The 72,089-nt window shown below is 34.0% G+C and overlaps 1 protein-coding gene and 1 long non-coding RNA gene across 2 annotated transcripts in view; both read right to left on the bottom strand.

Annotated features, from left to right (window-relative positions):
- The window catches only part of LOC119066213, an 11,636-nt gene extending 4,351 nt beyond the window's left edge, over positions 1–7,285 (bottom strand). The window contains exon 1 of the mRNA XM_037168535.1: positions 1–7,285. This exon is cut by the window's left edge and continues 4,351 nt beyond it. Coding sequence (XP_037024430.1) covers positions 4,102–6,252 — 2,151 coding nt within the window. The 5' untranslated portion in view covers positions 6,253–7,285 and the 3' untranslated portion in view covers positions 1–4,101.
- Positions 7,286–17,490: 10,205 nt separating this feature from the next.
- LOC119066231 lies at positions 17,491–30,772 on the bottom strand. Its single transcript, XR_005085720.1, has 3 exons — positions 30,763–30,772; positions 30,557–30,559; positions 17,491–17,687 (listed from the first exon to the last, which is right to left on the bottom strand). It is a non-coding gene; the product is annotated as an uncharacterized LOC119066231 (long non-coding RNA).
- Between the last annotated feature and the right edge of the window lie 41,317 nt (positions 30,773–72,089).

A 72,089-nucleotide genomic window follows, 5' to 3' on the forward strand; every position in this document is an offset into this window, starting at 1 on the left:
AACGAGCTCTTAAATGTCAATGCATTTGCTGGAGCAGTAATTCTTCGTTAAGTTTAACCAGTGAATTTTGTCAATCATATGGGTAGATTTGTCAAAATTTTAACGCGACATTACTGTACGCACTCCTACTAGAGCTCGTTCAGAGACTCTTCGTTAAGTTTCACTGGTGAGGATTTTGACACTTTTAAAATATGTCAAAATCTTCACTTTGGGTAACGAATTTTTAGTTCCTGAACGAGTTCCTATAAGGGCACATACAGCAATAGTTTTTCGTTCAGTGACAACTGTCAAAGTTTACTATACATCTCTCTCCTCTTCCCATTGCTGCGATATGGGTAGCCACGTTAAAACTGTCGAAAATTCGCTAGTGAATGTTGAAAAAAAAAATTGATGTACATACGTGCTCAATGTTTTCTCCATTGCATTCAATTCAATCAAAGAAAATTGGTAGATAATGCAAGTTTGGCATTTTAAGACAATGAGAAAAGAGTTGAAAACAAAAGAACTTTTTCGTTAAGTTTACTTTGATATGTATATCAAGAGTAAGAATTAAAGCGCAGCCTCTTTTCGCTTTCTAAATTATTACTGTGTATTACATAGTACTCCTAGTACTGTTTGGCAGCTTACAGTAAACCACGGCCTGTAATAATTATCAATACGAAAAAAAAGGTGACAGACGGGCCGTGCTCCACTTTGCCGATATTGTGTATTTTTTTCTGTAGGCAAGGTCAGTAATCATATGAATGGAAATTTCTACCGTAACTCCACCAATAGAAATCAAAGTTATTTTTTTCATGTTTCATTTATGTCCTCGGTTCCTATGTTAAAACTACCACAACAATTGTGGTATGAATCTATACATTTACTGACGATTGAAAAATGATGTAGCAGAATCGGTAATAAAAGAAAATCAAAAAAAAAATGAAAAAGTTTCAGTAATCGTTTCCGTTCATTTCATTTCATTCTTGTTCGAATATGTGTCTAAATCAAGAATTTAAATTCTATTGAAACGGAAAAATAATAATAAAATTCAATTATCATTTCATTCTCTGGCTTTTTTTTGCCATGTACTCTACAACGTTGTAAACACACCAACGTTGAATATTGGAACATTCTTTAACGGATTTTTTGGTTCAACCAAAACCGAAAGCCACTTCATGAAAGTTTACTGCCGAATTTCGTAGCCGAAAATTAATTAATCGAAAACTTAATGTAATTATTGAAAGTATTTCTGCACTTTGGAAGTTGTTACACATCCGATATTTAACCGTTGAAAGTTTTTCGTTGATAAAATTTTAATCTTTTCGGCGTAAATAAAATAAATTCGAAGCAGTAAATACAGATGAGGGTAGGAGGTGGTATAAATATTAATAAAATTCAAACCCATATTGTATCCTATATTTTTACCACCACCCCCCGCAGTATCGCAAATATCTATAAATATGCGATAACATTTTGAAGTTGTTGCGTGGAAATTTACAAAGTTATTTATAATAAGCCCGGCGTTAATTTGACTGGCATGGTATACAAGTTATTTATTTATTTGTTCAATAATAGGTTCTATACGCCTCGTCCAAGCACCACATAATTTTTATATCTTTCGTTTCATTTTATCGGACAGTTAATGCTTATCAGATCGCTTAGTGGAGAGCGAATATAATTGTGTGTATAGCATAGACAGAATTAGCTCGATTACAGGATGATGATGATGATGTAATATAAAGTAATTATGTTGTATATCGGACATCCAATGGGAACACGAGCAACCTTTGCAATATTTGTTCGATTAGGACATATTTGTACAGTAGGGGAATTTTTCACGAACATTTTTAGCAAAATGATTGAATGTAGGAACTTTCGTGACTGGCAAGACATTTCTAATAGAAAACTATTTCTGATTTTTTCCTCCCTTTATTTCAATGATAATATTCTAAAATGGAAGTATTTTCCTATTTTAAAAGGTTCTATTCATTAGCTGGGACTCAAACCAATTATTAAAATTAAACTAGATCTGTTCCACCTACCAATTATTTGACTAATTTCATTGTCAATAAACGAACGTTTTTTCAGTTCATCAAACATCATTTACAAGCGATGAAAACATAGTATAGTCCATTGAACGAAAAAAAAAAATCAAATAAACCAACCCCACGTACCCGGATTCAATTATTTTCTATTCGGAGAAATTCATTTTTCACTATTTTAAGCGACGAGAAATTTGTTCGCTAAAAGAATTTCCATTTTAATTTTATATTCAAGCTGGGCAAAAATATTTGGCATAATTAAAATATGAATAGGAAGTTTTACCGCTTCATAATTACATTCTTGTACCTGGTTCTTCTTAACTATTTCTCCGAGCTATGCCACGAATTTTTAGTTACGAAAACGTCAGCTCAATTTATTAAATCGATGGAAGCGAATGAGTCCTTCATTTAAGTCGTGAAAGCATTGAAGTCATATACAGGAAGGCCGATGAACGAATTTTACATACGTTTTAACATAGAAATGTTCAGTGGACGAAAATTAATTGCAGGATAAATCGACAGGATTTGCAGGATTTGTGATTTTTTTTCCTTTTTCTATTTTGTGATTGTTGTACAGAAATGTACAAATTAGAAATGATGACGAGGGTTTGGTTTTTATGCCGTAAGAAATTGTCAGTATGACCATAACATAGTCCAACGTGAATCTTCAGTTCAGTGAATAAGTACGATTACGGGTTAAAAAAAATTTAAATTTGGATTTGACAATGAAAATTAAAGTAAATTTCGGCTACAAATATTGAAAAGGTTGTGTTACGCTGCTTCAAGCCTAAATTTATTTTTGTTTTCATTGGCAAATCCAAATTCAAGAATTCTTCCGCGTTCAATGGTAGGCGTACTCATTTACTGAACTAAAAATTGACGTTGGCAACATGTTTTTCAAAATGAATTTCACTACAAAAGATCGTTCATCGGTCTTCCTGTGTATTATAACTACTTCAACGGTCGTCGTAAGACGGTTGATGTATTTTCTTTATTTTGTTTTGTAAAAATTAGAATTAAGGGTCTAAGTCTGGTATAAAATCGAAAGTAAAGTTTAACTTAGCTCAGATATACTAGTTGTGGGAGAGTTGACTTTTACATTTTATAACAATATTATTCATAAAGACACATAATTATTATTTAGTACCATTAAATGCACTTCATGATGAGTCACAATTTTGGTATGTAACATGACATTATTTGGTTTCCATTATTTACACAAAATTTATTTTATTTTTTCTTCTTCTTTTTCTTATTTTTCCTCTCGTATTAATAATGTAAGTTGTATATAAATATTTATTTTAAATATTTCAGTCATGATACTGGGTGTATGTAAAGTATCATTGATACGTTTATTGAATTTTAAAGGTTATTTGAACGATGATTAAAAACTACAAAGGAACACAAACGATGAGACGGAAAAACGAAACAGATTTTTTGTTTTGTTTTGTTTCCTCTTTGAACATATTGTTTGATGTAATACATAAAAAATTGTAATATATAGTCAAGTGACTCATCATATCTAACACGTCGTGTGTGTGTGTTGTTGTTTATTTTTTTCTTCTCTTCTATTAACTAACAAAATATGTGTGTGCAAACCCATAAAAGTTAATTAAGAAATATCACAATATAAAAGGAGACCAGCCCTTTGTTTACTTACATATTGAAAGTCATGTGGTGTATCCTATCCCATGTAATTCCATATCAAATATATAAATGCGGTTCTCAAAAGCATATCAATGAAAACAAAAAAAAAAGACTTAATACCACACTGACAAGATCAAATTTCCTTTTTTCCCCGTTCTTTCTTTCGTTTTTTTTAACACTATTTTCGATCGTTTTTGTTTTATAATTTTCTTTTATCTATCCAATATGCATGCAATTTTTTATATTTTTTTTTATTGAATTTTCTTTTATATTTTTTTTTCTCTCTCTTGCATATCTAAAGAAAAGTCTTTTTTCTGTTACCGTTTCATTTAATTAATCACTGTACACCTATTTCATTTTTTTTTTTGTTTTCTTTTAATTATGATTTTTCCATAAACTTTTTTTTTACAAAAATTTCATTTAAATAACACTAAACGTCCGTTCCACAACCCTCTTGATATCCTTCATCCGGTGAATTTCTACTGCTAGTTAAAGCTCGTTTTAAAGCCGTCACTGGTGGCAGCACTGGAACGCCACCGCGTTGCCAAACCCGTAATGTTTTGGCATTATTTGGCATACCGGATGGGGGTAATGTTTCTCTAGACTTATGGTGTTCGGCACCGGGAACAATGGGTAATCCATAATCGGCTGGATAGCCACTACTACTTGTCGTAACTAATTGATGAGCAATAGCTGTACGCGGAAATGTGCGACTCATGAAATCGGCCGTTGACGTAACGTCGTCATCCACATTCGTCATGTGTGTTGTGCTGTCGATTATCGGTGTTTTTTCCGTATAGCTGTAAGCTGGTATTGTTGTGCTGGCAGCTCGTTTCAGATAGAGATCTTGAGCCGCGTTGGCTAAGTGCGATTGTTGCATTTGCGCAGAAGACGTTTGCTCCCATAAACCCGAAGGATATAGGGAATCACAACCAGCTCGACTGTATTCGCCACTGCCTGGCCGTTCTATAGGCTCTAGCATTGAAGCGATTAGAGTATCCGTTGCCAATGCTGCCAGATCTCCGCTGCCCAGTCTTTTGGTATCGTTTATCAAGTCTGGATTGTTTCCCGCAGATGCTGTGGGTGAAACAAACAATGGTCCAGACGACGATATTATGCTACCGTTTCCATCATAATGACTAGTGGAATAGCTTATGTCGGTCAGTCTTGGTGGTTTCTGCACAGGATTCGCTAGTTTCAAATCGTTTGGGGCTTTGCGATCTGCTAAATTATTGCTATCGTTAGTCGAAACTGTCGATGACAATTTTCCGTTGACAGTAGGTGGACTTACAGTCGTTATCACTTCTACGTGACCGGGTGTTTTGCTCTCTGAAAACGGTATCCTACGCAGTCGAACCAACAGGAACAAAATGATCAGCAGGATAAACAAAATCAAAATGACTAACGCAGCACTTAGCCCAACGATTTGACCACTTCCCAATGACGCCATACCAGCTGTTCTCATCATAACATGTAACGTAAAATTAGCTTCAGCACTACCTGCTCTATTATCAGCCACACAATAAAATTCACTCGAATCAGTCTCTTGAGCATTCGTTAGTACTAATCGGCTACGTTTCTCAAATTCACCATCTTCATACACATAAACCTTCTGATATGAACTGAACGCCGAATTATTCATCAACAGCCTTCCATTCCAGTACCAATTAACATTGGCAGATGGGACAGCTGATGTCCGGCATACAATAGTTGCATTTTCGCCAGATGTCGCTTCAATGAATCGACTAACTGGCATTATTTCTGGCCGACAAGCAAAATCGTCTACATGCAATTCAGCAAATGTACGGTCAATCACTCTCTCGGGGCCACCCGAACACTGCGGTGCAACTGGATAAGGAATATTGTTTTCAGTTAACCATGATTTAGCTGCTCTCAGCCGACAATCACAAAACCATGGATTGTCATGCAGTTCGATGCCATGTAATTTACTCAATGTTTCAATTGTACGTGGTCGTAATTCGGACAGTTTATTTCCATTCAATTTTAAGGAATGCAATGAATGTAGTCCCTTAAATGCTTCAGGTGCTATCGTCTGTATGACACAATGTGACAAATCCAATTTTGTTAAGCTGTCAGTAGCTCGAAATGCATGACTTTCGACCTTTTGAATCGGATTGCTTGCCATTGTTAAATCACGTAATGATTCAATGTGGGTTAGTGCGGCTGTTGGTATACTGGTCAATAAATTATGGCTCAAATCTAGTTCTATCAGATTAGTCAGTCCCTTAAACGCATCGTCATCGATTTGCCCCAAACGACAATTTCGCAGATAAACCTTTTGTAAATTGACCAAACCCGTTCTGATAAATGTGTCCCGTGGCAGAATTTGTAAATTATTTCCCGACATATCTAGCACCTGAGTATTCGGGTCAATATTGTCGGGAATGCTGATTAGAGCACGATCAATACATTCAGCTGTTTGTTTGCCACCTTTCCATTTGCAAACACACACCGTTTGGCATGAACTCATGCCACCGCCACGGCCTTCAGCTAGTCGTAACAGTAATAATATCCATATCGCTACCCTCAGGAGACACGGAAAATTAAAATCACGCTCCATGATTGCCCGACCGTTTTATTGTTTGGTTACGACAGTTTTGCAAAAATAAAAACGAAAAAACCAAAAAAAAAAAAACTTGAAAAAAATCACTTAACTACCGGTGATACATTTAAACAGTTTGATGTTTAGCTTTTCCAAGAGTTTTTTCCCTCTTTTTTCATTAAACACAATAATCGCGTTATCCCGTCAACTGTACGCCAATTAGTTGTACAAACACAAAAAGGATTTTGTGATAGAATCCCTTCCGGTTAACAAATTCACATACACACACACACCAAATATTTGTTTGCCAAACGTTTTCAACACACTAAAAACTTTAATACCACCTTTAATAGTTGCATTATTCACTGAGATGCATTTATGGTGTGTTACTATATATATCCACACACAATGTACAATGTTATGCAGGTAATAAAATTGTCTACATTCAGTTTAGCCTGTACATCTATCTAACGTATACATATATAATAATTAGGGTAGTTAAATCACTGATAATCCAGATTAAAGAGATTTGCTTGTATGAATTCCGGCATTTATAGATCCAATCTACGAACGAGTATTGAGTTTGTTGTTCTAGTTACATTATTATAGCATCCAATTAAAATACAATTTATATTACTTTGTGTCCACTAACGTCCTTTTAACCGAATATATATTTCGAAAATAACTTTCCACCAAAAATTATGTAAACGTCGAATTGGTATATATATCCTCTGTGTTGTAAGTGGCTTCAAACTGTAACTCCTTTCTTAACTTCACACGCAATCCATTGATATTGGATTTCTCTTCTTCTTTTTTTTAATTGTTTTATATTAATAATAATTTGATTTAGAATCTTTTTATATTTTATTCACATCAAAATTTCTATATTTTGTGTTCACGCATTCAATTCGTTTTACTTCATTCCGTTCTCGAATTATGTGGTGTAACTTTTCTTCTATTGAAGCCACAAATCGACATCAGAACCGATACTTTCAGTATGAGCAAATTGATAAAATAGTTTTTCACGTCCACACCGTATGGATCACAATCGCAGACTGAACCGTATGCTCGTCTTGCGCGAGAAGAAGACGAACCATTCCATTCGTTATAATGGAATACACTGTTAAAACGGAAAAAAATAGGAATTATATGTGCCTCCAGTTAGTTTGAAGATTTCGGCATTTATTACTCGTGTTTTCGTTGTGTATATAGATGGAAAAATTTCGTTGACTTCTTTTTTTTTCGCTCTGCTTTCGTTCATTCAATGGATATTTCAGTAGAGGATTATTTGAATGCGCAATGATTGAGTGCGTCACTTAATTTTCTCCTACAAAAACGGAAAGGGGCCAGACATGCTCTGTGGTTCTTGGTGGAATTGCAATGACTTGGATTTACAGCATATTATGCGGTGTATATGTGTGTGCGTATTATACGTATACGTGTATATTGTGTCACTGTATGTATTTTCGGAAATCATTATGCTTGCATTTTTATTGAATTAGACTGTAACTCTGTGAGAAATTTCAGTTTTGGGTATCTCGTTGTTGTTGGTTCTTTGATATTTTTGCGTGTTGGTAGGCATATAGATATACGTACTTTCGTAAATAAATATTTTATGAATGAAAATGAGGATGACGAATAACAATCCGTTTTTTTAGTATATATGCTAGCTAGTGTGGTAAATAAAAATGAAATTTTAATGTTGAAACTAAAATTATCTGAACTGATGAAGTTGTTCTGCATCGTTGTCAATTATTTGTTGAGATGTGCGGGGTTTTAATGGTCTATGGACTATGACTTCCTTTAAAACATTTCCATGCATGACAGAGCCGAGACTGTTTTTTTTTCTTTTCTTTGTAAATCGGCACAGGCTTACATGACGTTGTTGAGCACACATGAATTTTCAGGTAGGAATAATAATAGGAAATTATGATTTCATGTAAAATCAGATATTTGTAAATTTCGATGACAAAAGATAGATTTTCGAAAAGACAATCCTCTGAGGATTTTCAAGGATTTTCTTATCGTTTCCAAGGATTTCGCAGAGTATTTTTTACTGACTCTGAATGGATTGTCAGATGATTTTTTTTCGATTTTCATGGATTTTCTTCTTTTTTTTTAATTTTCTCGAGCCTTTAAAATGATTTTCTATTTTGTCAATTTTTTTTAGGATTTTCTATGAATTTGAGGAATTTCTTTTGTAAAATTTAGGGGGATTTTCTTTTGGCTGACAAAGAGTTTTCGCGCGAAAGGAACAGCCAGCAAAAAATTCTAGTGTTCCATAGTCCCCGAAAAGCCACTTACAGACTATGGCCTACAACATTTTTAGGTGGCGTAGACCAAAACTGAAAATTTTTGAGAGAGCTATATTGGACCATTCACAGTTTAGCCAAACAAAACCTATCAGAAAATTTTCGTCCTTTTTTCGTTATTTCTACTCTACATCACGCTATCAAAAACTTCCATTGGAGCAAACAAGAATTTAGTATGCACGAGGGGAAAGCCACTCTTTTCGTTTTCTTCCAAAAAATGTAAAGAAGGTCAACGAAAAAAATAATAAACTACCGATATGTATGTTCCTGCGTACCGATAAAAATATTCAATAGTACCGATAAGTTTTCTACCGATAAAAGGGTAACATTTACAACGATAAAAGTCACTGATTTCAACGATGTGGATTTAAAAATCAATGATTGATTTCTTGATAAGGTAAAAGCCTCGGTAAAAGCAAAATAAAATGATCGAGTCTGTTTTTTGACAATTGAATATCAATTGTCAAAAACCAGACTCGATCATTTTATTTTGCTTTCATTTTAGTTCTAGCGTTTGTCAAATTTAACGGATAAAGTACTGAAACGGGACAGTGTATCATACAAGTTTTGGCACTGTACAAAATGTGGAAAATGTTTTTATACAAAATACTCCATATGCTTGAAGTGTCTTGATTTGATCAATGATTATATAAAAGTGGTTCACTGTTCACTATTTGATGTTAACTGAGTCTTCAAAAACATTAGAATATATACTCTTTTTTTTAATCCAGAATGCAACTCTTTTTTACCTTGGAACTCTTCTATAACTCGGGTATGCGACCAATTTTCGCGATGATTGATTTTCAGAGCAAATGGAAAACTTCAATAAAATTCAGAAATAAAGGCGTAAGTCGGTCGAACTTGTTTTGCAATGGCTCATTTTAAAGGTATTTTTATTTTTAGGGCCTATGGCCCACTTTTTTCCTTGCTTCGTAGAATCGACCACCCTGTCTTTTTGTCACTGCAATACACATATTCCCAAACTACTTAATGCCACGAATATATCTCTCAATATTATTTATGTGTCGCGTGTAGTGTTCCAATATGTTAGTCCTTCAAACTGTTATTTCTGTCATCATAAATATTAGCCGGGGTGAGCTACGTGAATTCATAAAAAAAGATTTTTCTTTGCAAATTTTTTGACATTTTTTTTTAAATATTAAATTTACATGTGGTCCACCCACAGGCATATTTTTTTTTACTCTACTATCAGATCTATTCGCTGTCCATTTAATTCAATATTATGAATATTCATAAATTCCCGGTTACCAAAAATAACTCATTTATTTTAAATGAACAAAAAAAAAGTGAAAAAAAAAATTCTCGAAAACTCGAAATAAATATTTATATTAATATCTAGATGCACATCATGCGAGAGAGGTCCATCCAAACCAAACGTGCAAATTATTGATATCGTGTGCCCACGTTGTATATCCCGATACATGTGTATAAATACGGAGAGAGCATCATTTTTGTAACATTAGCGAATATGTGAATATATATATATCGCTGAACACTGTGATTGGAAATGAGACCGTATAAATTCATTAAAAACTGAAATCGATTTTTGTACATGGATTTTTCGTTCAATTATAAATTGTATCTGCTTACTGTGAAGCTTTTTTTACATCAAATCCACAAAGCAAAATCACTTATTTGACCAAAAAGAAAGAAGATTTGAACATTTAAGGGAACTGAACACTGAACTGTTCTGTACGGATGGACCCTGTTTAATTGTTGTTAATATGAATGCATTTATTCGAAAGCAATGTAACTGTTGGCGATTGAAAATGATGGTAAATAAATATTTATGTGGACTCTGTATACACAATTTTTTGTTTTTATATCCAGAATAACAAAAATTCGGATTAATTTTTATTTATTTTTTTGATTCACAGCAAATATTTAATTATCGACGCTGAAAACATGTATTACATAATAATAATAATTTTTTGCATATATCTATGCAACCATATGCGTATACAAAGGTAGTAGCTCTCATTGTATTACTAGATGTAGGATTCCCGACGTTAACGACAAACGTTTTTCATTATACTGAAATTGACGACACAATGGCGTTCGATGAAATGAACGATGTGAATACGCGGAAAAGAAATCTACTGGTATGAAAGCCTAGGCTCCTTTTTTCGTGAAAAGTATTGTATATTACTTGGAAATAACGATGAAACCTGTGCCTGTTCTCGGGTGAAGAAACTCCGTCAAAGAACAACGTTTTCCTCTTCTCCTCTTCGTTCTCCTGATCTTTGTTATATGAAAGACGATTACAATGTTAGCTTCCAATTCGGTTTCAAATTCATTTCACCAAGTAGCATTTAGAACAGAAATATTCTGCCTCTGCTGAATTGCATCAATTATTTTCCTTATATAACAATGAAGAGAAGGGGTATTCAGTTCACCTGTTTTATGGACTGTTAATCTTCCGTTATCGATAATGGCGGCAAAAAAACCGACAATGTCTGACATATTAACTCCTATATAGCAAAATACATGTGCACAGAATTGAAGTAATAGATCGATTGATAATCCTAAGATCAAATGATGTAACAAATCTGACAGTGATACTCTTTCTTCTTCCTCTTATCTGCATCAAAACAGACAATTGGTACTCTGATGGTCCGTTGTAAGAACCACAACGTTAAAAATGTAACGTACAGCCAGGTACCAAAAACAAAGCAGTGACAGTGAAATTTCAGCATGAATTTACTTCAGGTATTTTTTAGCTGATTGCCTCTGACTGTACAATCATGCATTAATATACTGTTACAATGCGTTGGTTGGCGTTGTTTGAGACACACTGACTGCGAAAAACATCAGCAGCTGAACTTGTTGAAAACAAATATTTTTTGATAATAATTTTTCTGTTCACAATATTTTGCAAGTAGCAGAACTCGACCTCAAGTTTACACTTCAAAGCCACAATCATTGATCCACTACACATGCATGTTTGGTGTCGTTCGAAAGCTAAGACTAGTAGCAATTGGGGAAACAGTTTTTTGATGTTTTGGTTCTTTTCGGATGTACAGGAACCGTCACAAGTTCATACTTGCAACTGCTTGTAACTCGTCAGGGTTGCGTTCTACCCCCTATAATCGATTATTTGTCCCGAAATACTTTTCTAATGACAACTTACACGACCTTGTACTTGTACGTGTTGTGTAGCCGGAGAAATTTCCATACGAAAAGTACACGTTTTCGACTTTCAATCACCTCTCGCTATGCGCATAAGCATCGACAAATCGAGCGACAAATTAAAAAAAATATATTTTTGGCTTCTAGGGACGTCCGATTGCGACACGACGTTTTTCAAAAGAATTTCTCGAAGTATTTTTAACCGGTTGATTTCAAATCTTGTACTTCATTTTTTGAAGATGTATTTTACTATATAAACAACCATATTGCCCAGAGCTTGTCAATATATTTTTATCGTCGTTATCGATAACAGATGAATAGCCGAACTGAACTGAAAATCAGTAATTTGTTTGTTTTTGTATTGCTGATCAGTAAAATCAGTAAAAGTTCACGTAAATCGGGTCAGATGTGAGGTCTTATCAGGTATACCTGAAACCTAGCCTGGTTTACCTGAACTTTTATTGATTTTCAGATTTCAGATAAATTCAGGTCAGGTCAGTTCAAACTCAGATATTTTCAGGTCGACTTGAATTGCAGTTTCAGATCAAGAGATGTCTGACAAACATACTGAGTCTTACATACAACAGGGCTCATTTATGTACTGGAAATAAATGAGAAGTTTCAACAAACAATTACGATCTAAATCATTTTATTTATTGCACAGACGATACCACCAACGCACTTCAAGCAAAAGTGCTATTAAAGACAGCTGTCAAATAGAGTACTATTTTGAATGAAAAAATTGCAAGAGATTTTTTACAGTGCTAAAATTTCCTTGATACACTGTCCAGTTTCAGTACCCTATTTAGAGTATCACTCATGCTTGAAGTGCGTTGATACCACACAAATGCAATATTACGACACGTATATCATAACGTCGATATCCTATATACAATTAATTGAATTGAAAATACTTCATTTAACCTTCCGCTATTAATGGCATGAATTGGATTTGAAATTGTTTGATTCTGCAACTCCACGCGGCTGTACATTACTTTTTATGTGAATTTATGCTAACTGGTACATATTATATTTACCATCCCCCCGCATATGGTTTTTCACATAATATAATAGCATGATAAGCTCTCCATCTCTGACCCCATAGCACATGCTATTATACTGAAACTTATTCTTATACTCTTACATAATGTTTTATGCCTTCTGCACGTGAGTTGTAGAGACAATTTTTCTCACTTGCCATAATTCAAAAAAGTTTCCTGTCGTTATCAGGAGCGCTGCTCTATTTTTTTTCCGTCTGCACAAAAAATATGACTTGCAATGGAGTTTTTTTTTTAGTCGTGGAACATTTAACTTAAAAGATGAACAAATAAAATAAATAATGTGATGGCTTTTGATTCTTCAGAAATGCTGTGCATTTCGTCATTGAAATACTATGTCCCGTATGTGAAATAGTAATATACTTCAATACTTCACAGAATATCACACACGTCGTGAAATCAATTGAAAGAGTGGTTACGGATATTTTCCATTTCAATTGAACCGCCTGATGTGAGTGAGCTGTGATGGACTCAACTCAGCTGTTTGATCAGGCAGGAGGAATTTCCTTTCTGTCAGATATAGTAAAATTTTTGTTACCGTTCCTTGTGCTTTGGAAAATTGAATTGCATGGAAAAATTCCCACACTCTCATGTTGTAAACGCATCAATTCTTTCGCTCACTCCATGAGTTGCAGATTGAACGATCCATGTGTGTAAGTGTATACGTATATATCACACAAATTGTACCCAAATGCTATATGAATGCCGGAATATAATTTATCTTTCTGGGGTTATACAATTTGGTTCAGTTGATTTGAATGGGACTTATGTTTGCTTAATTTCGAATAATCATTAGGGCATTAATCATACGGCTTCCATGGAAGAGTGTTTGTGTTCCAATAATATGTATTTGTGTAGACATTGGAGATGGATGCTCGTTTTATTGAAACTAAACAAAACTCTGGCTAAAAGTTTATATTTGAATAAATATCAATTGTTTGTTCAGTGAATTTTGAGGTTGAAATAATATTCAATCCGAAAACGTCAGATCTGAATTTTGAACAACGTTATTGTAAAGTTGTCTACAGCTACGGCGACTGACCATTAAAATTGCGAAGATATTTACTAGAATGACAAAGACACAACTTGAATTTTGGTAGTCATAGGTAGTCATAGGGAACAGGTAGTTGATTACAGTAAACTCACAACATTATCAATATTTTCATAGTAAACACTCCAGAACTGGAATAATGTACATGTGATGAATAATATGTTTGAGCATTAACCTAACCATATACGAATAACCAACTTTGTAGAACCGAAATATTTACAAGGAACAAAGGCATATATTGTGATATATCAATCCAATTCGTTCATATTCATTTCATATGACAATCATTCATTCCACATGAGAATCAACATAATAACATCGATATCGCATTATGCTCCCGGACGCATCAAGGCATGAATAGACTGAATAGACTGAGTAGCACCCGAATAAATTAGTTTTGGTTAAGGGCACGTCAATGCAATTAAAAAATCTCGTATCAACTAAGGCTCGGAACGGGTTCAGGTTGACCTGTTCATATTCAGATTGACCCGAAACCAGAGACTATTTTGAGAAATTTATTTCTCAAAAATTTCTCACAATTCTCAAATTTCTCAAAAATTTCTTAAATTTTTCAAATTTCTCAAATTTCTCAAATTTCTCAAAGATTTCTCAAATTTCTCAAAGATTTCTCAAATTTCTAAAAGATTTCTCAAATTTCTCAAAAATTTCTCAAAATTTTCTCAAATATCTTAATAATCTTAAAGAGAATCAAAAACTCAATCCAACCCAAAAAAAACGCGGAATATTCTAACCAATCAAGGTTCTACGCTATAGAGCGAAACGTGTAGAATATTAAGAGTAAGATTGTAAGATATGCGAATTAATTATGCATAGAATCTCTTAAAATGAAAATCATCATCATTTATTAGAGAAAGCAAAACGGAAAATCGGAATGTGAAGAGATTGTCTGAACATAACCAAGCCTCGTTATAAACATTTAGCGTGCTATGGTTGCACCAAGGTTGCATTTGCGCCGCTAAACTTGAAAATCTGTTGCTACTAGCGTTAGCGCTCGCTAGAATGTCATTAAAGAAACAGTTTTCGCCGATCGCGAATCATTTTGCTAATGAGAAATAGAACTTTTCTCTGATCTACAAGAATTGAAAAAATCGTCATTTGGCAGACTAAAGAAAAAGATCATTTAAACATTCAACATGTATGGATCCAAAAGTTTACAAACATGCAAAGCAGTTGTCATCGAATCTTAATTTAGCGAAACATTAGCTACCGCTATTAGGATACCGCGGCCGCTACATTTTGATTAGCGAATAACTATAACAACGTTAACATTTCTGACGAACTAGTTTGTTGAGAGCCAATACCCAAGGCTGGCACCGCTTCTGAAAAGTTCGAGTGGCGATCGCGCTCACACTCTCATTTTGAAAGATGAACGCCAACCTTGCTATACCCTTGACGGAAAGTCAGACATTTTTGGTAAAGTAAATACTTTCATGCATTTTATTCTTTTGATATTCGTTGAAAATTGGAACGTCAAAAAATCAAAAAACAGTGAAAGTTCTGTATTCTTTTGTAAATACTAAACGTTTCACAATCAAATTTCAAAAATTTCGCGTCCGTAAAACCCTTATAATACACCCAAGAATTTATGTGGCGAAAATTTTTGCCCCCCACGGGAAGAAGTTCAGTTGGCCGTCTGATGCTACAATGCATGAAGCCATAAATAACTCTTCTACATAAATCACATTTTTAAACAATACAGAAACTTTAACTCTTACATTAGGTCCTTGATGGAAATCTTTTTGAATATAATACTGAGGAATTTAATTCTGTGCTGAAAAATATTTTTGGAAATTTGTTGCGATTTACTCAAATTATTGGGTTATCGGGAGTTGCGGGAGATGGCGAATGTGTTTCACGAAAACACGGAAAAAACGATCCTGAGTTTACTTAAAAATATTCCGTCGAAGAAAAGCAATAAGTTTTATTTGCCTCAGTTAAGAAATTCGTCAAATATGCGTGTTTTACATTTGACCACATAATTTTACATTTAAAAGCGCAGTCTACTTTGTCCGATTTTTCAGTAAAATTTCAGTAAATATAACTATTGGATGAAATTTGATGCTGATTTTAATGTGCATGGAAATAAATCAGAACCAGCGATCAAATTTCCATCCGATCCAAATAACTGGAAGAAAAATGACATCTTATACGAAAGAATGTGGCAACAGATCGTTATGAATTTAACGCATTTGTTAACCGAGTACTCAAGGCAATGAAAACTTTTTCCAAAACTTATTTTTAAGTAAATCTCAGGATCGTTTTTTCTGTGTTTTTGTGAAACACATTCGCCATCTCCCGCAACTCCCAAAAAATATTACAAACACACATTTAACGTTTTTGATAACATTTCCATACATTACATTTTCTTTTGTAAGACCCTATACCTTACGGTCAATGTTAGTATTAAATTCAGAGATAATCTGTGGCTTCCTTATTTTACGCCATTAAAAGAATACAAACTACAAACAGTAATCAATTTTTCAAATTTCTCAAAAATTTCTCAAATTTCTAAAAATTTCTCAAGGATTTCTTAAATTTTCCAAATTTCTCAAATTTCTCAAAAATTTCTTAAAATTCTCAAAATTTCTCAAAAAATTTCTCAAAAATAGTCTCTGCCCGAAACCCCTTCTTCAACTGAACCTGAACATTAAATTTCGTTAATCTGACACTAACATGAATATAAGATCTCAGGTTCGATCTAACTGAGAAAATCAGGTTTTATTGGACTGAAATATCCGAGAACGGAGTACGGTTGGAATTCTCCACTCAACAATGCGTGCAAAGCGTTCAATTGTGCAATGGAATTGGTCGATTTGACGTTAAAAAAAGTAGTAAAACTGCCAGATCTGGTTACCGATAACCTCATAGTACTGTGAAATGAGAGATGACGATTGTTAAATAACAAATGACTGTGCTACAGTGGAAAGATGAGAGTTAGGTTAATTTATTGAATTTGAAAGGTTGATTGAATTTGCTTAGAAGTGAATTAAACTTGGAATTGAAATTAGCTTAGATGTAACTGAATGGAGTAGATGACGAACGAAGCTAGAAACCGAGATTTTGGTTATGTGTGAATTGAATTATGAATTGACCTAATATTGAAGAGCGCTCACCCTCACCCCTTGGCAAATTTCTAGCCTACATTTGTGCGCAAAAATATTCATTTTTTGATGATTTCTCTGAACCAAAATCTTTTTTTTTGACTTTGCAAAATGTGTAATTTACACATTTTTCAAAGGTTTCTTCAAGGGGGATAAGTTATCAACCAGAAACCAATTTTTCCTTTCAAAGTAACACATTTTTGCGTGCTTTAATGGTTTTACTTTTTCAAACAGGAATTTTGGTTCAGGAAAATCATCAAAAAACAAATATTTTTCCGCCTAAATGTAGACTACTCTGCCAAGGGGTGAGCGCTATTAATATTTGATTGTATTGATAATGATGATAATGGTCCAGGCCTCTCACACCTCCTTATTTCCTTATTTTTCCTTATTTTTATAAAAACCTCCTTATTCCTCCTTATTTTATTAAAAAAATCCTTATTTTCCTTATTTTTCGCATATTTCATAGACGGAAATTAAAATTAAGAAAAAAAAATTCGCTGCGCGGCAAAAATAAAAATTTTATGTATTCAACACAAAGAACTCTAATAGTACACCTACACTCGCTATGAAACAAGGCGTGGGAACGGGTAGGTCGACAAAATGTTATTGCTGGAATCTATGGCAAATAGGTCACTGATAAAGAATAGTTTGGGTGATAAGCTTGATTTTTGGAAATTCTCGGGTTATGGGCATCCTAACCCCAAAAATTGTGTTTTTTCACATATTTGACATCGCCTAGCGGAAAGTAGTACAAATTCTTCGGTAATTCGTCAGAGTATTGTATTCTGCACAAAACTCTCCATACAAGTCAATTCGCTAAAAATACAGGGTGGTCCGAGGGGTGACGCACTTCCATTTAATCCATTAAATCTATTTAATCCATTTAATCCAAAAAAAAAAATTAGTTTTAGCGAAATAATTAGGCTACCCACCTGAAAAATTTGTAAAGTAATTGTGAAAAATAGATTTGCAAGATCCCCAGCTCGTTTAAGTACTCGTGAGGTATAGGAAATTTTTTTTTGTTAAAAATGGTATTGAATTTATTTAATCCATTTAATCCACTTTACATCAAAAACTCCTAAAAGTGAATTTTTCGCTTTTTAACATTGTAGTATGAGTTGTAGTACGTGGTTCGATCAAAATCAACAATTTTTAATACTTTTACAGTATTTGGTAAAATGAACTTTTTTCCTATTTAATCCATTTAATCCAATTTTTATTCCATTTAATCCATTAAATCCATTAAATCCATTTAATACCATTTAATCCATTTAATCTAGAAGTGAGTTACCCCTCGGTGTGGTCAGTACCAAAATCGAATTTTTCTTATTTTTTGATAGATTTGAGCATTTATACTTCAGATGTCAACGGCTAATCGTTAGATAATTAATGACCGGTTTAACATATATTTTTGTGGTTCCACGCCGCCTCTCGGCATGTCTTAGGCATGCGTCCTTATTACAAACAATTCAAGGTTTTAGCATTATCTACACTTACTTTTTTCAAATAATTTATACTTTATCCGATTTATTATTTTTTCGAAATTCGAACGGGACAACAGCTTTTGCAGTTAACGAGATCAAAATCTAATCCAGCAAGCTTTTAAACTTGAGGGTGGGGTCAAGTAAGAATTCATTCCGTAAGTACGTTTTAAATTTCAAAAATTTTGTCGCATCGAAAACTGATTGAAAACTACTACCCTAAAAAAACGATAGGTACGTCAAAATAAACAATGATGCGTTTTATTTCGAATTTTGAAGCGCACTTACAGTGATAATTGGTGAAACTAAGCTTTGCTAAAAATCTAATTCAAGCCTTTAACCCGCCCAGAATATTCAAATTTGCATCGTGATAAAAGTGAATTCTACGATACAACTTTAGAAAAGCGATACGTCAAAATAAACAATAATGCGTTTTAAAGTTTAAAGTTGAAGCGGACTTCCGATGTTAATTACTGTATCTTAGAATAATTTCGATTTTTATCGAAAAATGTCTCCTCATTTTTCCTTATTTTCAACTAACAATTTCCTTATTTCTCCTTACTTTTGTGCTAAAACCTCCTTAATTCCTTAATAAGGAGTCCAAATTTAGAGTGAGAGGCCTGGTTATGACGATGATTGAAACCGGTTTACTTAAGTAGACATTAAAACCAAAGAATAAACAAATCCAAATCTGACATGAGCCTAAAATGGTTCGACTCGAATGTAAACTGAGCCTGAACCCGAAAGCATTGACTTCAGATTAGGATTAGTTATACCAAAAATTTCAGGTTTTCATGTTGAACCCGAAATTGAGAATTGAGATTCAGGTCGAGCCTAAAATCATAATCAGGTTCGGGTTCCGAGCATTACATAATCGGAAATTTCAATTCGTTTGGCTGTTAATTTTCAAATCGATTTTGCTTTAAGTTTCGAAATCAAAGCTGAACTAGATTTTCGTCAAACACATCATTCTTGTACATCATTCCGAACTACAACATCAAAGTGAGCTCCTGAAGGGTTTCTCGTTTTCAGCATTGAGAAATAGTTTCATATTTGACCCAGTAAAATGGGGTAACAGTCAATTAAATCAACAATCAAAAACAATAGTTGAAAATGAATATGATTCCGGCAGATAGGCATAATCCATACACGTCTTTCGAATCCATATATGCTAATACATCTCAAAGAGTTCATTAACCAGAATATAAGCATATCAACCGTAAATTGAATTGGTATAATTATATTTGTTGTTATTACAATCATAACATTGTTTGTGTATTATATCCAACATTTTGTTAATGTTGTGTTAATTAGACTGTACTCATATCATATGTGCATGTGTATGCTTGTTCCAATAAAAACATACAAAGCCAGTCATTCATAACAACTTCTTTACACACAAAAAATGGACGCTTTTGTTGGTGAAAATACCATTTCAGGCATTTAGTTAAGAAATGTTTCATTTAAATTATTCATGATGATTAGTACACACGGTAAACACTCTTTTATAACATATATAGCTCACTCGATATACTCACTCGAATTCATATATATATATATATATATAGTCAGTCAGACATCGATACACGTATCTGTTGTGCTTTCAGGTGGGTAATTATATATCGAAAATGTAAGTTTTTCGTTGTTTCAAAGTGAAGATCATTTGCAGGTGGATGGCATAACGATTGCTGCACAAGGAGAAATCGCAGTACGTGACAATTTTGGAATAATTTTCGACGTTGAAACCACAACATCTGGCTGGGTGCACAAACTTGTTAAATGTTTGTGACGTTGAGAGTGTTCAAGTTAACTCTGAATTAGCTGTTTAATTGCAGCGCTTATGGAAACGACCTAATTATAAACAAATTTACTGTCATGCTTTTCAAACCGCTTTACGGCATCCATTTGTTGGGTATAAGATGTTTCACAAATTTTTCTAGTAAATGAATTCGACGCTCAATATAGTGGTAGAAACTAAAGAAGTTACATTTCAACCATTCCAATCCAATTAATGTTTTTCATTCCACATGCGGATTTGGCATTGAAGTTGGGTTATAATCGTTACTTATTTTACCCCGGGAAATAAATCATAACTTCTGTGACATACAAGTTAAAGCTCATTTCTTGAGGGCTTATTGAGTAAAATAACTTACGTAACTGTTTGTAACTTTATATTTTGCCTTGTGTGGTTTCATCCCTCGCCTTCGACTCGAGCAGCAAACGCCACACTTGGCAAAGTTAAACGTTCCAAAACAAGAACGTAATCTACTGATTCTCATCCTTCTACTGATTCTCATCCTGCAATTAAAAAAAAATGGCTAACAAATATTCTTTGTCATATGGCACGAAATCCGCAAATGGGAACTTCGGTGATCTTGTAACATTTTTGTATAAATATATTTACACCATCGCCATACAATCATCAAATTTGATACTTCGTTTCCTTAAATAAAGAATACCTTAGTCTGTTTCGTGGAAGATCTTTTACTTCAATTGTTCTGGATCTCGTTTTGTTATATAAGAACAATTAGCTAGGTCTCGCCACTTGTTATTACTGTTGCTGTCAATAACAGATGACTAGCCGTTTTTTTAACTAACAATCCTATCTCGTTTCTTTTTGTTCCCACGCTGGATATGTGGTAGTATTCCCTGTGCCCCATCGTCATATTTTACAATTTGAAAACGGATGTATGCAAAAAAAAGTCGTTTGCATTCGAAATGATAAGCATATTTCCATTAAGCCGTTTCGCGACATACAACCATTCACCCAGTCAGCGTTATATAGTTGTTTTGTTTTTCTTATATTATGCTTCCCACATCATATCCGAATAGTTGAGTGGGACGAGCAAATAAATTTGAAAAGACATTCCAAATGCCACAGTTTCTCCATCTGTTATTATCAATTTTAATTTTTTGTTTATTATTTTCTCATTCGAAAATGTAAACGATTCGTCAAATATTTATGACAATGAATCGTTTCTAATATTTGTTTAAAACTGATTGAAATCCAATTCACTGCAGAATCAATGGCCTAGAGTTGTATATATATATATTTATTGTATGTATCCGTATACATTGTTCAATGGGAACACAGTCGTTCGTTATCATCTAAATGAGACTGAAATTGTGGGGAGAGCACGAGTAAAATTGTTTCGTTTTGTACGTACCCATGTGCATGAATATATAACAAATTTTGCCTTTAAAATATTGAAACGGGTTTAGACATCTGTCAACAACAGCCATAACATCATTGAATTCAAAAGGAAATAATATTTTTCTATGTGATAACATGAACTGACACATTTTTAATTTAAAAGATTTTCGAAAATTAGTTTTTTTTTATTTTATTTTATTCGTCTTCCTTTAAATCCGCAATGTAAACCCGTCTGACGGTAACAAATATGTGCGGAAAATTGGGAAATATTTTTATATTTCAATGTCACAAGTCTTTGTCTCAAAAGTTTAACCATAGACGGCATAGGCAGACTTGAAAATCTAAAAATTGGGTAATATTTATAGCACTCGAGGGGAAACCCGTTGGAAAAAGAGTTCGTTTCAGAACATCAAAGTACAGTTTTAGGCTTGAACAATTATTAATGTCCGGTGGTGGATTCGTATGAAACTGAAAAGTTTTTCGACTTTGCATAATCTCTACAACTACATTTTACATGATTTGAGATTTATAATTCTTTAAAATTCGAAATAAATTTACAAGAATCTTCGAGCATTGGCACTGTATCCACCACATTATTTTCTATCCACCAATGGAAATAAGGTTTAAAATGACACTTATTTTCGAATGAGAAATCTTATCATATTTTGTCTGGCTTATTGTTGGAAGCGTGCCCACAATCAGTGAACATCTGTTAGGAGGGATGGCCGTAGCATGCAAATAGGACATCATAAAATTTGGTGCTAAAATGGTCGGTGGCGCTACATTTCTCTAAAACGTTATTATTGAAAAGCTCAGGTCTACTTGATAATTCACACCGTATAAAGTATCCATTCCACTCAACAAAAAGTACTCCGTGAGAGAGCAAACTGTCAAATAAACAAAGCAAAAATTGAAAAAAATTCAATTTTGTCTCTCACACGGAGTACTTTTTTGGTAAGAGGAGACTAAGCATTAAGCATAAAGTGTCCGTTCCACTCAACAAAAAGTACTCCGTTAGAGAGCCGTAAGAGAGCAAGCTGTCAAATAAACGAAGAAAAAATTGAAAAAAAAAACGATTTTGTCTCTCACACGGAGTACTTTTTGGTAAGAGGAAATTAATGCTTAGTTTCCTCTTACCAAAATAGTACTCCGTGTGAGAGACAAAATTAAATTTTTTCAATTTTTTCTTTGTTTATTTGACAGCTCGCTATCTCACGGCTCTCTCACGGAGTACTTTCTGTTGAGTGGAATGAACACTTTAAGTGTGCCTAAAATTTGAATTTCAAGTGAACGAGTCGATGGAAAAGTGAACCGAAATATACATTTCAACGCTTCCTTGTATGAAAATGACGCTGCATGAGAAAGATTTTCAACTTCGACCTCACTTACGGCGTGAATTGCGATTTTTTGTATCAAAAACTGTAGTGCCACAATTTTTGATGCTGCCATACCCTCCTAATATATTTTTCACCGTATACAATTTGGCGAGGGGTGACTCACTTCTAGATTAAATGGATTAAATGGTATTAAATGGATTTAATGGATTAAATGGATTAAATAGGAAAAAACTTAATTTTACCAAATACTTTAAAAGTCTTAAAAATGGTTGATTTTGATTGAACGACGTACTACGACGTTAAAAAGCGTAAAATTCCACGTTTAGAAGTTTTTTAGATTTTTTTTTTTTGGATTAAATGGATTAAATGGAAGTGAGTCACCCCTCGCAATTTGGACTTTTTTTTATTGAATTCAATCAGAGAAATGATAAGCGCGGCCACTCATGGCTGGGGATAGGACACGCCTGAGACATTTTTTTTCAACAATTTTCTCTCTCATTTCGTCTCACAATTTCACATATATTTTTGACGTATTGGTTGGATTTTTATATGTAGTTTTTTCCCATCGGTTACATATAAGCCATCTGTTATCGTCAGGCGTGTTCTATCCCAGCCATGAGTGGCCGCGCTTACCATTCTCTGAATTCAATAAAACTTCGAAATTTCAAGACTTCATACGTTTGTTCGGACATTTTGACCTTGGCTTTACGGTGTAAAGTTCAATATTTTCATATAAAAGCGAAGAAATTCGTTCATCGAAATTTTTAGCGTTTATTCGTTCTTTCGAAATAAAATTCATCCGAAAAACTACGTCGGAGGAGAATTTAAATGCTAAAATGAAACGACACAAACCATTTGAAGAGAATGGAATTTATGAAGCACACCATACTGTATGATGGATGTATTCCTGTAACAGTTGTTACATCAGCTCTATATGCTACGAGTTCATATAAATCGAGTAACGTTCTCGTTGGAATAAGCTAAGTTAAAGTAGTTGGTACTGAAAGATAAAAAAAATGTAAAACATTTCAACGCGAGCAAGGCTTAAATGACTATTTCTAAATTTCCCATGATACGCTATTCCAATTATTTTTTCTCTCTCCAACGTCCCCGATACACTGCGGAACGAACAAAAAACTGTGTTAATGACATTTTATCCGTTCACGAAAGGCAATCACATGAGCGTATAATCGTTTTGTAAATATATGTCTTTTTTCCCATTTTAAATCAAATACCGGAAACAACTCCACAAATAATCCCAGCCTGTCAAATTTGCACAATAGACCGAAAAGGAAACCAAAAATTTATTTTATATTTCTATTCTCACGCCGATGATGCAGTTTTGGTTTTGTTTATATTGCTATTTAGGTGTTTTTTTTATAATAATAAATTCCACTTCAATTTCTGGTAATTTTTAAGGAAAGCAAAATTGGTTGCATTAAATACTTGTTACATATTACATTTCGATGGCTGTGCCAACGACGAAAAAGCAAAAAAATTCCTGTTCCTTTTTTGTATTTGATAATTTATTTGCGTGTTCACTGTTCTGTTCAGATCCAAAAAAAATATAACGAAAAATAAAAGAACTACTCTCATGCTATCGGGAAAAAAGCGGTTCGTGGTTATGTATACTTCATCGTAGCATCTATATAATTGTATGCAAAGTGCCCTTGGTAATGCATATATATATATATATACTAGTCTGCATATTATGGTACGATGGTAATTAAAGTTGATTTTAAATAAATTCAACGAGACGCCTGCAAAAAGCACATTGTTGGATAATAAATTAAAACTTGATCCTTCACTTCATTAGTTTGGTAAGTATACGGTTAAAATATAGGAGGATGTGAAAAAAGCATAATAAAAATACGAAATACGAAATTTTAGTCTGCGGGTTCTTGCCAATTATTACAATTATGGCGGATTATTCGGTTACGTAATACACATTGATATAAGATAGATGAACATGAATGATGAATTTGTGCATAAATTAAAGTTTATAGACAGGAAAGCGAGTAGTCAAAAGTCTTAAAAATTCCACTAGGCCATTCGCAAGTTTCGAAATTCGGTTAAGAGATATTCCAAAAAATTTGAGAATATTGAACAGCTTAGTTAACCTAATATGCTTATTCATTCTTTTATTGCATTGGCGTGTATATATCGACATTAAACACTGTTTTTCAGAGTATTATACCAAACATTATTTCTCTCAATTATTCCATTGATATGACGTCATTATTATTTATCTAGGTACATATATCCTACATTAATATGTCGATAAGTTGATCGTTTGCGCCAATACAATAAAACATTATAAGGTTACCAGTGCATATACCACGTACACTCGTTACACTCGTGTTTGTGTAATATACAGAAGACTATTAATTCTCGGTGTCGGTATATTCACCGGTACCTTAAGAGGCACCGGTACTTTGCCGAAAAGCATACATTAGGGCGATTTTTAAATACTGGATTTTAGTTTACTTTTGATGATATCTTTCCACCAGAATCCTTTTTCAAAAATGTACGACCGCAATTCCGACCACGAATGTGTTAGCTTTCAACAGAAAATAGATTTGGTTGTAGCAGTTTGACCAGCTCTGAGAACAATGAACAGTTTATGAAAATTTCATTAAACTGCTCACTTTTCTCAGAGCTGGTCAAACGACTACAACCAACACTTATTTTGATTTAAAGCTAACACATTCGTGGTCGGAATTGCGGTCGAACATTTTTGAAAAAGGATTCTGATGAAAAGATATCATTAAAAATGGAATATGAGGCACACAAATGAAGGCTACAATTTTAGCTAAGTGCCGGTGCCTCTTAATGTACTAATAACCACTCACTCAGTATACAACTATCGAATCTGTTACTTCCCTTGACCTAACCACATTGATAGGAAATCTTTTACTTCATTTTATTTTTAACATAAATTTTGCTCATCACCAACGACAGCAGATAAAATAGTTTGTACAATATATAAATGAAGGAAGAAACGAATTAACAAAACTGGTCAAAATATGCAAGTAAAATTTTTACAAGAGAAAAAAATTAAAGAAAAGAAAAAAAATTGGTCCGAAGCTCATTTGGTGCAAATTATTCCACAAGGGATTTAAATGGGAATGCCATAATAAAACGATTGATTAATTCATTCATTAAAAAAATACATTTTTTGTGTGGTTGTTTGAATATGTATGTATTCTCTCAACCGAACGTAATTCTTCACGTTTTCGTTTCGATCGCATCCTTCACCTTTTTTACGAGAGGACCGCGCATTAAAAAAAAAACATTCCTCCGATAATATCTCATTTGAATTCTACTTGTTTACCGCCTACATTACACAGTTTATGTATGCAAAAATTATGCATTTTTATTAAATTACATTTTTGAAAAACGCGCTTCCATTTTGTTTTTTAATTTACATGGACTTATATTGAACGAGCACAAATCAAAAATAGGTTGCAACAGAGATTCGGTTGAATTACTGTGCCTACACACAACGACGCGAAAGTGACAGATGCGAAATTTTTCTTTTGTACTTTGACATTAGAACAAAAGAAAAATTTCGCATCTGTCACTTTTGCATCGCTGTCTGAAGGCACAGTTAGAATTATTTTACGAGTTGTAAGTGAGTGATATATGGCGCCAAGAAAATTCAATTTTACATTTTAAAATCGTTGTTATATAAAAAAAAACGATGAGCGCGCGTCAGCATAGTACCCTCCCACCACGATAAAAAAAATCTAAAACTTCGTAGACTGCGCCATATGTACAAGAAAATTTTGAAATTATCCACTTATGTTCGAAATTATTATTTGTAAATGAATTTGAGCGTCTGGCTGGTTATCATTCTAAAACAATTCAATCCGTACAGAATCTGACCCGATGACATTGTAGTTTAATACAACCCTCGTTGGGAACTATAGGCGCTTGGAGCCCGTTATGAGAACAACTTTATGTTTTTGGGTATGAAAATTAAACACTCGATTGGGTTGTGTTTTAGATTTGTCATTTGATCGCATTCATTCGGGATTGACTGTTCTTGTAAATAAATTTTTACAAAAAAAGAATCGTAAGATTTAGTGACTTGTTTAAAACATTCTTCAAATCAACCACGAGAGAATAAATATAAGTAAAGTTAAGGTTTATTTTACTCTGCCGTGAATCAACTTAAAATGTATATGAGTCTTAGATCACTGATTTTTTTTTATGAATATGACGCTTAGTTCGGAAAGTCTGTATACTACGATGAAGGTGTTTATTGTTAATGTGAAATGAACAAATTATTGTGGTAAATTGTGCAAGTATTTCAACAGGTACGTTAATCGAGCACATCAGAGCGAGGACCACTGGGACCACTACCGTGGTCAAAATTATTTTAAATACTGGCAAATTCCGAGTTATAGGGATTAGAGTTCTCAATGTTGATCTTTGAAATAGAGGACATTTTGACATAAAAAGAGGACAAAAATGAGACATTTCTAATATCGAAAAAGAAGACGAAAAGTAGATTTTCAACGCGAAATTACAATGTTGTAAGTCAAGAACTCTAATATCTCTGTACGAAACCCTCTCAAGCAAGCAAACTACATTAACAAAGGTGGTAAAGACGTTTGCGAAACTCTGCTACTTGTTTACGATTCGTGAGTCTGTTCACTTTAAGCCTTATGAAGACTGTCAAAAATTTGCTAGTGAATGTTAACGAATAATTGCTCTAGACATTGAAATCTTAAATATATTCTTTTGTTAGTGTTAGTGATAAGTATCGCCCACCGAATATTATGCGAACAAGGACTACTTTCTACTCTATCAAATTTTCTTAAATTTTATTTGATTTTCTATCCTGCGATAATTTTGGTTTCTTTCAAAACGTTCTGCTTTGTGAAATTTCTAATTTTTGTATTCAAGGATATAAGGTGAAGGTAGCGCGAGCGGAATTTTTTCGTGATAAAGAGTTAGTTTTGAAAAAAGGACAAAAGAAGGCATTTCATGAAAAAAGTGATGTTCTTAGAATTTTTGCAAAAAAAAGAGGACATGCCCTCTTCAAAGGGGACGAATAGGAACCCTAGAAAGGATGTCATTGCATGGCAACATCTATAATCAATCATAGAGTACTATGCTAACAATAATATAGGATGTGTTAAGTGAGAAACACTGTAACATAATCTTTGAGATAATTTAATGTGAAATATTTCCAAATATAACACCAGCACACGTCGTTTCAATGCGATTCGCCATTAGGATCAAATTATTATTACCTCAAAAAAATACAATTTCTGTGGCAACAATAGCAGCCTAATCCCGCAAACGGTATTGTCTGCCCTCATAAATAATAGATTTTCTGTTTTGAAAACACGACATTTCATAAATAAGAAAAAAATTCTTTAATTCACAACAGAACTATATATAATCCGACGATTTGCCAGAACTGCACAAATGTGCTGCAGACAAACGTATTTATAACACATATTTGTACAGAGCAGGAATTAGATTGGAAAGGAGGAGAAGGCTCTTGAGTGAATCACAGTGTGGGAGATGCGTTACACGTTAAGCCTATGAATCTATGAAAGGTAATTTAATACCTTCGCTTATGGAGTTATAGTATATGTAATCCACGCTGGATATCATGTATAAATGTGCATGAGCAGAATGCATATTTAATACAAACTATAAACGGAAGAAAAATTGTCATAAGATTTGTACCTGTGCAAAGCATCTCCAGATAAAGCGGTATAATTCAAAAAGACGATTCTCCTTAATTCTATTGTTAACGGATTATTTTCTATTTGTATGGAAAAATGGAAAGAAAAAGAGAGAAAAAACGACGGAAATGACATGGTGGGTATAATGAATCACCTTGCTTTTGCTATTATAATAGATTATAGAAGTTGTTTGCCTGAAAATGTTTTAATAATAAATCAAAATAAATATTTATTTTGAGGATGTGTTTGACAATGTTTTTTTTTTCTTCTCCGATTTTATATTATTTATGAAAATTCGATAAAAAAAACGTTATTTTAAGTCGGATTAAATATTTATATTTAAAAAAAATACTCATATTGAACGTGTATTTGTATACGAATGAATTTTAAAGGAAATTAAATCTCTGAAGGACTCACGTTTTTATTTGCGGAAATAATCATTTAACCGAGCAGGATTCAGAGGTTCCACTCACTGTTTATTTGTTGTTTATTTGTAAATTTTGATTTCAACAATGCTTAACGTGCTTAATCCTCCGTGAAACTACTTGCAATTGATTGAGATATTGGTAAGTAGGGTGAGCACCCCAGTCGCTGGACATGCACCATCAGTTGACCTATTGTTCATTCTTTGATAAGCCTGCCTACATACTAGGTCAATTTTCCATTGTAATTCCATAGACACGTTTGTTATTTTACTCAACAAAGGAAAATAAAGTTTGCATAAAAATGACGTCATTTTTATCTCCCTAGGGAAACACTATGTTACCTAGACAGGTATTGGTTACTTGACGCCAAAAATATTTTTTTAAATTCCTCGATGCTTGTAGACCGAGTTAGAGGTGGTCGAAAACAGATACAAAGTCGTCAGGTTTTATTTGAAACACTTGTGGTTGAAAGTAGAGGTATAAAAATATGACTATTTCGGCGAAATTCTAATGGTTGACCTGCAACGGAAAAGTTACAGAAAAACCAAAAAACTGTTTACCCTGTTTACTACTGGTCTTAGCTTTCTAATGAGACCGACCATGCATGTGTAGGGATTGTACCTTTCAAGCGTAAATTTGAGGGTCACATCCTCTACTCAAAGATCTATGAACATCGAAAAGATTTGATCGACAAATTTCCGTACATACGGCTGCTGGTTCACGATTTCGATAACGACGAACATAAACTAATAAGACTGTAAGCGGCAAATTGCTCATAGAATAGGAGAGTGCAATTTTATTTTTGTCTCTCCTGAAATTAGCTTCGAACTTCTGGTTGGGAGCAACATAATAATCCGCCCTTACATTGAAACTCATGCAAAATCCAAATATCAGAATCACATTTTTTAGTGCAAATTGTATCAGGTATTTCAGCGTATTTAATCACTTCATCACCTTCCTCCAACAGCAGTTCACACCTTTTCACAGCTAAAGAAAACGTAGTATAGAACAATATGCAATCGATTAAAATAAAACCAACTGAATTAGCTCCTACCGGGCTTCGGAACGCACAGTGTCGGAAGAACAAAGCTCAGCACAACGGTCGCGGAAATTACACAAAACAACAATCGATTCATTCTTTTGCTGCAGAATGACTGTTAAATGAAATGCGGGAAACATTTTCTTTCAGTTAAATACCAGTTGGGATTAGTTTGACCTTTAGAGTAAAGTTTGTCCATAAAATTCGAACGTAAATGGGCAGTGAACATAAATGAATAAGCACCGGATGACAATAAATTTGTACTTTTATATCACCACAGTTAAAAACCGAAACAACTTTTTTTTTGTAATCCAAAACAATTTTACATCTTAGATGATATCACGACAGAGTAACATAAGCCAGGCAGCAGTGGTTCATTTTCAAATAAGGGACCTACACTGTATGAAAATGAACTCAAATGAATACTGACATAAATTGAATAATTTTATTCACAAAATATGATGACTAAATAACCTCCATACAAACTGAACATATTCTACGTATTCCCCGTAGAGTGTGTGTGCAGTTTGTATGGAGGTTATTTAATGATGACTATAGATGTGAGTTTGCCGATACGAGCAAAGCGATATTACGCATAACGCCATCTTTACTGGATGAGTGGAACTTGGGCGTGATACAATGAGAAAAATATTAATATTAAAACAATTACGTAACCGTTGCGGCGCACTTGTGGTTTCAAAAGGATACGAGGACAGATTCCTGCTTTTCTTTAAAATTTCTGGACTTTTTTCGCTGTGCTTTATCAATGTAGTTATTATTTTTTTTATGATTTTTTGCCAAAATATATCATTCTTCTTTAAAAAGAACCATTTTAGATTTATCAGAGTTTTAAAAGTCGATGTTACCAGTCATAGAGTTACACTATAACTCTATGTTCCCAGTCAATTAACTTCTTTCCAGTCTATGATATCTTCGTGTGAAATTTGAATTCGCTAAGGGATTTTTAAATTTTGTGCCAAGATATCATAACCTAAATAAACTAAGTTTACTTAGGGATTATATACCTCACCTTGGATCACGTCCTATTTTAGGGGAATTAAATTCCAATCTTTTACTTCATTAGTGTTAACTTACATTGGCAGAAAATTAACGATCTACCCACCCAATAACTGATCCCACTACCAGAGTCAAAAAATTTAGACGAAATATTTTTAATTTTGTTTGAATAAAATATAAACTTATGCATTTACGGGAAAAATAGCCTACAGTCCACAAGTTGACAAATATTTGAACAATGTATAAAATTACAGTCCAAAGTTACCAGTTTATATTTTAATGGTATACTATTCTAAGGCTTGACTTCCACTTACAAAAAAACCACTACATTTTGCTAAACCACGTCTCTTTTCTATTGTTTAAAGTGTAAACAGTGAGAAAACGTAGTTTTGTTCGTAAGTGGGAATCAAGACTAAGCCATTGGTCATTATTTTCGCCAAAGCAACCAATAGTATATAATATACCATTAAAATGTAAATTGGTAACTTTGGACTGTATAATTCTACACATTTTTAAGCTCTTTTGCAGTCATTTTTCAACCATTTTCCAGGAACTGTGTAATCATCTTTACCTATAAAAAACCATTCAATTTAATGTCGCTAATTGCATTTTATAAAACAATTCAACGGGCGAAGCATGATTGAATACTAATTATCCACCGAAATCGAAACAATTTTCGAACAAAAATCGCGGAGACCAATTCATCAAAAATAACACACACACATACTGCCCTGTAAGCTAGTGGTCGAAGGTTATGAGACAATTTACATTGAAAATACGTTGCAAAAAAATGCAAATTAAACTTCCCATCCCCAACCAGAAAATATATATTGTTAAATAACTTTTGTGTCGGAATAATAAACGAAATAATTGTGTAAACCCAAAATGTAACTACCCAAAATATTTATCGCTTTTATTTGTACAGAGAGCAGAGCAGCAGATAGACATTTTCGTTTTTATTACGACTATATGCCTAAATTAATTAATACAATATTGTTGGCATATATATGTAGGTAGAGAGGTTATAGATAGATATAATAAACGAATACGCTTTCGCAAAAGCACTTTCGAGTGGAAAGTGTTTATTATTCATTTATGTATCTACCTACATCGCTTGGATTCTATTTGCTGTTCTACTTGACCGTTAATTAGATTTCGAAAATTGTACAGAAGTTTTCAGTGTTTCCATTTAAAATAGATTTTTGAACCGAATTTGTGAACTGCGAAAAATAGTTATTTCTATTATAAAGTCAGTGAATGCAAGCATTGATCTTCAAAAATTCATTTACTTTATCGCTAACATCATTTGTGATAAATTATCAAAATAAAAAGTGTTTAGAGAGTGGAATGCTATACTTCAAATATTTCGCAGGTTTCTTTTAGGGGTGAGTCACTATCAAATATCATTTGATGTATAAAGTTCCTTTGAATTCATATTTCTAAACATTTCTAAATATGAATCCACTCTTCATGAACAAAAAGAGCAGCGAATTTTCATTAACTAAAATGATCTTAAAAGAAGAACAGATACAAATCCATCCTTGCAAAATATCTTCATGCTGCATTAAAACATCGAAAGGACCAACAAAAAAAAAATCATATGAACTTTCAATGGATATAAATAAAATGTGTGCATGATACGAAGAAGAGCAAACTACAGCTTTTTTTGTTATCGACGTTCATTGACTATAAAATATACGACCATTGAAGGAGATTGATTCAATAAGTTTTCAATCTTGCATGTTATAAAATATGAGAAAAATTTTTATCTTTTAAAATAACAAAAATTGCAAGAAAAAAATATAATCAAAGACAGTGTAAAGCAAGGATTTTTATCTCGTGCTATTAAATAAGATATCTCAATCGTTGAGTGCACCTTTGATTTTCGAATAAATAACATGAGAACACTCCTGAAATTGGTATGGGTAAATGTAGTTTTGTTGAAACATTTGTAGTTTAGTACCAACGTATTGGGGACAATATAGTTTTGTCTATTCAGGACTTGGTTAATTGGTGTCTTCACTTCGGTGAAACGAGTCTTCACTTCGGTGAAACGAGTCTTCACTTCGGTGAAACGAGTCTTCACTTCGGTGAAACGAGTCTTCACTTCGGTGAAACGAGTCTTCACTTCGGTGAAACGAGTCTTCACTTCGGTGAAACGAGTCTTTACTTCGGTGAAACGAGTCTTCACTTCGGTAAAACGAGTCTTCACTTCGGTGAAATGAGTTTTCACTTCGGTGAAATGAGTTGAAACGAATTCAATTCGGTGAAACGAATTCAATTCGGTGAAACGAATTCAATTCGGTGAAACAAATTCAATTCGGTGAAACGAATTCAATTCGGTGAAACGAATTCAATTCGGTGAAAAGAATTCAATTCGGTGAAACGAATTCAATTCGATGAAACGAAGTCACTTCGGTGAAACGAAGTCACATCGGCGAAACGAAGTCATTTAGGTGAAACGAAGTCACTTCGGTTAAACGAAGTCACTTCGGCGAAACGAAGTCACTTCGGCGAAACGAAGTCACTTCGGCGAAACGAAGTCACTTCGGCGAAACGAAGTCACTTCGGCGAAACGAAATCACTTCGGCGAAACGAAGTCACTTCGGTGAAACGAAGTCACTTCGGTGAAACGAAGTCACTTCGGTGAAACGAAGTCACTTCGGTGAAACGAGGTCACGTCGGTGAAACGAGGTCATTTCGGTGAAACGTTGAATGTTGAATGTTGGCGCTTGAAATTTAAACGATGTGTTGTTTAAGCTTAGCGCTGGAAACGAAATATCACAGTGGAGCTCTAAGTCTTTATCCAGCATTTCGGTGAAACTACTTCACTTCGGTGAAGCTCCTCTCTCAAGTCAAATAAGATGAAAGAAATTTAAATTGGCTTGGAGTCTTTCAACCGATTATATTTAAATTGTTGTATTGAGAATGGAGATTAAAGATGTAGCTTTGTGATTCTAAAAGTGGAAATCTACAGTAGCTTTTAAAAGTTTTTGTATCATCGAATCGAATCGTTAAATCAGCGACAAAGATTTCTTGTAAAATTCACAATGTAATGAATCTTGTAATGAATAAGAAACTTGAATGATGTATGCTTCAATGCGAGCTTCAATGTGTATATGTAAAAGCCGATGTAGCATTATACAAAAACTCGTGTTTCAAATTTAAATCGGAGCTTAACACATAACAAAACCGTGGATTATATTTTGAGACCAAATTAACGTGCTTTCGAATATTATTATGAAGTACATGCATGCGAATACATAATCGTATACAGAACCGAGTAAAGTTTGTAGATTTTTCCTTGTAGGCCGAGAGCCCTCCTGCATATTAGTCCCTCATAGGACAACAGTTTCAAATTTGTGAGATATTAGACTAAATTGGACATCTAACTTAGAGAAAGCTTTCTGGTTTCAAAATGAAGGCAGTCCCTACGATTCGACATAAGCTGACTAAAATTTCACTAGGTCTTTATCTTTGTTAGTACGCTTGTTCGTTCATCGTCCCAGACTACAAAAGTACCAGAGCACCAATATTTTTCGCCCTACGTTGTGTAACAATATGACATATGTTCCAAGTGGTTCTTTCAGAGTGGGTTTCCAGTCTATTTTATCCCACGTAGCTAAAATTGCTTTAAAATTAATTAAGACAAACATCAAAAACGTAGTGTAAACCGAAACTAGCGGCTGTATTTTTTGAAAATAATTTCGTCGAAAATTAGAACTGAATCGGAAAATTCGATTCGAAAATTTGTAATGTGTGCAATAAAAATGAAAAGACATGTTGTAATAATGTTGAGTTGAGTAAGGCGAAATGAAAAAAAAAAGGAAAATGCTCAAAGTACTTGCGTTTATTTAAATATTCCGAACATGTTTCCAAACCTACGAAGGAAAAAAAAGTGAAATTGAACCAAGGAAATTTTCAAGTATGGTTTGGTTGAAAGCACAATAATTTTCTTTGATTTATGCTATTTAAGCTATTTAAGGTTGAATAACATTTGTACGATGAAAAAGTGCTTGCGCCATTTTCAGTCTTAGTCAAATATAACCAAGAGCTGTGTATACTTATTGGTTAAGGGATTTGTTCGGAATAAATGTGAAAAATCATATGGGTAAATTGAAAATATGAAAATGTTATACATAAATTTTACGGCAGGTGTGTGTATATATCAGACGACGTTTTCCAGTAAAAATGTCGATTTACTGCATATCACATGTTTGTCCTCAGTCAAGTTTGACAGGGGTTATTTTGTTTGATGTTTGAATTGAAATTACAATTCGACGTTTTTTTTCTTCTCTTCTCTCTAGCTGCGTAATAAAAGTGTCTACCTTTACTCATACCGTATTACTGTGCGGTATGGTTTTTTTTCTTTTGATTGTACCATATCGAAAACAGACGAGAATCGATCGTTCTAAAATTATTTTATTGCAAATGTCAGGTTATCATGGATTATTTGTTGAGGGGAACTTTGAACTGTTTTTTACGGTGTGTTTTTGATGTTATAGGATATAAATACAATCTGAACTGTCATTATTTAAAGGGAATATTTGTTGGTGTTCAAGAACTTAGGTCATGTCAGCGCTCAATGTTTTTTGTGAACCAACTTCACTGCTATGAAATTTCATGGATATTTTACCAGGGAGGAGTTATTTCACCAGAAGCCACCAGAATAGAGCGCAAAGAATGAAGTACCGAAAAAAATTGTCCCGTTCCTTCAGGTTTCCTATGTGTTTTGTATCAGTGGAACAGCTAAAGCAATTTGTATCACTTTTATTGTTCTTGAGTGAAAGTTTCATTAACCTGTTACGCTGATAAAAAAGATTTTGGCAGTGTGCTTCGGATATGTATGATGTACTTCTGATGTGCGATATCACACAGTGCGATATCAACTTTTTTTTCGCACGCTAAAGAACCTATTACCTTCAACGAAGGCTAAATTTTTATAAATTGGTTATTTGGATCACAAGGGACGAAAGTAAAGAAATTCAACCGTGTGCGAAGTTTGCAGCCCGTGGCCGAAGGCCAGGGCGGCAATCGCACAGGTTGAATTTCTTTACGTCGTGCCATGTGATCCATACAACTTTTCATTACAATAACTACGAAAATTGTAATTTGAGCTTCCTAAAGACGTTCCAACTGATGAAATTTACCGAAATAAGCTGAAATATGCGGGGGTCCAGGGGCGGCAGCCCCCTGGTAAAAGAAAAATTAATAAATTATTGGCAACGCTCTTTTCTATCACAACAAACACAGTGATCACAACGACACCAGACGGAACACATGTTGTTGCTGTCATTTACTTTCGCACCTTCGTTTGAGAGCCGAAAGTACTTTCGCTCCTCTGTTGTTGCTGTCATTTACTTTCGCATCCTCGTTTGGGGGGCGAAAGTACTTTCGCACCTCTTGTGATGTCGTGGCTTACTGAGAGTTGAATTTTTAAACTTTCGCATCTCATTCGGGAAGCGAAAATTACAATTTTCGTAGTTAGTGTAATGAAAAAAAATCTTGCATTGACCAGAAATCGAACCCCCGACACCAAAAGGTTTTTGAACACAAAGCAGCGACTATAGCCATTCGGCTATAGAGTCACACAATTATACCGAACGTATTGTTGAAGCGTATATACTAAGCATTGACTACTCGATTTCATTCTACGCGTCTCTTTACATCACATTGCAATGTGTATTATAATGCAGCCTTCTTGATCGTTCAAATGAATTTCTGTATACACAAGAATTTTGGAACAAAATGTAGGACATGTTTTGCATTGGAAAGGTGATTATGGCCCGAAATTGCGAAAAACGTCGTATCTACCACGGTAGGTATGCCGGTATTTTTTCGCACACGACGCGACGTCTTGTCTACCTCGGCTTCGCCTAGGGTCGATAATAGACATCTAGTGCGAAAAAAAACCTTCATACCTTGGTAGATAAATAACTATTATTGTAATTCAAGCCCGTAACCAGGTGGTGTTCTGAGAGCTCTGAACCCATAGAGTTTTTTTTGGCTCTTTGCACCCTCTAAAATGATTAGATGTCATTTGAAGATTAATGGAAAAAAAATTAAGAAAATTATCAATTGTACCCGAAACCCTTTTAGCATTTTGCTTTCTGCTTTTGGAATCAAGTGACTTTTGCAAAATCTTATACTTCATTTGTTCTAACATGTATTTTTCTATATTAAAGGAAGTCAGTCTGAAATCATTGCTTATTTTTGTATTCGTTTTTGATAAAAGATGTGGAAATTAGACATTTCCCGCAGCTCTTCCGGACCTAAATTCTCTCCAATATTGTTGTGCCAACGGTAATAACGATTTATGCATTTGATTGACTATAAAATATTGCTACAACGTAATCCACAAAATGGTGATGGTTCCCCATTTAATTTCAAGTGAAATGTCAATGTGTCTAATGTTAAATCGTTTATTCCTCTTGCAAAATTTTACAAGATTTATTCGCAACGATCACCAGAAATAGCATTCTCAATATTTTTCCAATCTTAAAATGTTCGCTATAATTTATCTATTTTACCATACATCCAAAACCAACAAATAATGTTATGATAGAGGAGCTCTTAATAATGTTCTAAAATGGGAAAAAGACGAAGAGGAACGGAAGATATTCTACATGTTGATTTATTTCGATGTGGGACAGATAATATTATATTATATTCTTCCTTGTTACATTCGGTGTGCAGAAAGATGTTTCGGATCTGATAGAAACAAGACTCTTGTCGGATGTTCATGTATTTCTAAGGAGTGTGACGTTGATGTTAATTTATAATTATTCCACAGAAGGATCCATTGCTCATCGAATTATTCTTCGTACAATTAAATAATTTATGCAAAAATTATTATAATTCAATTAGCTTCAGTCACAGCATCAATCTCATGAACATCCATGTAATGCCGTCACACCAGTGTATCTCAATGACCATATCACCCGAAATATTATAATTAAATTTACGATCAACTGAGAATGTTCCCTCTAGAGTGCGCTCCAAATGTATATATACGGCTATGCTGCACACCATCATATGAATATATATTTCGGAATTAATGCAGACACACGCATTGGATGTGCATAAACCATTGTACCCTCACAGATTCAATCAGACATTTAATTAAGCATTTCATATAATGCTCCTCTCTCTGCTGGTGCGGCTCTTCACATATCAGAGTGGTCGTAATGCATTTTGTTGATGCAGAAAATGATTTGCCATCCATATTTTATGGTTATTATTGTTGTGGCATATTCACTAATATTTCGTTGTTATTTATGGAAACATGAAAATTCAAAAATGGATTCCATGGAATGACAAACAACGCATTCATTTCCGTTTAAGGGTCTAACGTTTTACAAAGTGTTAGCTAGCGCATCACGCCATTAAATCCGTTTAACTTTAACTTTTGTTGAAACATCGTCTATTGTTTAATGCAAAATCTTTTACTTCAATAGTTTTCGCAAACATTGCGAAGGTAGGTCTTATCACTTTCTTTTGTCACTGTTGTCGATATTAGTACATAGTTGTTGCGTTACAGTAGATAAAGCACATTGTTATTATAAACAGCACAACATTTAGATATTAACAACGCACTTCAAGCAAACGTGCTACGAATGACAACTGCCAAATAGAGTACTATTTTGTATGAAAAACTTTCCCACGTTTTTTTACAGTACAAAAATGTGTTGGATACACTGTCCATTTTTAGCGTACCACTCATGCTTGAAGTGCGTTGATATTGACGACGAAAGTCGAAAGAGAAACACATTGCCATATGTTTTTGTTTGTAGAGCATGAATGCGTCTTGCTCAATAACTACTATTTGCAACCACCCATCAGTGACTAATGTGTGCAACCAAGCCATGCCATTGTTTTCCACGAAAAATAATATTTAAATTAAGTATCGAATTGAACATTTATTTACATACAGTCAGTAAATTTCACTGAAGTGCATGAATTGCAACAGCATTGAATCTTTTACTTCTTTGTGAAAAGTACTACATTCATTTCATACTGTTTAAGGCAGATAGTAAAAAGGGACTCCTAATATCAAAAGTAAAGGGACGCATAACGTCAAAAGAAGCAAAGTTGACGTTTTCTTGTTGGTGGTAGTATCTCTATGGTTTAAGGTATTTGACGGTGATTTGAGGTAAGTGACACTTTTTAACTTTGTACGTCATTTTCTTGAAATCCTTTGATAACCTGTATATGAAGATTGAACAAGTAGCCTCGTATGTAATCGAAAAATAATCAATTTCTTTAATTAAAATTAATATTTTTTGTGAATGAACAGTTGCTATATGTGAATCTGGATTTGATTGGTTGGTAGTTGAATCCGCAAATCACGATCACCAACCTTTTACATACATTAAGCAGCGATCTTTGGTTATTTAAGTAGCTGCAGTCGATGACAGTGATGTCATTTTATCCATGACTTTTGCCTAACGTTCAAAATTTTCATATTAAAGCTCTAGTCACTTCAAAATAATCTCTGTAATCGTAGTAAAACTACGTTGCACATTATTTACCAATCCGGAGTGAAGCCGTTGCTAGTCACAAAAGACGTTTCACTCAAAAACTTGAAGCAAAGTTTAGCCACGTTATGTTAAATAATTGTTTTTTTAAGGAAATAGATGGAAATAGATTGTCACTCGAGGCCGAAGGCTGAGTTAGACAATACACATCGTGTACCCAAAAAAGATAAATCACCAAGTTGCATACACCGTTTTTGTTAATAGGAGGAGCAACGGAAGTTTTACCTTTCGTCACTAAGTTCAGAAAGGTTCACTTTACCTCACGTTTTTGGTAATTTAATTTTTACTCTTTTGATATACATATACATCGGTGCTTCGATCATCTGTTGTATTGTTCAAACGAATGTATAATATTGTTATTAAAAATCAACTCCGTCATCAAAAATGGGAGTAGCAGTAGGATGGGCAGCAATGAACATCGTCAACTTATTAATGCATATATTGGCTTAATCAAGCGTTAAATGTTCATCAATCTGTTTATTTTTTTTTGTAGCATTTCAACAAAAAATCAATTGTGTCGTTTTATCTTTTATTATTTATTAAACTACACGTAATTGCATATTTCGATGTACGCACGGTCAGTAGAATTTGTTTTAATTATTTTTTTTGTTTTTTGTTCGACTGAAAGCATATATATATATACGAAGAAGTTCTTTGTTTAAAAAAATATCTGGTCGGTCCAGACAATGAATTTCCTCATTTTAATTTACTATATTTAAACGAAAAAATTTAATTAATTTGAACAGAATTATATGAATTATTCGAGTTATTTTTTCGCCAAATTCAAGTTCACTTCTTTACAATCGTAGTCACGTTAAGGAAATAATATGATGGAGTTATATTACTCTATTCTATTCAGTATTACACTTAGACGAATTACATACAGACTGGAAATTACGAACAAAATTACGAAAACTGTGTCTCGACATGAAAAACGAAATGTTTGATAGTGTGAGAATTGGTGAATTGGCGAAGAATTCAATTTTTTTTACTACACAAATCTTTTGAGTTTAATCTGTCAAAGACGACAAGCATTAACCTGTCACAGACGGCAAGCACATGAACAGTTTTACTATTCAAACTATTCCTTCTTTCCTCGAAGATTTTCAAATATTGATTTCAGAAATCTTTTACTTCATTTGTTTTAAACATGGTTTTTGCTATGTAAGACCTGTCAGAGCCAAGGCTGTATACTTTGGGGAGGTCACGCAGATCGCCATTTTATTAGATACGCGGGAACATACCTTTTCCATACCAATTCACCAAAATTGAGATATTCCAATGGATTAATAAATACGCAAAGGGTTTTCGTGAAAAAAAATATTTTCGAATTCGCACAATTTTGACACAAATTATAAAAACACTTGCGATTTGAGACCTTCTTTCTTGTCCTACGCTACACTCGAAAAAACGCGCCTGCCTGAACAATATTTTCCGTACGAAATACCTGTCTAGGAATAATTCGTCTAAGGTATTACAACTAAAAAAATAATGGAATGACGCCGTGTGCATTCTGTATGTGTATATACATTTCAGCAAAAAGAATACAAATAATACGCTCCGTTCATGTTCAATCACAAAAAATATATGTAATTTTGTTGGCTTGATTATTTATTAAACAAAGTTCTTCTTTTCATGTCTTTTTCTTTAATACCAAGAACAAATTATAAAATTTATAAAAAAAAAGAGAAAAAGAAAAAAAAAATATAAAAAATCGGTCCCTTAATAGCCCATAATTTAGCTTCTCGTTATTATTGTGGTTTTTTTTCTACAAAAATCAGAAACCGTGACTGATATTATTTTTGTTGTTACTTTCAGCACCATGACGTTAAAAAAAATTAAAAACCATAAGACTTTTGTCATGTTGAAAAGAAATGATGTATTAGAACAAATTACTCGATGCTTTCAAAAATATGATTTTTTTTTTCAACACAGTGTGTACAGACAACAACTAGGAGGAACACTGTTATTATAATGTAATTTGGAATTAATTGGATTGTTTGTTATATTTCATGTAAATGTGTCAATTCAAATTTTGAAAAAGACAAATCTGAGAAAAGTAGCTTCGGTTTGGCACTTTGTATTCTAACAATCTTTTTTCTTGATGTAATGGGTACCGTTTTTTTTGGGTAAATTATAAAAATAAATTTATACATGGAAATAGCGACGGAAACGCCTTCATTTCACTTCAATTATGTCTCAAATTACTTTAGTTTTGTCGTTCAATTTGTTTCTGGATTAGATCATATGATGTTTTCGGTGAATCCTTGGTATTCAAACACTATCATCTCAATTTTTAAAAAGCACTTACCTACTATCTATTGTCGTACAAGGTTGAAAGAACGGGTTAAGAAAACCCTGAGTTGATCATGATTCAACGTCAACGGCTGCGACGTTTATATGAAAATGGAACTTAACTTTCAGAACTTTGGTTAAGACAACCACGGAGGCGGGTAACACCAAATTTTATAAACGCTCTCACTACGTATGGTGAAATCAACGTGAAGAAAATATTTTTTTTGGAAAATTCAGAATTTTGTTTTTGTTAAGTTCCATTTTCATATAAACAATTGTGTGTCACCGCCTTCGCGATCAACTCAGAGTTGTCTTAACCTGTACTTTCAGAACCTTGGTCTTAAACTGCTCTTTCAGAACTTTGTTGTCGAGCACATCTGACTAATAGGGAAAATACAATTTCGAAACTAAAGCTGAAATGTAATAGATTTTCGTATAAATCTATTACATCTCTTCATAAATTTACTAACGATGGCGCTCTATTTTCTTTTGAACCAACTTCACTGCTATGACGTTGCATGAATATTTATCAGAGTGAAGTTGTTTCACCAGAAAATGAAGCACAAACAATGAAGTATAGAAACTATGGCGCCTCTAACAGGCTTGTGGTTTGTATACACAGTATAGATTTGACAAGATTACCGCATGTATAAATAAAAAGAAATCGACAAACCGTTTCTGAAAATCTCTAGGTGAGTTGTCAAAGAGTATTTGAAAGTAAGGTGAAAAAGTGGTAGATCGATGCTCGATTACCCATAAAAAGAACAGTTTGTAAACCAAAGGCTTATGCGGAATCAGCAACAGCTGAACTTCACCAGCATAAACGAAGTAAAATATTTTGTATAAATTACTAAGCAATACTTCAACAATCGAAGTAACAGATTTTGTGCTTATATCTCAATTAAGGATTCTTTTGAAAAACAGCCTACTGAAATCGGACGCATTTTCCAGAGGATGGAATATCCACAAATGTAGCAGCTAAAATCGCTTTTTAAAAAATTGCTCGATGTTTATGTGACTAGTGGGGGGTGATAGCAAACCGAAAAGATCCACTTTTTTATGAAAATTTCGTCAGGTGCATGAAACGTAGAATATCGTGTGGGGTGTCATTAGAAAAGTAATTGCATGTACTTTCCGGACAAATAGGTTCTTACTGGGGTTATTTTTGATCCATACTGAGATTTAATTATTTTAAAAAAATTGGACCTCTTCGGTGAACTTCTAGTGGTTCATCTGCATCCGAAAGGCAAAGAAATTTCAAAATTTTATGTGGTCTAATACCATACTAGAAAATACCTTACTGGAAAATGCGTCCGCTTTCGGTAGGCTGTTTTTCAAAAAAAGAAAACCTCAATACCACTGCTCTTTGTAGAACATTGACCTGATGTGCCTATGATCATCATTTGATTCACCTACTATTGCGCCACCTTTGCTGTGCAGTCGAAACAGTCTTTGATGTTAGGATGAAACAATGAAAATTGAAAATCAATTGAATCTACCAATGCTGCATAAAATGGGCCAGTGTACTGAACCAACGAAATTATGCACATAAACTTATCCAAATAAACCTGTCACATGACATATGGAATTGCATTAAAACTTTTGCCAAACCAACAAATCAGAATTTCAAAAAGTTTCGTGAATTGAATTCAGCTGCAATATTTGCATAACAACCCAGGATATAACATATTGCTTCCTTTCACAACTATGTGTAACACTGTGATGCCAAAATTCTGAATATCTCGTACAAAGGTACACGTCATTTTTTCCCCGATGTTAATTCAAATTCAAACATTACAGTCAGTGGTAAAAAAGAGTCGCACCGTGGGCTACTAGTAATGTATATAACAATACAAAAAATCCTTTCAGATAAATGGCGATAACAGCACGACATCATTGTTAAAAGTGAATAAATTAATGACAATATATTAGCAGCGAAACAACAAGTAGAATTCAAAACAACTAAAATCAACCATTTATGGAAATGTCATTTATTGACTATACAACTGCAATTTATGACCCCTTGTTGAGTTGATCCATGTTCACCAGAAAAATTTTATTTTTGCAATGTCGATGCGGTCGATTAGAAACGTAGGACATGGGTGGTTTCGTTGGCTCTAGGACTTATTAACCCCGGACAAAATAACTCCGGACAAAATAACCCGGACAAAATAACCCCGGTCAAAATAACCCCGATCAGGTCAGGACAAAATAACCCCTGGACTAAATGATGACGACATTGAAGGGGGGATACTCCCCCCTTCACCCCCCTCTGCGGGGGCTGCCGCCCCTCGACCCCGCTTTTTTATTTTTTTTTTATTTTCCACGGCCTGCGGCGCAGCATATAATCTATTAAATTATATCAATTATATACTTGAGTATATTCGAACATATCGACTAGATTTTCATTCTATGAATTTTTGATATGCACGCGGCCGCAACAGGAATGAAATTCTTTTTTTTTTAATCTAGATTTTCATTTGTTAAACAAACTTTTTGTGGAATCATTGACAAACCACAAACTTACACATAAGCAAACATGTCGAATTTCACGTTTGTCTCATTGTAGTTGTAGCAGGAGAAAATTGAAAATTTGCCAATCACGACAAGTCATGCTTTTTATACCTCATTCCACAAATGATACACAATTCGTTTCGATAGAACATCCTATGTCTAGAATTATATGCCAAGACTACAGTAGAGATATGAATTATTCCCTCCTCGCTTAGTCATTACGTTTTGATCATATAAACCACATTGTAATTAATCATAAATAAGTACAAAATCTGCTTGAATAGATGAATGGAACTGCATTTCCTTACATGGCTTCAATGTAGATGCGTCTAGCCTTTTTTTAATTTAATTTAGTTTCCAACTGTCGTTGTCTGTCTGTTCGAATGACTTACGCTTATCTTTGGCATGTAAGACTTACCATTCCTGAAGCGTCAGTCCGTCCATCGAAGCAGTAGCAAATTGATTGCGAATCTCGTCTGCTCCTGCACCCTTATACGTATTAAATGGTACGCTCGGTGATGCCTAATATATTTCATATCCCAGAATAATGTTTAATTTATATTAATTATCTTCCAGCTAACATTAAATGCAATAATAGATTTATCTCAAGGGTACTGAACCAAATAATTAGCTGTATGTTATAATGTGTGTGTTGTATACAGTAATCTGTAAATGATAATAATTGTTGGAAGTTGGAAGATTCAATTTTCGTCTCAAAATATTGTAATAACAAGTAACTAATAGAATATAAATATGAGTACAGGGACGTTGTTCATTCCGTATGTGTGTATATATATGTAATTTGTAATACAACGTCGTATTTAGTGCTAAATGTTATGCATCAGTTAACGAATTAATATCGAGCGAAATTAATGCAACATTGATTTCACATTCACACACAATGAATAAAATACATAATCCCACTACTTTGAGTGACACTTTCAATCTTAATTAGTCTACATGACAGAATCCATTGAATTGGACGAAATAATACGCAGAGACATATACTCAACTGGATTTTATTGTCTCGCTCAGGTGATTTTTCTCGTTACATTAGAAAAAAATTAGAAATCTTACTGCGAGACAGTTGAGTTGATAATGAATTGGCATTGGCATTTGTTAATTGTATTTGCAATTATTTGTTCACAACGCTTTAAATGTTACATCGGGAGTAATTAGACACTATATAGTTCGTCAACTGGAATAATTTTCTTAACTGTTGTTGTGTTCATACACGCTCATCATTCCGTAACTTTGATCTTTCAAGTGTTGTATTCAGTCTGAATTTGAAGTCGTAAAAGACACAAAAATGTGATTTTGTGTACAGTAGATTGTCAGGTCATTTGCCTTTACTTTTTTCTTCAAAAACTTTGCAATTAAGAATCTATTGAGACATCCATAGATCCATAAGTTTCATCTTAGACTATGTTGAGTAGAATCTATCGTTGAGGTTAACGTCATTGATTTCTGGAGTACTTGTTAGAATATGGGTAACTTGTGAACGGCAAGTTATTGTAGAAGTAGAAATAGAATACTTGTACGAGTTTCGATAGACATCCCCCCACGTGCGCAAATTTTACGTCGTTAAAGGAGAAGACCTAAACATATTTGGGTTGGCCAAATGCGATCGTGACAACAACTTTTCGGGCTAGCGCAACAAAAGAAGAACGAAATTGCAAATGCGAGACCCCGTAAGACGATCAATGAGGAACGCACCTCAGCCTTAAATTATAAACGCTGACTCTGAAAGCTAAATATCTAGAAATCATGAAAATTTTTGGCGTACATTAGTCGTCTACAACGTCTACAAAAATTGACGACAACCAAATGTTACAACTATTGAAGTAAAAGATCTCAGCATCAGGTAATATTTCAAATAAAGGAAGAGACAGATTTGATAAAGGTTAAAATTAATTCAAAATCCTTCAAAAACTTCGAAAATCAAATTACACTACAAAAAAATTCAGAATAAATCCATCTCACAGGTATGTTATGCCAACAATCTGTGAACAACATACTTAGTATAATGAAATTAAAACAGTTTCGGATACGCCTAACATATGGTAGCAAAATATTGGAAAAATTCCTTTGAATAATAAAATGCGAATCGATTCTTGATTATGTCTTCGAATGATGCGGACAAAAAAAACTCGATATTGTGTACACAACACACATAGTTATTGGAATCTGTGTGTGGTCCCATCCAATCTACAAATACGTGAAATGTGTGTATTACAGAAGGGCAGATGGTTTTTGCGAATAACATCGGACGAATAAGGTAATCGGTTTTTCTTTAAAGGAATGCGGCCGTATGCTGCTGGAATTATATTTTTTATGTTTATTAAGTTGTCTCGTTACCGGACTTTATCAACACTTATAAATAAATTATTTTCAAGAACGAGAAAACGCACGAGAATGTTAGCGATGTGTAGCGATTAGATGTTGGATTTTATTTTAAAAATAAAAGTTAGGGACATTCAATCCATCCGCCAGAAGTTTGTATTCACTAGCAGAATATGAACAAATGAATTTTGTTATAAAGAAACCACAAATTTCACCCGCTTCTCTCAAATTCAATTAACAATCAACATTTACACAGTGTGTACCACAGTGTTTCGAAAGCTAAGATTATCCAATGAACAAATAACTGAACGCTTAGAATTTGGTTTAATTGTTATGGCTGCATATCAGCTACACAGATAGAAATATGGACCTAGATTTTAATCTTTGAGGGATTAACATTGTGCAACCGAATCTTTTTTGAAATTAAAATTTAATTTCCTCTGGAATTATTTTCATTTACTCCGAAATAATTAAGTCGTAGAGTGATTAGGAGAGTGATACAATTCGTTCAAAAACCTTATGAATATCAACTAAAACTAAACACACAATTCTTAACTTGTTACAGACGTCAAGCATATGACCAACATTACTATCGGGTCTATTACTTCATTCGATCAAAGTATTTTTAATCGGTTGATTTGAAATCTTGTACTTCAATTTTTACATATAAACATGTATTTTAACTATATAAAGGACCATATTAACCAGAGCTTGTCATTATTTTTGTCGTCGGTAACAATAACAGATGAATAGCCGTATGTGACAGGTTAAAATAGTCTGGAATTTTTCTAGTAACAATATCGCATTACGTTACCACGAAGTTCACGCAACCTTTATAATTTTAGTGGTTACCGTGGGTTTAGTGGCTGCAACGACGTACACACTGAATGACTTGTAACCCAAATACGATTAATTTGTGTGCATAGATTTAGGCGAGATATCAATTAAGCACATCAGAGAGTATTTTCATACTTCAGGCGTGAACAGGGTGTTTTGTTTTATCAGTTTACTTTCAAAGATATTGGTTTTGCTATAGTAATGTGGATACTTTAGCTGACCGCTAAACGGGTAAACCCCAATATCATTGTTAGTCCCAATTTTAATCTCTGAAGGAATTATATTTCTTCCATTCCCAGCTGAAATTTGAAATCCCAAAAGAATAGCTACAGCTAGAGGCAGTGAGTTTTCGACGTGAATTTGCTTCAGCTGTTTTTCAGCTGATCCACACAAACAGTCGAAACTGTTTATACGTCTGTAACACTACCACGTGCGTGTGTGCAACAGCTTTAACCGTATAAACAAGTAAAAACAGTTTTGAATATGCGGATCAGCTGAAAATCAGCTAAAGCGAATTCATGCTGATATTTCACTGCGTCTGATTGTATGTGAAAGTAACCACCTTGTGACTTAAAACGTAAATGTCGTTTTTGTTTTTGCGTACTGGACTATTTTCTGGTATTCTTTAAATAGTTTTGCAGCAGAGTCACTATGAAAAGTGGTCTATTTGTAGAAAATTGATTTTGCTGAGATATTTCCGGGAGACAGGATAACATTTTTGAATCCATTTGGATATCTATTTATGGGTATCATTGGATTTATTGGATATAAAAAACGGAATTGCATTCATGGTCTTTCATTAAAATATTCGAATTCTATTTTCAGAAGACTTAGTAAATTCGAGTTCATGTCAAGGTAGATTGTCGATCCCTGCATGAAATATTTGGTATACGACTGACAATAGCTAATTCGATTAACAATTTGATTTTGAAAACGTCTCATCATCGATCCCATCATAACATTAACTTAATAAAACCATATAAATTCCACTATGACTTTAGAAGTTTATTTATTTCTGTTACTGATTTCTCACGTATTCATTTATGTCGCCCCTAAATCTACAGTTGATTCGAGGCATACATATGTATTATACACATTGTGTTCATTTTTTATACTTTCATGTATATAAACACACCGAATAAACGAAAATGCCTTACTCATCAAACACACCTCAACCGGATACTCACAAAAAAAAATCCATTTCTCATAGTCATTTCAGGTGAAGAGTGCAAAATAATCTGCAGCTGAAATGCAAGTTGTTTTCCAATTATTTTTTTTCATCGATTGTGTGTTTGAAGCTGTTGAATGAGCTCATTAAAAATAACTTGAGCGAAAATAAAAATCGGTTAAAGTGCCCAACCGAATTAAACCGACTATACTTATAGTTTTTTTTATATATTCCGTCAGACCTGACCAACCATAAAACAAAGTTTTTGGTACATAAGCCATACGAATATTTCTTTTGTGATATACTCGTATACCCATTATAGTATATTTCTTTGGCTTCCTCCGGTGGTTATAGGATAAAAAAATATATTTTTTTTGTGTTGTGACTGTGTATACACATAATGTATTCCAACGTTACGCATCATGTGGTAGAGCGCGGTTTTCTTATTAGATCGAGTGTTTTTTTTTACTCTAAATGACGGTGGATACACAATATAGTGTATGGTATATAACTTTAATTGAAATCATTATTAGAAATTCAACAATGGATAATTGTTTTTGAATTTAATGCAAGCAGGAAATCCTTTATTTTTTTCGTGTTCTTCTTCTTCTTCTTGTTTTTTTTTGTAAATAATTAACTTTTAAAGATATGCTTTAATGTTAAATTGGTAACCAGTGAGGCGATTATAGATTGACGGACGAATGGTGGGAAAGTTTTCGGAGAAATATAAATGGCTGTGTGATGATTTATTGTATACCGATTGCAATAATATATTTTTCGCACAAATGTTATTTGTCAACCATATAAAATGAACGAATCATTGATACACCAACACACCAATGTCAAATAATATATCAAATTAAACGGTTAATTCATAAATTGATGGTTACGAACATTCAACAAAATTGATATAAATTTAATTAGTCTTTGATTGTCCGGTCATAGATTTGAATATTAGAGAACTTTAGCAAATCACACAATAATGACAAAACCAATAATTTCCAACAATAACGAAAACGATATTGACACGGAAAAATTTTATCATTGTGAATGAGGCGGGATGGGTAAATATGTTCACAAATCATAGTGTGTTATGTGGTGGTAGAATTCAGACTTTAACAAAAATTAAATTCAAAAAGAAAAAATATTTTTTCGGGTGTCTATATAAACTGTGGCAATGCGATAGCTAGTAATTTCGCGCCGCGCATTTTGTATCACAAATGCCGGTATCCCAACTGAGATACACGCATTTTCGTATCAGATATATACCGATTTCCCGACCTAGAAAATGCCGATTTTCCTTTGACTTATACCGGGATACCGGTATCCCAATTGGGATACACGAATTTTGTATCACAGATGCTGGTATCCCAACTGAGATACATGCATTTTGTATCAGTGATACAGGTATCCCGAACTAGAAAGTGTGGATTTTCCTTTTAGTTATACCGGGAGACCGGTATCCCAACTGAGATACACGCATTTTTTATCACTGATGCCGGTATCCCAACCAAGATACACGCATTTTCGTATCAGAGTTACCGGTATCCCATACGGCAGTGTATAGAAAAGTTCAACCCGAAAGATTATATTTTTCTATTTGAATTTAATTTTTGTTAAAGTACTTTCACAAGAAAGTTGGAATTCTACCACTACGTAACACACCATGATTTGTGAACAACTGGCCTCATTCACAATGATAAAATTTTTCCGTGTCAATATCGTTTTCGTTATTGTTGGAAATTATTCGTTTTGTCATTATTGTGTGATTTGCTAAAGTTCTCTATTAATTTGTCTGTTGCATTAGAGCTTTTAACGGCTTAGATACATAAAAATTGAAAAACTATGATCTGGTTGTTATCGGTCGCACTTGTTGCAGTTATTTATTTAAAGGAATTTTCCTACTTCTTGTGGTGTGGATCCATTGATTCGTTATCAATGTCACAAAACTTTCACATGACAATGTGATCCAAATTGGGCTCGCTCTGGTCCTCAAGAGTCACTACCAAATGTCAATTTACTGCGTTTTTATTTACCAGTTAATCATCAAGACTGTCACGTCACATCCATCGTTTCAACGGAGTTATAAATGATATAAATAAAGAAATAGTTAATCAAATCTGTTGTCGTTATCACCTTAGACTAATCATACCTAGACTGGTATTTCGTACGATAAAATGTGGTCCAATTCATCCTTAAATCTTTTGTACAACTATAACAATAACTGATATTTAGCTTCTCAAAAGCAGGTGATAACAATTGACGATTAAAATCTAAAGAATATCGTAGCCAGACGCTCTATAAATCGGAAGAGCAAAGGATAAGAAAACCTCCATATGAAAAATGAGAACTAAACCTGATATCACGACCCAAAATCATATAAAAAAGGGGGCCCGACACCAGTTCGTATAAGATTCACAATTGTGATCATTCTAGTAGGCACATTTACATTTTTTGCGCTAATTTGCCTACCAATTTAGTAGAAACGAGCCGTCAGAACAGTCGGAGCGTTCGCTGCGACTGAGCCCCGTACGAACCCGTACATCTATTGCGTACGCGACCCTAGTTCGTCGGTCGCCCTACTCTTACCCTAAACCTACTAACCTAGAATTCTTATGAAATGTGCACGTCTTAAAAATTGCGCATAGCGCAATTACGAAGCCCCGTACGATGTTCCTTTCAACTGTAACCCAAACTTAAAATTTTTTGCAACAATTTATATTAACCTATATTTACCTATAAATAAACATTTTACTAATAAATATGCTAGTATATAGCTCAAAAGAACTATCTACACCGTTATATAGCTCAATATAGCTGTATATATTTATAAATAGATATCCATATTTGGGATGCTTGAAACACCCCACACACATAACCAATCACTTCCCACTGATCAGTAACTTTGTAAGTATCATTTTCACCGATTTATATTGTTTTCACAAAAATCCAAAATGGCGGCCGACGGCCATTTTATTAGGAGGTGGAAATTAGTACAGCTGCTTTACATTCAATAATACCTTTCAAACAAAAAAAAATTCATGAAATTCGGTCAAAGTTTACTCGATATATTAACAAAAAACACCACGTTCACTGTACGTACGGCCGAGTAGCCACATATAAGCTCACTCCAAGAGACCTAGCTCACGCTTCTGTAAACCGAATTCCATGAACTTTTTTTTCCATGATTGGTACGGTCAATACCTATCTAATAAAGCAAAATCCATCGAAATCCGTTCAAATTTGGCCAACCTACAAGCAAAGACGGCTTGCCACCCTGTACCTAGTTCACTCCAAGGGGTCTAACTAACGAGTCGATCATCTGATTTCCATAAACTTTTTTTTTGTCGATCGGTATTGTAAATACCTTTTATTTGACGTATCACTTACATGTTTAGCCTTTGAATGGCCGCAGATATCTTCGGAAAACGTTAAATCAGTTATGGGGCCCCAGCTCGGGAGGGGTCGACCCAAAATTGCCCATCTTCGAACTTAGCCTCACTATTTCGACTATATTTCAGGGGAAAAAAATTTTTGAAATCGGATCAATCGGATTTGATTTACTCAAGATATCGACGTGACAGACGGACGGACGGACAAAATTTTTATTGCGGATTCGTTATCTATGAACATAGGCAAACACTTTGCCCTTACCGTCTGCTTCGAATTCCATCAATTACACACGGCATCGTAATCCAATTAGCCCTTTCGTACTTCGTACGGGGCTAAAAACTCAGGGCGAATCCAGCTTTTGTTCTGACCCAGGCGGATAGAAGAGAAACAGTTTCTGACCCAGGCGGCTTTTGTTTAAAACAATTTTTTGTATGTAATAATCTTCTTCTGATCCCCGACGACCGCCTCTTCCGCACATAGGTGGATCCGCGCCTGGCAAAAACTCACACTACCAAAATTTTCATGTCAGGACCACAAATTGTACGTGATTCTATTCGTAAGGCATGATTAGTCTAAGGGTAATACCGACAGAAAAGTGACGTCCATTCGGTTAACGTGGTTCTACAATGTGTGAAATGTATGAAACAACCAATGAAGTAAAAGATTTTTTTTAATCAAATTCTTGTTGATACTTTGAGCATTAAAAGTAACAGTTTTAATAGGTCCTCCTACTTGTTGTGACTTTTAAATATAAATTCTAAGAAATTTATGTCTCTAAATTTGAGCATTGAGCAAATTGAGCATTGAAATAATGGATAATTAATATTTCCGTAAAATTTGATAATATTTAATAATCGATAAACATTTACTCGTAAATATCGATTGATAATTCGATAAGTATGGAAATGTTAAAGTATCAGATTATCAGTCGATGTTTATCGATTGTCGATATAAAACATTCGATTAATATTACATCGATCACTTTGATATTTTATCATAGGTTGATTGATTGATATCAAAGCCTGACATTGAATCGACAATCGACATAGCTCAACGTTTTTTGCCAGTGTCAATGTCAAATTATAGGATGTCGTGTGTTCAGATCAAAATTCTTGAATTAAAAACAATAAGTGCAGCAAAAGCGAAATGTCCACGATATCGAGTTGCATTCAGTTCTGCAATTGGTACGTTTCAATCTAGATCGTTGATTGTTGAAATATTTTAATATTTCTAGTCACTTCGTGGATCAAGGTCAAGAGTTCAATGCAAGACACCCATAATATTAGTTCGGGACAGATTTTCCAAAATAATAAAATTAAATTAAACCAACACATCTCATGACTACAAATTCTCAGACACAAGCCGTGATAACCATCGCAATTACATTGTTATTCTAAACAAGAAACAAACTAAACAACGAATGTAGGTATCCGAACTTCTCAGCCATATGTAGGACAAGTTAGAGAACATTTTGCTGAGATGTACTAACATACAAGTTTTTCTAAAACATAACTCATAGCACAACAACAAAATAATAAAAAAAATCAACCCATTTCGTCATGTACGTACGTATACGAGAACGATAACCGCAAAATCATATTTCATGCACTCTTAAGCATTTCTCCAAATGTAAAATACTTTTTCATTCATGCTCTGGTGCATTCAACAATGTACATGCGATGCTTTAAAAAAAAAAGACGAAAAGAAGCAGAAATAAATAAATAAAATATAATAAAGATTGCCTTCAACGTACATTAATAATACACACTATGTTACCAATGTCATTTTCAACTCCACGTTTACGTTCCACACCATACGTATACGTATAACATTACATGAAAAAGGAAGAAATACGTTGGTGACAAATAATAGTAAAATTGTGTTAAATTTTTCAGAATAAGCGAGAACAATGGCAATTTTTGTTGGTGACATCAATGCACTGCATACAAAACTCAAAAAAAAAAAAAAAATTTAAATGGAAGTTTCGAAAGACAAATTTCCACCTAAATGCAATGAGTATATTTACTGTATAAGACACATCCATTGTTGCGCCACGTTCATAGTTCTCTATAACGTTCATTGAGCAAATGAATAGTCCCAATTTTATATTGTAAGAATATTAGATTTTGACTTTGAATTAAAAATTCGAAGTTGTGGTTTTTGTTTAAGTGCAGATCTCTACCCAAAAGTTCATATCGGGTAATTGATTGAATAATCAACTGAAAATCATTTCAAAATTAAGCAAAATGTTTCAATTAATTGATTTATAATATCACCCAATCTAATGAACTTCCTGAAATAACTTTTGTGTCAACTCCCCCACACACACACACACACTCACACCTATCACCCATCCACCCACCCATATATCTATACGTTATAATTTCTCCCGAACGAAAATAATTACACCACATCCACCCAAATAATATTAAATATTCATGAGCACTAAACGTATATTTAATTTTGACGTGTAATGCCAAAATTTATAGCTCTTAAAGCATCCTTAAAGGACACTTTATATTACATTTACCATCCTAATGAGGGTCTCATTCAAGAGGTCATATGAAATCATTATAAATGATATCGTCTACCGTCATAAATTTAGCTCAAGTATATTTCGGTGAGTGTGTGTCACTTGCCAATATGCATGATAAAAGGTGTGTAAATTTAGTGATAGGTGTTTTACCATGTCATGTTGTGTACATAATGATGTTATTCGGATTGTCTTTGAAGTGTTGACTCGGGAATTTTAATTAATTGATAAACCAAAAAATAATTAAGAAAGCCGGAACAAATAATAACAATTCGAATCGACTTCAAATTCACCTGTATCATTGTTGTGAGGCTGATCCTCGTCAAAGGATAGCTAACAATATCAAAAAAAAAAAAAATTTTTTAGAAAAGTTCGATTTTTACACCACAAAAAAAAATCAGTCGAGAACAATCATGTTTCACCAGGTATCCTGCCTTCCTTAAAAAAGGAATAAAAATTGCGGTTTGTATCATTTACAATTTACATTCTATAATTGTGATGGACTTTTAGTACCGAACTGACCATATTAGGAATTAGGAATGTCGAATAACATCGTATACGACTCGAGATTTGTAAAAGGATGAATTCTCCTTCTTCATCAGCCATTGTCGTGTTCTCATGAGTTCGTAAAAGGATATAGATTTATAATAGAAAATTCGTCCTCATTGCCATTGAAGAATGCCAAAGGATACGCTATTGTTGCATGTAAACAATCATTGTAGCCGCATATGATGTGAAGATTGTCATAAGATGTACTCATATGTCTAAAATTATTTTCGCGGTCAAATTCAAAACTACAGGCTTCGACATTTCAAATGTCTCACTGTCATTTTTTTCAAAGAATGTCATTGTGAATTCGCAATGACACAATGAAATTCTCAGAAAAATTTAACGGTGAGACATTTGAAATGTCGAAGACTGTACTTTAGGCGGAAGTACTTTGTTGCGTGTTTCCGGTGAAATGAAATAGTTTTCCAGCAATGGTCTTAGGTCACCTTTCAAATGCCATAATTAGTTAAAATGGTTCGACATGGTCTATTCGGGCGATTCTCGAAAGGTTTTTTTTTGCATTTTTATATCATATATATATATTCTTTGTAAATTTACAGGCCTTTTTCCGATTTTTCCGAAGGGCCATTTGGTAGCCGGTCCGACACTGTCGACTCTCTACATTACTACTATCATTACATTAAAAAAAACCGGATGGGCACATCTTGCAAAGACGCTGATTGACATAATCTTTTGAGACAATCTTTTTGGGAATGACCTTCTTACATATCTCCATTTATCGATTTTACGTCTGTTACGTTTTGTGTAAACTAACTAACTAACTAACTACTATCTAACGCTGTACAATGCGTTAGATACCAAATCTAGTACTTCTTTCTTGGGCTCATCGTTTACTTACGCGTTACAAATATTGTCGTTAAGTGCATATCCGTAGATAATTTAGTAACTAGTTTATTAGGTGAATGGTCTTATCCCACCCGAGAAATACATGCTTTGTTGAAAAGTGTTGCCTACAAAAATGTTCAGTTCAGTCATAATAAAAGGCTATTCATAATCATAAATTACAACCACCGAAAAATCTAAATTGGAAAAGTTCAAAGAAACGACATACAAAGTGGTCCAATGGCGCGTACATCAATTGTTTTTTCGTTAAGTGACAACTGTCAAAGTTCATTATTCATCTGTCTCCTCTACCCATTGGATATCTGCGATTTTGGTAGCCTTGTTAAAGCTGTCAAAAATTCTGTACTGAATGTTGACGATTAATTACTGTACGTTCTCCAAATACCGAAATACCGATAAATTGAGTAATTTTAAACCGATTTTGGAAAAATTGATTTCAATCGATGAGGATTGAAATTACTGGGGTTAAATTCGTAGATGGAAAAGTCGATCTACGTGATATAGGATTTTTATGTAGTAAAGAGGTAGAATACAGCACTGAACTAAACGCTAGAAGAGTTTTTTTTAACGGAAATTCGGCGCATTTTTTCATACAAATTGTGACGCAGGCAATACCAATCTTCCAAACTTAATTAATATGAGAAATTTTGTCTACTGCGTCGAGGAGACACCTCTTGAAAATTCTGTTCTCGTGCTTGGTTCAGTGCTATGATACAATTCATGACGTAAAATCTTTAAAATCACTATCATCGCTCCAAATTACTCATTCATTAAACAATAAAAAATTTAATGCTAAAACGTATATACCACTTATTTCAATGCAAAACAGCACAGATGACGACCGCTTATTAAAAGAAGTATACGGCCACTAAAACAAATTATTTATTTAAATGCATGACAGTTCTGGCAGAAAATTATTTTCAAAAATTAAATTTAAATAACTGGCACATCTTGAATTATAAGAGCAATATATACGCTCTTTGTTTTCAAATCATATTTTCGGTTTTATATATCCTGAATAGACCATACAATTCGGTTTTGTATACTACATACGTATGTTCAGCACCATAACACTACAATTCCATACTCCATTTATTATCCAGCTATAAATACTAATACCTAAAATCCTATTCTGCTCTGTGTTCTTCCATTTTCAGGTAACTGGGGTGATTGGTTTCTATTGTTAGCACGCAATAATGATGCAGGAAATTTCATACACGATGCGGTTTGTATACGTTCATTGCGTGCTATTATTAACCAGAAGTACATTAAGTTCAATTTTATAGGACACTATAATACACCAAAATATGTACTACATACCTCTCTCCATCTCGCTCTAAGCCATTATAGTAAAATGTAGTGCTAGGAAATCGTGCAGTAATGTTATTGATAATTTTCGTTTTATTCGTGAAAATTTGAATAATGATGAATGCACGCTACAAAAGCTAGTCGAATTTTATCACTTCCATATGAAGTAGATATATGATCATATATCTACACATACGATGATTGTAATAAAATTAACGTTGAATGGAAAAAGTTTTTATGCCTTCCATAATAGTTACTTTTTATGGGCGAAATGCTGCTTCAGATTGATTGTAAATAAATTGTGTTCTTCGTACGCTCTTTTTTCCGGGTGTTTTGAATCGAAATGTTATGGTTTTGGTCAGTCCAATGCTGATGAACGGTTGGCTACTGTCTGTGGCTTTACATCATGCGGTACAGTATACATCGTGTACATCTACACAAACGTTATGAAAACTGTTGAGTATACTTTTCTGTGTTGACAATAGGACTGCTATGGAAACATATTATTTGGTAGTGCCAACGCACTCCAAAACAGGCAAAAGAACAGATTTAAAATAAGGGACCTTTTCGACGCAGTAGTCAGAATTTTTCATATAAATTTAGTTTTTTATGTTGGTATCATACCACTGTCGTTGTTCTTGGAGTGCGGTGGTAATGCTCTAAAACAAAGTCGTGTTAACAGTTCCTTCGTCATTGAGACCTTTGATACCCCCACCTGAAATGCCTAAAGATAAATTGCCAAATGAACCAAAGAAAAACGACGAAAACAGACAGAGAAATCGATTCTCTTCCCTCCCACGGCTCACGTTAAGTGAATTTTGAGACAGAATCGCTGTTTCGGCCTCAAGTACTGACATCGGTCACTGGCCAGCGTGGTCTGACCATCTTCAGTTGCTATGTCAATACCCTCCACAAGACAGCATAAAATCGCAACGTTGAATAAGTTGTTGACGATTTTATTTTGAAAAAGTTGCCAATAAAAATGAAAATTCGTATCAAAGGGATGGCTGCTTTGAAGACTTCATTTGAAAGAGCATTTATTGCCAAGTTTTTTAACGTTGCGATTTGGCAACGGACTAAATGCAACACTAGAACTCACCCACAGCGCAAGGCTATTAGACTAAAACAGAAGATAAGTTCACAAATAAAGCCAAAGCTTTTCCGTTTCTTAGAACTCACGTTTAGTGAATGAATTGAGAGGAAGAAGGCTGTTTCGACCTCGAGAACTAGCGGCGGTCCAAAAGTCAGAGTGGACTGACTATCTTCAGTTGTTTCCGCTAGCCTCTTACACAAGACAGCAGTAAATTTTCGGTTGAATAAATATTTGAAAATTTACATGGACAAATGCCATCATCTGATGGAAAGTTTGGACATGAGAGTAATGCCACTTCGAAAAAACGCGAAGCGTGGCAGACAAGAGTCAAAACATTCAGCAAAAACAGTCACTAGCACTCTACTTACTCACTTATCATCTCAGAAAACCATTGACAGCCGTTTCACTCATTCCGTTCATGGGAACACAGAAATCGAAAAATTGATCTAGAACTCTAGGTTCGACTTCAAATACGGTACAAAAAGGTATGCTTCGGAAATCTGGAACTCATTCGTACCAAGCAAGAATACTGAATTCTCAGCAAACGAACATAACATTTGGTTTACTCGATTCAACAACGGTTGACGCAAAACTGATCGAAGAACAATGGAAAAATGAAAATTTCGTCAGACTTTGAAATTGTCCTTTAGTTCAGTGCTATGTTTCGTTGCGTTTCGGATGCAGAGGAACGACAAAAGCATCGGTTTTTCTTTTCAAAGTGGTGTTGGCTTAAGGAGACCAATACCTATCTAGGCACACATAAATCCACTCGAAAATTTGTCCGATTTCAGCAGGCTATTTAAAAAAAAAAATCCACGTTACAAATCTCACATGTAAACGCTCTCCAACATACAGAAAAGTCCTATGCTAGACGAAGCTTACTTGCTTGCGGCGTGAAACGTCATTTATGTTCTTTTCTTTTTGTACTTCTGAAAGATGTATACAGTGGTCGTCCGACAAAATAAGGCAACAGTTTACTTAGGCTGTTTTTCAGTCTGTCCTCTGATACAAACAAAAGTGCTTAGACTTCTACACTCTAAACTACTACTCAACTACACTACTAAACTTTGTCGTTGGGTTTGATTGTAGCTAGATGGCACAGACGAAAAAGATTTAATTGTCCGTAGATTTAAAATTCCAGATCATTGACGGATGAGTCATTAATGATATCTCATATAATTTGAGCGTAACTTACCAATCCTTTTTTTTTATTTCACTTTATTATTGTCCCTTTTTCTAAGTGCGGAACACAATCATTTGCCCTACTTGGAATACCAACACTTGTGAACGTACCCCACAATAACATAAAACAAATAAAATTTAACTTTCAGCTCGATGCATAGCAGCACCGGCTAATAAATTAAAATATCATAAACGGCTCCGAAGCTTTCATGAAAATTAAAAGTCGTTCACGGTTCCATCAACGAGTTTTTGAGACGGAAAAAAACGATATTGAAGTATTTATAAAGGGAAAATGTAATGGAAAACTCAAGCGAAAACTTTCAAACTTACGATGAAAGCTACGCGACAGGTCACTTCAAACATTTGTGTTTGTATTATTTGCTACAAATAAAGTTCTGTGAAAGTTTTCGCACAGGTTTTTTTTCGCTCAGTGTATGTATAGAATGGAAGTTACAAGAGAATTTATCGAACTGTTTTGAGCGCTTTTTTCATTAGAAGTTTTCATGTGAAAAATTAAATCTAGTGCTTTGTAAGCTTTCCGTCAAAGCAAAAAAATCGTTTGCATATTATAGTAAATGTATCATCCCTTTATTGGTGGACAGAAGAATGTTAAAATGTTCAGTGGTCATAACTGAACAGTGAACGCTCTTGAATTTATAGCGTCAGTGGGAACACTCAACTTTTACATTCGTTCTACCTAAGCCTATCCAATACTCGAAAGATGCTTTTCAGAGAAAAATGATTTATAAAAGTCCGGTTCACAACGGTTGGTGATGGTGGCTCTTATATTCCCTATTCCAAGAATACGTACCTGTGTGCACAAACTCGCTCAAAACTATGTCACATTTGGCTTCGGTACATACAGGAAACTACGCACGAGATGAAACAAGAGCAGTTATTCATCCAGTCATATTTAATGTAATAAATTTGAAAACTTCCATCATATCGAATTAAAATCACTGTTACACAAAGAGATTGGCGTGGAAAAATGAAATGACAGTAATGATAATGAATGAATGTTACATTTTCCATTCCATAAGTACCATCGCGTATCTTCTCTTCTGTGTCTATATGTACAGCGTGATGTATTTTTGCACATAGCAAATATATCACACATAGATTACTCGAACGGAATATACCTTGAACTAAAAACATGATAAAATGTGGATCGCACCGTCAGGATGAAACGGAATAAGCGTTAAGTAGAACAGGAGGATGATAAATGAATATTCTAACTTGTTTGAACTTTAAATGAAGCTTAAATGTTTAACATTTTAATGTGTCATACCATGGGCGATAAGCTTTAATCAGAAATAGATTTATGAAGACTGGAGACTTTTTTCGAAAAAAAAAAGTTTCAGTTCATTTTCGGCGATAGAAATTTCGTAACAAATTTCGAAATATCATGATTTGAATAAAAGGCATTATAAAACTGAATGACTTTTAATCAAAAGAAGAATTGTTAAGAGGAATTTATTTGAAAGCGAAACAAGCTGCTGATCCTAAAGAAAATTATCCGTTTTGTGCGAGACTTTTCAATCAGATTAATTACTTAAAAGTCTCCCACTGGTTTAAATAGAACAGAAAAACGAAGATATCAATACGATTAAAGTCACATATTATTTCGAAAAGTTACGCCCGTGAACAAACAGCATTGAATTGAACTTGTGTAGCAATTCTGATGGAAACGGTATATGAACGGTATGCGAGATACTCGGGTTGGGTGTTATAATACGTTTACTATACAGTTAAGCATTTCAATCTTTTATTATTTTTTTTCTGCATGTAAAAAGTTTAATTACGACGACAGTCAACGTTTATCGTGTGCACTACAGTTATGCTTCAACAAATATACAATTCAAGTTTCAAGTAAATGGTTTTTTTTCCTTCATTTATCCCATATATATACACCCAGCGTAGGAGATGAAGTGGATGTAAGGTGTGTTAGCTAGTAATATTTCGAAAGCTTTTGAAATTAAAGTGTACTGATACATGTCTCTGGCGGATATACGGGAATATTATGTTTAAAAAAAATGCAACGATAAAATTCAGATCATGTATCGTTCAACCAGAAAACCTTGACATGTGAATCAATACGGACGCGTTTACCACGTCCTTTCAACAAGAATACTGATCTATAGAATCTGGCTTATTCCATTTCCGAGGTAATATTGTATTTTTAGTAGCTTCTCCTTTTACTCCATGGTCTCAAAATTCAAAGATTCCCATAAATTCCCCCAAATCCCTAAAGTGTCCTCATATATCGAAAATGATTTCCCAATCTTAGAGCTTGTTGGAAACATGTTCTTACGATAGTGATGCACTTCACTGTAAAAGTTTGGAGTGTCCAGTGTACACATCAATACGTTGAAATGAACAAAGTTCTGAAAGAACAGGTTAAGACACCTCTAAGTTGATCATGAAGGCGGTGGGAATTGTGAAGATTTGTAATAGATTACACAAGAATTTCGTTGAGCAGATGAAAACCTGGATTTTTATTTTTTGATTTTGGTTAGGCACACGCTCGTAACAAGAATGAAATACAAAAATCTAGATTTTCATTTGTTAAACAAATTTTGTGTGGAATCATGTAAAAATCACAACAGCTCCCAAGAGACTATGACGATCTATAATGAGTGTGTTTTAGTTATTTAAATTACAAGAGGATGAACTGAGGTTTACCGATCATATACACGGCGCTTTCCAGTTTGTTAACTCAAGGTGAACAATTTCCAATATTTAATCCCTAGAGACTACAAATTTGTCTATGTGTTAGCGGGGAACATTTGGACATTTTCTTAATATGCGAATTCGAATAAAAGTCGTGTTTTCGATGAAAGGCGAATAGAATTAACAAACTGGAAAGCGCCGTGTATAGGTCTGTTCCAAGGCCATACGAATTGTCAAATTTCATCCATAGACAACATAACCTAAACAATTTCTCAGGAAAAATGAGCTGCCGAAATTAGCGCGAAGCAGCTTCAATACGTAAAATTTTTTGAAAGCTGTCACTATAAGTATATGGCGCCTCAAAATTTTTGCAAAAAACAATGGTTATGTCGTCTGTGGATGAAATAGTCATGGTTCGGGTTGTCAAAGTTCGCGTTTACAGTTATTTGGAACAAACCTATACGATACAAATTGATTATATTGTAGTAGATAAACGAACGCTGTCAAGAATCGTTGTCGTGTTATTGCTGAAAAGTAATGTTTTCAACGCATGTAGCATGTAAGCAATGGCGAAAGTGAACTTTTTTTGTGTCAAAAAGGTAACTGATGGCTGCAGATCAATAAATTGATCGATAAAAAGAGAAAATAATGAATTTCTGTCAGTTGCACACGTTTCACATCAAACCACAACTCTCTAAATGAACTATTTAAAGAAAATAGCTGAATGGCCCCTTTCGCAACCTGTTGCTTAAATAACTATTGTGCCACCCGCCTTCGTGGGTGTTTTAGCCAGTTCTTTCCGATTTGTGAAAAAGAAAGCTTTATATCATGACAAAGTTTAGTTTGTCGTATTGTGTTCATATAGTTATGACATAATATGTTTATAGAGGTTTCATTTCATTTAGTTTCATCTTAATAATTGAAGAACTGTCCTTGTGTTGCTTTCGCCTTTCACAGCTATATCCAGTTTTATCTCCGACTAAAAAATCAAACATCTACGTGGAGGCTGTACGAAAGCCTGTACTTAACATTCGCTATAATTAGTTTCGTAGTCAATCTATGGCTTTCTTTAATTTTCATTTCAAAAGTATTTACTATCGAAACCCTAATAAAATTTTATGCTCTAAATTTTCATTAATTATGTTTTTTAATTGCAATGAGAGCACTTTCCAAGAGGTATAACCGTATAACTGAAATAAATGGAAAAGTTTGAGTAAAATGTTTAAAACTTTTTCACTTCATATTCAATATTTCTGATTTTACTATGGCTCTACAGATCTTTAAGTCAAATTTTGAAACTCCTTCTACGATTGTTTACAAATTCAGTTTTGTTTGGAATATTGTTTATAGACTGCATTGCTTGCACAATATCACAATGCAAATATAGACCCTTTTTTTTCATGCTAAATTTATAATTATGACGTTGAAAGCAGGAAAAGCTATGGAAAGCCCATAACTTTGCGATATAAATGAACTAAGAAATTGAAAATTATGTACCGAAGCAAATTTTCCCTTTTTGGTTATTGTTTATTGACTGCAGATGCATTAAATTTTGCCTTAGTATAAATTTTGTGTATAAGGTTGTCGTGTTGCTTTATTGGCTCTGGAAGTGAATGGGAAAATAATGTAAGATTTATGGTGTGGTTATGGTTTATTTCATACTTCTAAACAGGAATTTATTGTGTTCGAAGTATGCTTGCTCCAAATTTAACACAATGTCTGTGCATACACACCTTGGGGTGTTTGAAAGTGGGCCAATATTTATGAATACGCTTGCGATTATTACCTGGAATATTTATATTTATTAGGAAACGAATTTTAGTCAATTTTTTGCTGTGCTTGATTTCGAAACAGAAAAAAAATTATTTTTTGTCGTTTAATTTTTCATGGTAACTACAAGAATTGTGTAGAACCTTCAACTGGAAGTGACTGTGATCTGTTACCGACAGCAATTACAAAATAGGTAATGATGTCTGGTGAGGGATTACGGCATCAATTCGCTTTCCTCTATTCTATGTCACTTCTACCGACAGAGAACTATCTACTATTTCACTTGAAGATGTCGCTGCAACAAGGCCAATGTTAACAAGAAAAATAATTAATTTTTTACTCGAAGGATTGTAATAAAATAAACTCAGGGCCTTATGAATTTAAGAATTTGTAACTTGACAGTTGTCACCTTAATAGTAACGAATCTATTTACCACTCTTAGGTGACAACTGTCAAGTTACGAATTCTTAAATTCACGAGAATTGGCGCCCAGGATTTCGGAACAGTAATCAGCTTTTAAATTGACCATATAATTTGTTGAAGATAACGGTTTGAAGAAACGTTTGCTACAGAGAAATGATAAGCGCGGCCACTCATGGCTGGGATAGAACACACCTGAGGCATATTTTTTTCAACAATTTTCTCTCTCTTTTCGTCTCTCAATTTCACATATATTTTTGACGTATTGGTTGGATTTTTATATGAAGCTTTTCTCCCATCGGTTACATGTAATCAATCTGTCATCGTCAGGCGTGTTCTATACCAGCCATGAGTGGCCGCGCTCGGCTTATCATTTCTCTGGTTTGCTATCGTTTCATCATTTCATTTTTTTAAGACTTATCGCCGAGCCGATATATAGCCGATTTATAAACTAATTACTGTCCTAGAGTCCGGAGGTCATGTGCTATACGGTGTCATTTTATTTGACTAAAATCCGTAGAGTAAATTTATTTTCTGTTGACGTTGGCTTTGTTGGAGCGACATCTTTCAGTGAAATAGTGAAACTTACTCTATCGGTATAGAATAGAGGAAATAGAGTTGATGTCGTATTACTGTCCTGGTCAATGGTTAAAATGGAGGAAGTAACATATTTTGTATAAAGCACTATTTAATACTTCAAACAAAAAGGCGTAGTCCATAAAAGACGCTCGTGATTTTTTTTTGTGCCGGATAAATCAATGTCGCTCGTTTTCCGGCTAACAGTTACATCTTTCAATTACGCTCATGACGAAGACGAGGAATTTTCACCATCCGTTCCTTGGCTGGTTGCCGTCATTGCAGTATATGTGGATGCGATGAATTAAATATGGAGAGGGTGTAGTTTGTTTGAAATGTGAAAGTGGCGTGGGGTAATCTGGCACACGGTGCTAAAACAACGCATTTTTCAAATACGTAAAATGTGAACGCGCACACGATTTTTTGATACCAACATTTTGTAAAAGGAGTCATTAAGTCAATGACAGGGCTAAAAAGCATTTTCAGCATTAAACTTGCGCGTGTGAGTTCACCTTTTACGTAGTTCAAGATTGCATTCTTTTTGCACCGTGTACCAGATTCCCCAATGCCGTTGAAGTTTCTAAAATTCAAATGATTTGGTCTGGGATATTGGATCTAATGAAACTATTCGAAACAAAAGTAGGTGTAGCACACTAAATGATCAGCTCGTCCCGATAATAGGATAATTTTTGAATATCTAATCAAAAAATCCTTGTAAAAATCTGGTTGAACAATTTTTGAATAAATCATATTGTTGATAATAGAAGACCACCGACTCGATGAACCAACGGTGAACGAAATAATAGACTGAGTTCAAATGATCAAGTATAAAGTGTTTATTCGACTAATCGCAACAAGTGATGAGTAAAGACTAAAGAATTACATATCATAGCAGAAGGCTGGTGCATAAACAATTTGCGCTCGGAACAGTGTTGCCAAATTATTTTCACACATATTAATAAATGTTTTTAAAATCAAGAATCTTAAACGTGAAATTGTTATAAATTACTGATTACTGATTGAACCGTTCATTTTACAGTTTTCTTGAAGCTTTAATTGAGAATTTTCTGATGCTGTAGTCAGTTGACAATCTGTTCAAATTCCCAACCTAACTTCAATTACCGTCAAAATGATCTTTACTTATTGAGTGGAACATTGAATCACACATCAGGCTGAGCAGTGAGCATGAGCACGAACGCCTAACAAATATTTCTCATACAAAAGCATCCAACAAGTGTGTTTGGTATACAACACGTTATTGCTTCATTAGTTCAGTTAAGCACAGTTCTTTTTATATGAGGATATCATACGAAAGTAAATCCTGAGCTGATTTCAATCAATCTTTATGAAATTATTTCGTAAATCTTACCGTTGGAAGTAAACAAAACGGCACGATGCGAGATCGATTGACTAGCATTTAATATTTAATAACCATAGCGGAAGTATACTTTATGATAAATCAGCAACAACATCGATTCATTATCGGAACATAAGTATGTTAAATTTGATTCATTGCCACAATTTATTAGAAATTTATTTAACACCCGTTCAAAACCTAAGGCTATCCATCATACTCCAATAATATTGAACATGCCAGCTACTTATAATTCAATGTACTAAACATTGAAGCCAATAACAAATGCTCTCGTATCCCTTATTCAAGTTCATAAAACATTTATTCAACATTTGCTTAGCCCGTGTTGTGCAGCTTTCATGGATTCATGGATGCAAATAATTAATCAATCATTCGGGATAAATCTATTTGCAATTTATGTACGCTTTCTCGGAGTCGGATAAATCAATCTTATGCCAGCATAATGATATAGTTTCGTGTCAAGAATAGTCAACATCGTATGCAGAATATTTTATCGAGCTGGTGTGCTTTGTGCTGTTTATGCTATTGCATCTAAAAGGAGTCATCCACATCGTTGATGTATTTTATAATATGGCAAAGTAAAAGAAAGAAAAAAATGCGATGTGAGCACAAGTAAGGGATGTATATATGTTGGTTCAGTCGCAAAGTGATTGATGTCTGTACCGGGAATGATTTTCAAACTTTAATAAAAACATCTTCATAACTCGTGCATTCAAGATAGCATGAAAAATATTTAATGATTATCGGATTGAGGTGCTCGGTCTAGTTGTGCTTTGAATATGTAATGATATGAAATCGGCACAAACGAAGAGTTGAGATTGTCAACTGCGGCAAATACCATACTTGCTTTGTGATCTAAAACATTTTCTTAGCAAGTTGAGATGGTCTGTGCATTTTAAGCAGGTGCATAATATCTGTTAAAAATGAAAACCCTAACACAACCCCAAATGCTTTGCTAAAACTGTTCATATATTTGAAGCAGAGATTCAATAGTGCAATGAGACCCGAGCTACTCTTTGTGAAACTCACTATCATTGACGATATATTTCAAGTGAGCAGGATGGAGTTTGTAAATATTTTCAGCAAATTATCTGTGACTGAATGTATATGGTTTGACCTCATTAACTTTACACAAACGTACCTGCAATAATGTCGAAGTCGAGGGTCAGATAGTCGTGTATTTTGAGTGCAAAGGGATTTCCAAGGATTTTCTAGGATTCGAGATTTAAGGTTTTTCCTTTGGTTTTGAAGGATTTTTGGAATTTCGCGGATTTTCAACGAAGGAGATATGAGGAAATGAAGTTAGGTGCAGGACAGTTCTCAAAATTGATGATTTTCATTTCTCTCAAAAACTGTTTAAATTTTTGCTGATTCGGACGTGGAAAGGTCTCGACGATATATTTTTTCTCGTCAAATGTGGAAATGGATAAAGGTTGATGCTGAGCTAAATCGAAAATGTAAAAAAAAAAAATTATAAAGGTTCAGCGCTAAGGGAAGCGGTACGAAAATATCTGAATTGTTACAAACAAAGACGTGCCTTGCTTGTTTTAATTAACTCAGTGAAAGTCCACGTACGACATTCAAATATACCTCTGGTATAAAAATAGTCTCTGAATGTTACACATTCTTTTTGATGAAAGACGACCTTTCACGTTCATCTCCAGTACACGTCAACATGACAATGGAAGGCATTTTTCAATTCAATTCAATTTATTAAACATTTAAGAAATGGCCGTCAAGTGCAAAACTGGACTAGTGGTTCAACAGCGACTATCAGATGTGCAGCATGGTTTTCCCAACAAAAGATCTGTTGTAACTAATTTATTGAATTTGTCAGTACTGGCGTATGATGCAATCGAGCGACGTTGTCAACTGGACTTATTTTATGGTGACTTTAAGGACGCATTTGACAAGGTCTGGATACGGAAATTGATAATCAAGTTCGCTTCATTTGGTGTTCGCAAAAAAACAGCGAGATGGATTTGGCAATATGTAGTTGGAAGGACAAATTACGCACAAATTGAGACAGAAAAGTCTAGAATCTTCGAGTCACCATCTGGAGTGCCACCGGGAAGTTCACTTGGTCCACTGGCCTTCACCGTATTCATCGATGACATTGTCAAAGTCGTTAAACATGTGAAAACATTGCTATTTGCTGATGTTGTCAAATTGGCGGCAATTATTCAAGACATCAAACGATTCAAGAAAATTACAAAGAGACATTGACAACGTAAGAAAATGGTGTGACGAAAGTCGGTTGTATATTTCAATCCAGAGAAATGTTACGTATTCAGCATCTATCGGGACAATGCTTCATTCATCGAAACAGAATATAAAATGGGTGATCATGTTCTTGAGAGAAAAGAGGAAATTAGCGACCTTGGATATTGGATAAACAGATGGTTTCATCCAGGACTTCACATCGAGCTAACAACTAGAAAATGTCGTCAAACTGATTCCAAGCATTATTCCAACGGTAATTTCACGAAGTAGACGTAACAAATTCTGTACAAGGCTTACGTTAGATCCAGATTGGAGTTTGCATCAACAACATGGAATCCATCATCGGACGTATATAAGGACGACATCGAATCTATACAAAAACAGTTTGTTATTTACTTACTGGATAGTCGACGGAATGCAAATTCTTACAGATTGGCGCCATACGAAGACCGATGCAAACAAGTTGGTCTGCAAAGCTTAGAATTGAGGAGGAAAGTCGTGGATTCGATTATGGCGTATGATATTTTCAAAGGTGATGTTGTGGACAGTTTGATTTCGTCGAAGTTTGTTCGCAATGACAGTGAGTATGACTTCCGTAGTTCGCGAAGCAGTGGTAGTAGAGTTGTGTTCAGAAGGAAAATTATGGAAGAACTTAAAATGACTGACTAACTGTGATGCTAAGTGTGATGTTGTTGTTTAGTAAGTTTAAGAGTGTTTTACAGATTGACGTTAGTATGCAAGTTGTAAAATTGTTGTAATTTAAAAATTTATTCAGCCAGATTTTGGCGGTGAAATAAAATCTATCTATCGAATTCAATTTATTAAACATTATAGCGCACAAAAAGGTTGCGCCCAAAAGCTCGTACGAATTTAAATTAATTACGAAAATATTGAAATAATTGTCAAAAAGGTGATATTTGTCCATTCCCGCAGCTCCCCGTAGTTTGAAACAACATCAATTTGAAAAAGTCGGTCGATAAGATGTAAAACATAAACAGATGATACAGAAAATGATCCTGAGACTTTCCAATACATTTTGTATAAAGAAAATTTCATTTTAAAAAATCGACCAAAATTTGGTTAAACTTCACTGAAATCTCTCAGGGAAACTCTGGAAACTCAAAGAGTAAAAGCGAAGTGTCACTAACGGCATGTAATCAATAAATTTCATTCGTTTCGTTTTAAGAAATTTTTGAGTGTTTCAGTCATCTGTCGAGAAAACACGATTTTTCTCATCGCAAGCATTGAAAATCCTTTAAAAACCTTACTTAAGAAATTCAGGAGTATAGTGTTTGCGATTTTTGTCTTTCAATATTATTTCACCTCACATGCATCAACCGAAAACAATCCAACAGCCTTCAACAAATATGCCATATCATTATGCTATGATGTCCGTAACTTCCATAATGATAGTTCCATTATATTGGTATGAACATCATAGTGCAAAACAATAAGCTATATACCGATTTTTCCACCTGATTCATTCATACATCCTGTTTTTCAAAACGAGGCTAATCGGCTTACATACATTACGAAGCTGTATGTCTGGTTGTAGAGTACAAATTGGACTCTATCCGTATAACGTTTTTTTTTTTTAGATGTGGAGTAGAATGTAGTGTGGATGAAGACAATAAATGACTGAAATTTCATCGTATTATCGTTTATTTTACATATTACACGAAACAGCAATGCTACTCGTAAATGGTTTCTGCTTTCGACTGTATACACATTTTATCTACTTACGGAGAAATTCCGGCTGTGATCAAGTGTATATTTATGTTTATTCGAGGAAGAGTAAAAAAAACACAAAAAAAAACCGAAAATAAAGCGGAAACAAGAGAACGATTTTCTGTTGTCACTATAGAAGTAGAAGGGAAAGAAGGAAAGAATCCCATAAAATATATATTGTAATTTCCACCCAAGAAGAACACTCAAGTGACACTATTTTACTCGAAAATAGGAAATAATTTAAATTGTGAAAAGAATCTTTGGAGTGGAAATAACAGCGAGGAGAAAGAAATAGGAATTCTGTGCAATTGGAATTTTTCACGATCGTTTGTGCACAAATTACTCATCAATTTCTAGTATCATTTGGACGTATAATTGCAATCATGATATATCGAGCTACATACTGTACACAGTACAATTTGAAATCTCAAATTCGCAATCGAAACAAAATCGTGTGAATCACTTTAGAAAAACATTCATGAAAAGACGTCAGACCTTTTCCCTTTTCATTTTCGTAAATATCATCAAGCCACCCACTACCCACCCACACATCTTGTGATTGAAAATTTGCTTATTATCAACTTAGGTCCATGATTTCAGAATCTGCATTTTTATTGGTGTGTTTTATCAGTTCGAATTATGGAGAATGAGGTAGCAGTTGAAGAAAAATGGAAAGTGTTCAATAGAGTAAACAAAAGCCAAAGTTCGCGGGGCGAACTTTATGTAAAAGACAAGTGAAAAATTAAAGAGAAATTAATTGAGAAACATATGTGTTCCGAGAATCATTCTCTAACTGCTATTTTAGATCGATAAAATTCCACCGGTGACATGTCCTCGCAATCAACATAATAAAAGAAAATTAGAAACAGTCACTTCAGCTGCGAGGTCAACAGTGAATATAGTAATTAAAACTTCCGATTAAAGTCCATAAACCAAAAATCACGCAATAAAATACAGAAATAACAAACAGCTATACTACAAACACGAAGAAATTGTGAGTAGACAATGTTAATTTGAGTGGGCTACCATAATGTCGATTTAAACATTACGAAACGATAACGAAAAAATACCATGTAATTTTTCGAAATGATGTTCGAGTAGGTTATTTACTTGATTGTAACACAAGGTTTTCATTTCTATTTCTCCAGCCAATTCCCCTTTCACTATGTGATTGTGTGAGTGTGGGAAAATGGGATTAGTCGTTATTCGGTGTTATGTGTTCATGTCAACATGAAGAAAGGGGAAATAATTTTGGGCATCGAGTTTTTAGGCATAAATAGATTGACTGTGGAGGAGTAACTATTTGAATCATTTGTTTGTTTTGGGGTAATATTTTTCGTTCGATTTACTTTTTTATTCGTTCCATTGAATGTTATATTTGGTATATCGACTTCGAAAGCTAAAAATCCTTCTGTGTGTACCAAACCATTAATTTATAAAAAATAGATGCAATCTTCTGAATACAATTTTATTCGAGCACACTTTAATTGAATTTGTCGGAAAAACTTCTAAGCTAAATCATCCGCAGAACAATTTTTCTTTCCATTACGCAAATATTATTTCAATCTCCTTGCTATCACATTTTTAAATCTCTTTTTTTTCCCTTGCTATCACATCGAA

This window comes from Bradysia coprophila, chromosome IV (genome assembly GCF_014529535.1).
Source record: "Bradysia coprophila strain Holo2 chromosome IV, BU_Bcop_v1, whole genome shotgun sequence".
Taxonomy (NCBI): Eukaryota; Metazoa; Arthropoda; class Insecta; order Diptera; family Sciaridae; genus Bradysia; species Bradysia coprophila.